Below are 72,089 nucleotides of genomic sequence, written 5' to 3' on the forward strand. Positions count from 1 at the left end.
TTATAAGCAAGTGTCAGGTGCTTTAATGACGGGGATTTCGTTGCGGCAGATGAAGACTAAATATCATCATTGAGCAATAATGACGCACTGGATAAATGCTTTTCATATACTTTATTCGTAATGTGTCAGCAGTGCAGGTACCTCTAAAAATGTTACGCCTAACTAGATAGGTTGTCATGGTTATCAAAAGCAGTGTTGATATTAACGGCGTTTTTCGGTATGGCATCTTACGTGAACGTAGCATGATATGTTAAGTGGTGGCACATATCATATTTTCCTATATTGTTTGCTCGGATTTCTCTATATATTCGACATAAGGAATATTTGTTTTAGTTACACAAAGTTCTGCGGAAATCCACAATGTGGAAAGTGATTGATTGATATGTGGGGTTTAACGTCCCAAAACCACTGATGATTATGAGAGACGCCGTAGTGGAGGGCTCCGGAAATTTCGACCACCTGGGGTTCTTTAACGTGCACCCAAATCTGAGTACACGGGCCTACAACATTTCCGCCTCCATCAGAAATGCAGCCGCCGCAGCCGGGATTAATATGGAAAGTGGTAAAGAAGAAAAAGAGAATAGTTAATCCCCAGAATATGACATGAAGCTGCTCCTAAGAACAGGTTTAATTCCGAGAAATTTGCACTGGTTTTTTCGCAGGTTTGTGCCGCAATAGGGTGTTTCTCTATTTTCCTTTTTCCCAATTATTGTCGTTGCATACGACACTCTAAAAAAGTTCGAGTAAAAAGGCGTCTTTTTCACAGCAATAATGGTCAGTTTCTTTTCTTGAATGCTCGGCGCTGGCCACCTTCTTATCAAAAATGCTATGTCATGCTAAGAGTGCTCGTAACGTTCGTAACTAGGAAAGGTCCGCACGTGATGATAATGCAAGGAAAGTTACACTAGATAGATGACAATGTTGAAGGACAAAACGACCTAATTCGTACTCCATCTTTTCTGAGAGTGAACTTTGTCATAAAAATGATTTTATAATAATCCTTGTTAAAAAAGAAAGATCCACTGTACTCGGTAAAACAATTAAAATGACCAAAAATCAACACGTAATCAAGAAAGCACCCGCAAGACGAGTGTTCTCACTTCGTTTTTCCTGGCCGTATGTTTCCGAGCACAGTGCACGCTCATCCGAACGGCCACACGTGGAAAGGCCAAATGGTCGAGGCATTGAGGAATCGGGGTGAACCGGTGTCTGGCTGGAATCTAGGAACAGAGATAACATCGAGCGCAGGAGATTTACATTTGTTGACACAACATTTCTGGTTTGGGGCTACAGTACCGGCACGGACATAAAGAACCATTCTAATAATTTTTGTCTAGTACGCTTTACGGAATCTTAAAGTTTGGAAATTTGTGCCACAATACGAAAACATAATGCAGAAAAACACACTAGGGCAAACGAATATTTGCAACACAGATTTTATTGAATCAAAGACACACAAATGAAAAGAGACACTCATTTGTATTTCATTTTATTAACATCTCAGTTGCGCGTACGCACTTGTCCTTTTTTGCTATTTCATCAGTCTGTCGCTGCTGCGCTACAAAGCAACTACGACAACGAGAACTACCAGTGGCGTACCAACTATTTCACGATTGGGTGGTGGGGTTAAACGCTACTTCATTCATCAGACAGGATATATATATATATATATATATATACATATATATATATATATATATATATATATATATATATATATATATATATATTAATAAAAAAGAATTTCATCAAGGGGATCGCGCTTTGATATGAATTTGCGCACACAGAGATTACACGACGCATTATCACACTTTAACAGGCTGAGGAATAGCGCCCTTAGCCCAATTTCCGCGTCCAATATGCGACAGTCATCTTGCTATCACGCCTCTTTCTCTGATTATGCTTTGGTGGTTAACACCTACCACAATTCTTTGTTTAATAAATTTATCATCGATGTTAGTCGTCGGGATAGAGACGCACCAAGTGTCAACGAGGATACATCCACGTTGAACGGGGCAATAGCTGCCAAACACAAAAACATACATTCCGTAAAACCTCTTTCATCAATGCGCAGTAAACATACAATTACCCCTGTAAAGACACGTTTTACTTTAGTGTTGAATGCCGATTTCAATGACGGGAAGATCAACCATAATTTTCATCAAATAATTGTTGTTATAATTTTTCATATTGAGTATTACACTTTCTTGCATATATTCAGGCTTGTTTGTATTATAATTTCCGTGTTGGCTAATAGTCTGAACACTGGGTCTGGAGCGTGCAGTTAAGTATAATATTGCTATTGTATTACTATTAATAATTTATCAACTTCTCAACTATTTTCTTTAAAAATGTATAATTTCTGGTGTTTGGAGCGTACTACATTGTTTACACTCATTGTATTTGTATTAACGTTTCTTAAGGGGCCCCAAGGCCCCTCCCGGCATGAATACGCCAATAAAACGGTGTAAAAAATTTCCTTTCAAAGAACAAAGTGTGAGTGATTATAACGTTAAACTTTCTCCCGTTGCTTCTTTTCGAAATGGTCGTTAGCTGCATATGATTGGTGTAAACAGTCTTTATCATGTACACAGCACCAGCTTGTTACGGTAGGCAACATATGAAGCGAACAGGATCCATCACGTAATGACCACTTATGAATGACCACGTCAAAATGGGAGAATAAAGCATTGTCAATAGGGCATCTTGTTTGCCATTAGTTTATCGGCCTTTAAAATTTTCTGTGTGCCACAAAATTGCCTGCATGTTACATGACGTCCCGAAGCTTCAGAGCATCTCCTTTTAAAAGTAATTCAAGTAGGCTAGCCACCAATCACATAAGGAGCGGCTACTTAGAGAAGCTGGCGAAATAGAATATGAGTATAATAAAATATTTCCACTTGCAACCTAATAATGTTTAGTAGTCTGTGCACGTATACATCTCTGTTAGTCCATACTTGTTGAGAGAAAGAGGAATAGAGAAAAACAGGCAGCGCTGCACGTACATGCTTCTTTGCTCTCCGAGATGTATTTTGGGCTGCAAAAGACAATTCAAGTCGAGTGAACATAAACTTGCCCGACTTTTACCTATGTTTAAATTGTGGTAAAAACCCCGGTCTCTCACCTTATACCTATTCCGGTGGGTCAAGTTGCGGAGCAAGCTGAAAAACTGAGCTTCCTACTGAGCTCAAATCCACTGCTTTATACGTGGCCACTTTGCAAGCTGCCGCTGTGACTCCAAGTTACCATAAGAAAAGCTGATCAGGTTTATCAGAGACTAAAGCGCAAACATTTTTTTCACGCTTCTGTACAGAAAAACTTAAACATTAAAAACGAATCGTCACACTCTTCGGCTCGCAAGAGCTTTGACGGAGCAGCGGTGATGATATATCTTTTTCGAATAAAATTATTTTACGGAAGCAGTAAATGCTTTGACCGGTTTTTTTTAAAGAAATGTGCTCGTTCTCATCCGTAACGGCATCAACAAGTCACAGGAGAATAAAAGCATAAACAAGTGATGTAATATTATATGGCCCCTGTTCAGCGCTTGCCTTCTCTGCAACATTATAGCACAAGACGTGAAAGCGGCGCATAGGGGACCCGCACCGCGAAGAGCCTACAAAAAATGATCACAACGGGAAGGTTGGCAAAAGTTCACTATGTTACAGCATACCCTCGTAACATTTTCATTCTCCCGTAAAAACATAATTGAGTGATGACTATTGTGACGAAAAACTTCGCCTTACTTCTAGGTTTCCCCAGCGTGCAGCCAACAGAGACCACTGTCGAAAGTGTGAGGGGGGGGGGGGCAAGCCCCTTAACGTTTTTTAGTGAGGAACTAGCGGCCCTCTAGCCCCCTCCCCCCCCCCCCCGGCTGATAAGCCTGTGAACACTACCAACTCGCACAAATATTAACACTGGTAAAGTTATTGGTTCATGTACGTCCTTCTGATTAAGTGCTAACATCTTTTTTGCGCTAACATCTATCTTGGAACAAACTCTTCTTACAGGTTCTTCCTACAAAAACTCTTACAGTGGTTACTTCTTTGTGGTACAGAACTAAAAAAACAAAATCTTGTGACTTCATATGTTGTCTTCTATTCTGTGGCACCCTCTATTCTTAAGGCATTCTGCGGATGCCTTCAGCGGGCAGCCCGCCAAGTAGCAAAAATAACTAATGCTCATTATTTGCAAGATAAAATAGTCTTCGTATATATCATTACTTTTAGAGTACACTTACCATGACCGAGATGAGATGGTGATGGACGGAGACTGAGCTACCTGAAGTGGGGCCGCGTTCTATAATAATCAAGGGAAAAATGTGTGACATTTAATTTCACAAGTTTTAAGTAGCCTCAGCTCATTCCGCGTAAAATTGCACTTTCTAAGTGAAGCCGGCCAGCTGCGAAAAAATATCTACGCGTGATTTCCACTAAAATATTCATCTAGAAGACATTTAGCAATGCTCCAAGTATATTGGTGCTGTGAATTCACGTAACATGGTCAGCAATTCTCAAAATATAGTAATATTGCAGTTTGTTCTATATGCTTTCGCTTTACCATTTTGTACACTGGCCAAGAGAGGTATATAATTAGGTCTAAAAACTTATAAGTTGCTGTTTACCGGAACTCACACAACTGCTTCTGTAAAATATCTACCATACAGTTCCAATCAAGCTTATGAAGATCGTGCACCACAGCGAGTGTGTAGGACTTGGCTTTGTGGTATTGTGGTTTTACGGACCACGATACGTACGTAAGATAAGCTGCAGTGAAAGGCAGCGAAAAATTTTGACCATCAGAAGTGAGCGGGACCTCCGCCCTTATTAAAACGTGATTTAATCCTTCAACCTAGTGTTTCAAAGTGCAACATCATGTTCGATACACGACAACAGATGATCGGTGTGCCGTTTACAGCAAACGCAAAAGCGATGTGTCTTCTTACGAGCATAAATTCGGTCGTTGTAATAACAAAGTATCCTCATCTTTCGCTGCGCCACAAAGCTGTAAAATTTTTGCTTCACTAGCTACACGAGCAGTTTGGAACACCCTTCACCGCGTATGATCTTCTAATAGGTAACAAAATAAGAAAACGAAAAAAACGTAAATTCTTGGCACACGCGGAACAAATTGCGCGGCGAATCATTAAGCAAAGCCGCAGCAGATGATGTAAAAAGAAGTGCTTAGTGTAGTTAATTTTACGCCGTACCAATTATACTTGTTCTACACAAAGCAAGATTATGCACCTCTTACTTAATGCTGAAAGTCAGCAAGCCAGCCTGTGCATACCTGCAATATGGGTGACGCTCTTTTGGCAAGGGTGGTCTTGAGCTGCAGCAGCCATGGCTTCTGCCAGAGAACGTCCTTGCAGATAGGCTAGATATCAGTTTTGTCTAAGTAGGTAGTGAAAGGAGGCGATTGTACCTTAAGGTGGTAGCATGAGATACAATGCAAAGAGCACACTTTGAACTCATGTGTGAATAATAAACATTAATAATGCATTAGCCGAAAGGTGCACGAAAACGAACCCCAAAAGTACATATTCGCCACCATTATTAATTTTGTTGTGTTACCTTTGTCGATTTGGGATCCCAATTCCACTGCAACAGTCGAAACAGCCACCCACATGTACCGAGTTTTCGTAGGGTTTGCGAAGGCACTTTCGGTGAAGTGGTCTGGACAGATGCTTTAGCCATTTTACATTTCCCCCAGTGCGAGTCCGCCCCGCCGCGGTGGTCTAGTGGCTAAGGTACTCGGCTGCTGACCCGCAGGTCACGGGTTCGAATCCCAGCTGCGGCGGCTGCATTTCCGATGGAGGCGGAAATGTAGGCCCGTGTGCTCAGATTTGGGTGCACGTTAAAGAACCTCAGGTGGTCGAAATTTCCGGAGCCCTCCACTACGGCGTCTCTCTTAATCATATGGTGGTTTTGGGACGTTAAACTTCACATATTAATCAAATCCAGTGCGAGTCCCCCGAGGTTCGCCCACTTAGTGTAATTACGCCATACGGCAAACCCAGAAAAAGAAAAAAAAAACAAAAAACATAAATATCATTAGAGTTGTAAAAGCAACACAAATGGAGAGAGTGAAAAAAGGGGCGAAAACAGTGTTGCACAAGTTCAAAAGTGAAGCGAAGCTTGACCTTATCGTGCAATGCAGGCTGTCACTGCTTCGTAAATAAGCTTAGGGGTTCTTTCCTAAATATTGAAGCGCGCTATTGTCCCTATAAACAACTGGGCATAGAAATCCTCTGAAGCCGAACCAGTTCGTGGAAGATGCTTATTCGGCAAACATAGTTTGCAAGATTTTCTGACGATAAAAAATATATATATAGCAAGCAGCTGCCAACAAAACCGATACTGAAGCGAAATTTCCGTCTGCGCGTCCACTGGCATCAATCAACTCTCGAAAAACTCTTCGCAACTAGCTTTGCGTGCTGACAACATTACTGACACATGCGCAGTGCTAAAAAAACGAGGTTAACTGTACAGCAATGTTCGCTCTGCAGCTGTTTTGATAAAAATAGCACTTCCTTCTTCGCACTCAAGAAAACGTGTTTCTCCTTACATGTCGTCCTCTGGGACGCGAAAAAAATTTCGCAGTGCTGTCTCTTTCCGAGTTGTTGCACCACAAAGCAGCACAAGATGTCTTGTGTCTTTTTCCTAGTTTCATCGACTTTTTAGCACATTCGCACTTAAAAACACTGAAAATTTTACCTGCAAGGAATTCTCGAAAATTTCGCAAGCACCCAGTGAAAATGACAAGATCATACGAATGGAATGGCAGCAGAAGAGACAACACTGAGAACAAGGAATACGTGAACTGGTAGCGTAGCTTTCGTGGGAGCCCATGTGTCAAGTATTTGCTGGCTTGTTGCCACCGTCGTCATCTGCGTATGAGGATGACGAACTAACAGCTAACAAAAAATAAAAGAAATATAATATTAAGTCCCAGCGGGATGCGGTAATTACGTGGTGAATTCGCCCAACATTGCGCCGATCTTTCTCAATTGCTAACCTTTCACGTGCCGTTATAAACGCGCGACTTTATTGCGCACTATGACTCAATATCTGCGTGTGCGAGATCACAAAAAGACCAAAAAGAAAGTTGATTGATATGTGGAGTTTAACGTCCCAAAACCACCATATGATTATGAGAGACGCCGTAGTGAAGGGCTCCAGAAATTTAGACCACCTGGGGTTCTTTAACGTGCACCCAAATCTGAGCACACGGGCCTACAACATTCCCGCCTCCATCGGAAAGGCAGCCTCCGCAGCCGGGATTCGAACCCATGACCTGCGGATCAGCAGCCGAGTACCTTAGCCACTAGACCACCGCGGCGGGGCCCAAAAAGAAAGTTTGAGAAACAAAGCTGTTCCATTAGCGAAATGGTGAACTCGCAATATACACCAAAAACTTCGCAGACAGAATGGGCCTTTTCCGAGTAGCTAGTCTGCGCATGCGCGCAGGCTTTGAGGAGACACACGCCATAATTTTCGGTGGCCAAAACGTTACTACACACGAGGACAAAGTGACATCTGGTGCCATGAGCATGCAAATATTTGCCCTAAAGAGAGCCACAAGCACAGGCTACCGAGACTGCTTACCAGCATGGGATGGACAATTTCGTAGTCCAAGGGCTATCAGTTTGATTTCGGCAATCTCCACCTGGGGTGCTGTTCGGAATAGGAAAAGGCCCATTGTGACACAACTGTTCACGAGCACAATATCCTAATAGTTCGAAAAGTCATGTAGCCGATAGAGGAAAACCTTTGCAGCGAGATAGCAGCCTGGAAAATATCGCTTTTTCAAACGAATACGCACGAAATTACCACGTAAAAGTGAGTGATGCCTCGTTGACCCGGCAATGAGCCAAACCACCAAACTAAACACAAGCTCTGATAGCGGATTGCCTGGATACGCCCCCGCCCCCTTTTATGCCACTCGACCAAAAATTTACGCAATCAACCATTTAGTCACGTGCCCGATAAATCAGAAAGAAAAGTTTAGTTATAGCTTTGACATATATAAAATTACTACAATTTCAAAAAATATTGGGCCTATATTTTTGATTATTTCACCCTTCCTTACCTAATCGCGCTTTAATAGTCAGTGGGAATTGATGCCTGTCGCAAAAGGTTTTCGACACGGTTATTTCCAAGTTTCCTGACCCATATAACTTCACCATGGCGAAAACGCTGCCCGTCGCCATAATGAATGCGGTGTCTATAGATAAGTATATAGGGTGTTGAAAAAAGAGCCAATAACACATTTTATTTCTACACATAAGCATGTAACTTTATTTTATGGATGTGTAATTTGGAAAGAGAAGGCCACACATGCAAACATTGGTGTGTTTTGGCTTTTTAACAAAACAATGGTGGACGCTCTATTTCCAATATGGAAACTTGTCGTAGTTTCCGGCCCATGGTTGAACTTCCAGAATGGAAAAAAAACGCATGAAGGAAAGAAAGTGTGAGGAAGAAAGAAAGAATAAGCCAAAGAAAAACGAAACAAAGAAAAAGGTAAGAAAATTCAATGTAAAAGAAATCAAGAAAGAAAGAAGCAAAAAATGAAAGCAAAAAAATAAGGAAAGGAGAAGGAAAGAGAAGTACTTTATGAAGAACGCATAGGCCAAGCTTTTCTTGCCCCACTTTGTTGATAGGGTAAGTACTCTTTATTTTTTTGTCATACAGTGCCTTCTGAAGGGCACGAATGAGAAATAGCATGACTATCACTACACAAGGTGGAAGGCTAAAACGCGCGATTCATGAGACCTAGAAACACATTTATACACAAGGGCATTTTACAGGGCTCGAAATGGTGGCTGTTTGGTTTGATTTTATTCCAATTTGCTCAATTCCTCCTGTTCACGTAAATAAATATGGACGATAATCTAAACGCTTCACTACTACAAGCAATGCACCCCGTTATCTGCAGCAAGAATAATCAATACTGCCTGGACTCTGCAAACACCCTGTACCACGTGGTATGAAGCTGTCGAAACAACCTGTATATTCCGCCCATGTATGAACAATGCGGACACGCAACTTCTTAAAAATAGTGGAAGGCGTTGCTGACGTCGGTATACCCTCAAGACCAGTCCCGGCTAATGGAAAGAGCTCGGGCGTTGGCGGCTAGTCATGGCTACCTGGAATGAGGAAGTAACCCATCTTGGGGAGAAGAGAACATGCACCTGGTTGCAAAATAAAGTTTAATTCTCTTTCTCTCAGTGGAAATTTCATCCTGGCTTCTGCCCCCAAACGCTCGCCATGTGCTTAGAGGCTAGCATAAAAGGTGAGTTGATTATAGAGCTCGATCGCAACCTTCAAGCAACGAGATCGCAGGCGACGCATTACCTTTCTGATTTTTACCACGATCATTATGTGTGAAAGGATCAAGATAAACTGGACGGAACTAGAAGAAACCAACCATAAGTTTAGAGACGAAGCTAGTTGGAGGTTTAGGGACTACATCCCCCACTGCTATGAAATTATTACATACTGTATGTACATATGCTCACCTATACAAACACACACAAGAACAAAAATACAAGTTGGTGAGAACCTCTAAAGAATTCGACAGATCCCACGTACCTGGGAATTGACGTTATGCTAAGCATGCGGAGGGAAGGTGACCATGTTGCTGTAGATTGCTGTAGATTCTGCTGTACCTGGGGAATCAACGTTATGCGAAGCATGTGAATGTATGGTGACCATGTTGAGATTTTTCATTGAGCGACAAGTCATGAAGTGACACTAAATATACGTACAAATGTTCAATGCAAAAACATATGTTGAAGAGTTCTCGATGTTTATATAAACAGTTGTTTGCACTTGCGCAACCATGCCAACGGGAACATGCGTTCTAGCAACAGAGGCTTATAGAAGCTTACAACAGGAGCTTATAGTAAGCGATGATGCTCGCGAAACTGCTGGTTCTGGACACTGCTACATAAACCAGCTTCTGCGCATAGTAACTAACTACAATTGACGTTAACCCGACGCGACGAGTGTATCAATGGATTACATATGTAATGTTTATAAAATTCTGTAGGCAACACTGCAACCACTATGAACGTTTCACGAAAATTACCTTCTAATTGAAAATTACTTCTGAGATCTAGCGTAGCTCTGTGAAGTGCTTCAGTGCCTCGCAGAATGTCCGGGTTCATTTCCAGCTGGGACTGTGACATTTATTTTTTTACATTCGTTGGATTGACGCTACCGATGTCGGGTATTTCTGGACGCTTAGGCATTAAAATTGCCCATGTATGTTGTCGTCGTTCCTGGTTACATACTAAGTGCCAATTACTTGGGGCAGATACACGAATACCAGCGGCACATACCCGACCGTTGGTATGTGTCACTGTGTGGTGGGAAGTGTTTGACGATGTACGCGATGGGATTATGACATTATTCATATCTCAAACCAGCGCGTCGCATCCGTCAGACCATTTTACCTTCCCATGCCAATTTTAGTTCACGCCAAGTTAAGGGGGTGACCACGAGAGCACACAAACGTAAGCGGTTAGATATACAGGTATATACGCTCAAGTCGCCGAAGTTTCCTGAAGAACTCTTCGCATTTAAAAGTTTCTTGATACGTTTTTGGTAAGTTCTCGGCTAAAATCAAGCTTATGTCGGCTGAGGCGTATACACCCATCTTTGTTATCTCAATGCTTGTTATGGGCTTGCATAGGAGTGAGAAAAGAGGGAAAGAATAAGAGGCATGGTAATGTGATGATGAGCCGTACTTGTGCAAGAGCTGCACAATAGAGCGCCAACCTCCTAGAGAGCCAGTTCAGGAACGAATATATTTTGAATGGGGTAAAAACAGGAAGCAGTGCTTACGCAGACAAATCAGCGACGCATAGAGTGTCAGAACTCATATACTTCCAGAAAATGTTGTCTCATTTGTTGAAGAAAGGACACACCCTTTAAAGAGAATACTGACATAAAAACTTCATTCTCGCCTTTTTGATCCAATTTGTTGCGGGGGGCGTGTTAGTCATCATATGGCACATCATTTGCTGCATTTACGGTGTAAGAATACGTTAGGTGCTGCCACTCGCTTCTCCGTGCAGGAGAGGGCGCGGCCAGATTGTGATCGCTGGTGACTTTGAGTTACGAGTAGTTCCTGTCACGCCAGTTGAGATTGTGGTAGGTTCGGGGCGTTTCGCAGTAGGTATTGAAACGCTGGTGTACAGATATAGAAGTGGACAGTGGCCTTCAGCCGGGATTAAGATATAATTACCTGTAATTACATCTGCTACTAGCATAATAACATAAAGAATGAATGAAAAGGTAAATAGGTAATTATTTCTAGTTCTATAAAGCGGCGAAGCGCAAGAAACTTTGTACGATAGTATTGATATTGCTACGGGGTGCCACAAATGAACATTGTGGAAAAAAGGACGGTGTTTAGGGCGAGCTCATGCAGACTGGGCTCCATATTGTATGCCTGCCTGTTTACCAAAAAGTAAAGGTGTTTTTCAGATGCCTTCTCCCCGTAACATTTTGGTGGAGAGTGCGGGTCTTCCCACAGTCAACACAACGACGATTCTACGCAGCGGACGTTCCTTGGCTGCCTGTGCGATCCCTGATCAAGACGAGAACGAGGATTCTTCGGAGACTACGCCAACCGCGCTTCGTCCAACTACGCAGCAACCAACAGCACCGCACCCAGCTGCTACTAACCACACCGGCCTCCTAACTCAACCGCGTGACCCAGGCACCTTTTCCGGCAGTGACAGTACTGACGTGGAGAAATGGCTTCAGCTGTACGAAAGGGTGAGCGCTCTGTACAACTAGGATCCGACGCTCATGTTGGCCAATATTTTCTACTTTGATGGTACAGCTAAAGTTTGGTTTTCCAACCACGAGGAAGATATCACGAGTTGGGACATCTGTAAGCAGAAACTCATCGACCTCTTCGGCAAGCCCATTGGGCGTCGTCGTGTGCGCAGAAAGAACTAGCGTCCCGATTCTTGTTCTGCACCGAGTCGTACGTTACATACATACAACATGTGCTCGCCCTCTGCCAGAAGGTTGATGACAAGATGCCGGAATCTGAAAAGGTCGTGCACGTCATCAAAGGAATCGCCGATGACGCCTTCAATCTCCTCTTATTTCGAAACTCATCGACCATAGACGACGTTATTAATGAATGCCGACGCTTCGAAGACGCGAAAAGTCGCCGTATCACTTTACACTTTTCGCGTCTTCCGAACACGGCTGCAACATCTACCTGCGAGGACGCCCGTTTGCCACCAGCCCCTGCTGCTTCCGACAATATCGTGCGCATCGTGCGCCACGAAATCGAGGCAGCATCTCCCCTGTCTGACCAAGTCCAGGCCCCCGACGACTCTCGCGCCACGATTTCTTTGATCAAGAGTGCCGTACGCCTGGAATTGGCCAACGCTAGACTTCACACGCTATGCCCCATTAATCGACCTGACTACCGACTGCCCAGTACACCTAATATGTCCCGTGGACCGAACAACCTCCCACGTTACCGGAACCCGGCAGAAAGGCGAACTTCCGATGACAGGCCGATCTGCTTCAACTGTGGACGAGTCGGCCATGTTTCACGTCATTGCCGCACTTCCTGGGGTTGGCAGCCATGGTCGCATTATGCCAGCACCCGACGCCCACCTGTTGGCTCTCGGATGCCGATCTACACGGCACAAAATGATGGTTCGCCATCCAGGCCCGCCCAACCAAGCCGGTCCACGTCGCCATCTGGACGCATGTCCCACTCAACTAACCGACGTCGCTCCCCCTCACCCTCCTACCACCAGTCCTCAGAAAACTGACGGGCGCTGCTCCTAGAGGTGAGCCTGCTTCGACGACCCGACCCGAAATTCCTCTACACACGGTACCCGGACACAACAACTTGATTAAAGTAAATGTTGACGGTACTTCTGTGGCAGCACTCATTGACACCGGCACTCACATATCAGTCATGAACTCCAGCCTTCGTGCTCGACTCAAGAAAGTGCTCACTCCTGCTCCGATCACTGTTGTCCGAATAGCAGATGGTGTAACACCAGCGATCACTGGGATGTGTGCCGCCCGTGTCACTGTTGGTGGACGTCATACCACTGTTCTGTTTTACGTACTGGACCACTGCCCACATGACTTCATTTTGGGACTCGATTTTCTGTCGGAGCATTCCGCCCTAATTGACTGTTCTGCTGGTGTTGTTCAGCTTGTCCTACCACACGCCGTTGACCCTCCTGATCCTGCGCCGCCAAAGCTATACTCCGCCGACTTTGTTCGCCTATCTTGTCGAGCTGTGACGTATATCGACGTGTCTTCTGATCCACCTGTGACTGACGGCGATTATGTCATTTCACCTAATCCTACAGTCCTCTGTTCGCTCAATGTTGCGTTTCCCCGCACCTCCACCAACATGTTACGGGGAGAAGGCGTCTGAAAAACACCTTTACTTTTTGGTAAACAGGCAGGCATACAATATGGAGCCCAGTCTGCACGAGCTCGCCCTAAACAACGTCCGCTTTTCTACAATGTTCATTTGTGGCACCCCGTAGCAAAGAAGTCCTTGGACACCTTGTCTATTTTTCTGGTGTTCGTCCCGATCCTGAGAAAAACCGCGCCGTCAAGGATTGCCCTGTGCCGACCTCTGCGAACGACGTTCGAAGCTTTATGGGCCTTTGTTCTTACTTTCGTAGATTTGGGCAGAATTTCGCTGACGTCACACGCCCGCTCACGGAACTACTAAAAAAAATGTGACTTTTGTGTGGGGACCTGAACAAGCCAGAGCATTCGTTGAACTGATGAGTAGACTTACGACTCCACTGATTCTCGGCCACTTTGATATATGCGCTCCAACGGGTGTGCGTACCGACGCCAGCGGCCACGGAATCGGAGCCGTTTTGGCACAACGACAGCATGGCTTCGAGCGCGTTATTGCATACGCTAGCAGTCCTTTATCGGCAGCAGAGCGAAATTACTCTATCACAGAACGCGGATGCCTCGCGCTCGTCTGGGCAGTGGCTAAATTTCGGCCGTATATGTATGGACGCTTGTTCACGGTTGTCACTGATTACCACGCCTTATGCTGGTTGTCGTCCTTAAAAGATTGTAGTGGACGTCTCGGCCGGTGGGCTCTATGGCTACAAGAATATTCCTACACGGTTGTCTACAAATCAGGTCACCACCATGAGGATGCTGATTGCTTGTCGCGTCCTTCAGTAGACCCAGCAGACCTTTCTGAGAACGATGAGTCTACTTGCGTTTTGGCACTTTCCGCGTTAAGCAATATAGGAGATCAGCAACGTCGTGATCCTCACCTCAGAGATATAATCCTTCAGCTTAGTGGTCCCACAACTCCTCAGTCTCTTCGTATGTTTCTGCTCCAAGATGGTGTCTTATATCGCTACAGCATACATCCTGACGGACCTGAGCTGCTGTTGGTCATACCACAAAATATGCGTCAGACTGTCCTTGCACAGTTGCATGATATTCCGACAGCTGGTCACCTGGGTGTTTAAAGAACTTATGACCGCGTTCGACGTCGCTTCTTTTGGCCCGGTATTTACCGATCCGTCTGCCGTTACGTCGCCTCATGCAAATCTTGTCAACACCGCAAAAACCAGCAACCCTTCCAGCGGGACGCCTTCAGCCACTTCAAATCTCATCCGAACCATTTTATAAGGTAGGTGTTGACTTACTAGGACCGTTCACTTTATCGGCCAGCGGAAACAAGTGGATAGCAGTCGCCACGGATTACACCACTCGGTATGCCATCACGCGGGCCCTTCCTACCAGTTGTGCGACCGACGTCGCTGACTTTCTTCTAGAAGACGTCACATTACGCCACGGCGCTCTTCGGCAACTGCTTACCGATCGGGGTCGCTACTTTTTATCACAAGTTATCCAAGACATACTACACTCTTGCGCTACAAAGCACAAGTTCACAACGGCGTATCATCCTCAAACCAACGGGCTCAAGGAGCGGCTAAATAGAACCATCACGGACATGCTCGCCATGTACATTTCTTCCGACCATCGTGACTGAGACTCCGTCCTTCCAGTTGTAACATTTGCCTGTAATACGTCTTGGCATGACACTGCAGGTGTCTCGCCATTTTTCGTCCTGTACGGACGAGAACCTACGTTGCCTTTTGACACGCTCCTTCCTGCCGTTAGCCACACGTCAGAATATGCCCACGATGTGATCTCTAGAGCTCGAAAGGCACGTGCGATTGCTCGCCGGCGTCTGAGCTATTCGCAGGAATGACAACGACAGGTCTACAACGCGTCCCATCGTGATGTCCACTTCAGTCAAGGTGACACAGTCCTTCTCAGGACGCTGTCTCGGCGAGTTGGCCTGTGCGAAAAGCTGACTTCACCGTACTCGGGTCCGTACCACGTGGTGCGCCATATCACCGACGTGACATATGAAATTGAACCTCTTAACGCCACCAGCGCGCGATCGTGTTCTGACGTTGTTCACGTCACTCGGCTGAGACGGCGCTCCATATTATATGCCTGCCTGTTTACCAAAAAGTAAAGGTATTTTTCAGACGCCTTCTTCTCGTAACAATATGTTTGCATCAGTTACCATAAAATGTCAGCTTGAATCACTTGACCCCGACTACTCTTGGCACCAAACTCATACACAACGACAAGTCCACGCGATGATCAGTGTAATTAGCTTGTGTTAAAGGGGAGTTGCCACTTTAAGAGACTCTTTTTGTATTCACCCAAGATGAATGAAACTTCCGCTACTTACTAAGCCCGTCATGGTTATTACTTCTCCATCCTTTCGTATCTCTCAGTCACACTGTGTTTATAACAACGAATTCATACCAACTTGCTCGATATCCTATCCCACGTAATGGTAAAGCATACATTACCTCCATAAAACCATTCTCTGCTTGAGCTACTGGTACCCCGAGAGGCAAAACTGCTCTAAAATTCAACACACACACACACACACACACACACACACACACACACACACACACACACACACACACACACACACACACACACACACACACACACACACACACACACACACACACCAGTTATGCAACTGACGCTCAGCATATACAGCCTTAAAGGCAGCGCTTGTCTATTCTTTAGTAGTTAGGAACATTTCACGTTTATTTTCATGCACTCTAACCACCCGCGACGTATACGCTCAACGTAACAATCCCCTAGACATAGGCATTTAGCTCACAAAACAGTTGCGCGCAACTCTTCAGTTGACAGGTAACGTTAAAGCAGTAGTGCGACTACTCAAAATCAGCAAAACTCCGACATTGCAGGCACTCTGAAGCCAGCAATGTCAAAATTAAGTGAGGCAGTTAGCAGTTGGAAGAGAATGAGCATATGAGAGCACTAAGGCGGCCTATGCTCGCAAGATAAGCAGTTCGAAACCACACCAGGTGTTTTTTGCTTTGAAAGAAAAATGTACTTTCATAATGTTAACAGAAGTAGGCCAGACGAGCTACGAGTCAGGGGAAGTTGAGCTGCTAGGCAGTCAGGCGGTAAAGTAAAGTACTCAAAAAGTGCAACAGAATCCCCTACCCCAAGCTAGCGCAGCAGCGTAGCATGGGATGACAAAGTTTGGTTAAAAAGAAGATGCTGTACCACTCCCAATTGCATATTTAAACAGAACGCGTGATAAGGAAAATGTTTAAAGAAAAAAGAAGAGGCCTGGGGTGCAGCCTCAGGAGCGACCAGCTGCAGGTAATTCACTTTTTCACCAGAGCAGTATTGGCAGCCCTGGTGCAGTAGCTGGCCACAACTTCCCGTAAATACAGCAATTAGTCCTTGGCCCTCACTCCCCAGTAGCTGTGAAACAACTGTCGCAGGCGACAATCAGACCTGCAGGGGAGAGTGCTATAAATCTCTCAGCCCAGGCATGCCACCAATTAAATCTGGACTTGGCTTCAGATTCCGCTAGAACGCTACAACGCTGTCTAGTGAGGCTAGTGTAGCTGTGTTATACGAGAAATTAGAGGGTTTTCAATTAGATGTGATAGGACCCAGTGCATTTACGAGGACGCGTGAAGCTTATAGAGTGCTGACGAATGGACAAGTCTTATGCTACCGTGGTTGAGTTGACAGAAAAACAACAAAGGGTGGAGTATATAATGCACAAGAATGCTGCTGGAAACATAGAGGAATACTATAGCATCAGTGAGAGGGTGGAGGGTGTCGTTATTAAGTTTACAAAAACTCGCAAGATGAAGGCAGTACTGGCCTACGCACCTACATCGAGCCTTCACGATCATTTTGTTGAACGCTTCTATGAAGACGTAGTGGCAGCCATTAATAAAGTATAGTCACAGTATACTATTCTAATCGGTGGCTTTAATGCGAAAGTAGGCAAAAAGCAGGCTGCAGACCATGCAGTGGGGAATTATGGCATCGGCTTTAGAAAGGCCAAATGAAGTTAATAGTAGAGTTCGCAGAACGTAATAATTTACGGATCTTGGATACCTTCTTCAGAAAACGAGCTAACTGTAAGTGCACGTGGTGAAGTCCTAATGATGAAACTCAAAAAAGAAAGAGACTTCATTCTGTGTGCACACCCAGGCATTTTGCAGGATGTAGAAGTCATTGGCAAGATCCGATGCTGTGACCATGGAATGGTATGAGCTCGTATTCACCTAGATTTAAAAAAAAAGCAAAGGGAAAAAGTGATACGCTAGAAGTCAGATAATAAACTGGCAGTTACAGTGAAAGCACAGGAATTCAGAGTAGATTCGAGGCACTAAATGAGGTAACCGACGTTAGCCTTGGCACAATGAACAATAATCTTACTAGTATCATCAAAGAGTGTGCAATGGAAGTTGAAGGTACAGTCACTAGACAGGACACTGGCATACTATCTCAGGAGATGAAAAATCTTATTAGTAGACGACAAATCAGGAGAGCCTCAAATGCAACTTACAAAATAGAGCAAGTGGAGCTTTCAAAGTTAATAAATAGGTGTAAGGTAGCCGACATCAGGAAGTATAACATGGAAAGAATTGAACAGGCTGTAAAAAGTGGCAGAACACTAAAAGCTGCGAAGGCAAACTTTTGCATTGGCAAAACTTAGATGTATGCATTGAGGAACGAAAAAGGCAAGTCATAGCTAATATGGATAAAATAGGTGGTAGAGAAGTTCTACCAAGAGATGTACAGAAGCCAAAACAACCAGGATGATATCGTGAGAAACAATAACAGTCCGCTAAAAGTCGACGTCCGACCAGTAAGGACAGAGGAAGTAAGGAAAACCCTGGAAAGAATTCCGAAAGGCAAAGACCCTGGTGAGAATAAGGTAACAATGGAAATCTCACAAGATGGTAGAAAAATTATGTAAGATAAATTGGCCACCTAATATACGAAGTCTGTCTTGAGGGAAAGAGTACCAGAATCTTGAAAGAATGCCAACATCATCTGAACTCATAAAAAACAAGACATCAAGGACTTGAAAAATTACAAACCGGTCAGCCTACTGTCCATTCTATAAAAACTGTTTTCCAAAAATCAGAGCATATTCCCGGAGTGAATGATGATGAGTGAGGTGAAGCGTCTGTAAGTCCGCCCATTTATCCGTTCGTCCGTTCGTTCTTGCTTCCGTACATCCGCGCGACTATCCGTGCGTCCATCCATGCGTCCGTCCATCAGTCCATGCGACCATCCGTCAGTCCATCCATCCGTCTGCCCGTCCCATCGTGCATCCATCCATCCGTACGTCCGCGCGTCCGTCCATCTGTCCCTCCGTCTTTTATTCTGTCTGTCCATCCATCCGTGCGTCCACCTAGTGAACGCTCCAAGTACTGCCATCTCGCATCTCGCATCCCCTTTGCCACATACCCGCTCCGCACGTGCATTCATCTGTCCGCCCGTGTGCTAGTCTGTCCTTAAGTTCGTCCATGCATCCGTCCGTGCGTCCATCTAGTGAACACTCCAAGTACCGCCATCTCCCATCTCGCATCTCCTGTGGCACATACCCGCTCTAGAGCGAGTATGTGCCACCGGTGGCTACGTACACAAACAGAGGAAAGACAGGCCCACCCTAAGGAGCTTCGCCCCTAAAATAATAGCTAGTAGAGTTAAGGTTACATTACAGTTCCATCAATTAAAGGACCAAGCAGGATTTCGTACTGACTACTACACAATAGACAATATTCATACTATAGATCAGGTAATGGAGAAATGCGTGGAACATCACGAATCCCTATACATAGCCTTCATAGGTTACGAAAAGGCGTTTGACTCAGTTGAGACATCAGCAGTAATCCAGCTCTACGGAATCAGGCCATCGAAGAACCCTCAATTACCTTACTGGAAGAAATATACAGTTGATCCACAGCCATTATAGTTCTCTATATAGAAAGCGCCCGAATGACCATAAAGAAGAGTGTAAAGCAGGGAGACAGGATCTCTTCACTGCTATTCACCGCGTGTTTACAGGAGGTTTTTAGCACCCTAGATCGAGATGAGTTATGGATAAAATTTAAAAGAGTGTATCTTAGTAGTCTGCAATTCCCTGACAACATTTCCTTGATGAGTAACTTAGAGGACGAATGACAGCTCACAATTACTGAATTAGAGAAGAGGACCAGAAAGCCAAGTCTTAAATTCGATCTGCAGAAAACGAAAGTAATGTACAACAGCGTCAAAAGAGAACAGCGCTTCGAAATAGGCAATAGTGCAGTTGAAGTGGTTAAAAACTGCGTCTACTTAGGACAGGTAATAACCGTGCAGCCAAAGCACGAGATTGAAGTAACTAGAAGAGTAAGATTGGAGTGGAGCATATTCGGCAAGCACTCTCAAATGATGACTGGAATTGCCAATATATACTTCAAGAGGAAGGTATATAACAGCTGCATCTTGCCGCTACTTATCTACGAAGCAGAAACCTGGAGGCTTACAAACATGTTTCAGCTTAAATTGAGGACGACGTAGAGAGCGATGGAAAGGAAAATGATAGGTGTAACCTTAAGAAACCAGAAGAGAGTACAGTGAGTTAAGGAACAAACCGGTGTTTGTTTTCGGCTGCTGACCCGCAGGGCGCGGGTTCGAATCCCGGCTGCGGCGGCTGCATTTCCGATGGAGGCGGAAATGTTGTAGGCCCGTGTGCTCAGATTTGGGTGCACGTTAAAGAACCCTAGGTGGTCTAAATTTCCGGAGCCCTCCACTACGGCGTCTCTCATAATCATATAGTGGTTTTGGGACGTTAAATCCCACATATCAATCAACAAACTGGTGTTAAGGGTGTCATAGTTTAAATCAAGATGTTAAACAAGTGGTTGTATGCCTTCCCAGAAAACTAAATCTGGGATTAGAAGAGGACAAAGTGGCATATGAACTTCTTTATGGTAGTAGGACGCATTCACGATGCTAAGCCTACAGCTTCCAGTTTACTATTGTAACATATGATGCAAGGACCTTCTAAGAGGGTTAAGCAATGACAAGACAAGCGCATCTGTCATCGTCTTTTGCGATATATCTTCTATCCTGTAATTCTATTGAATTCTGGCCCCATTGCGTAAGTTTTTTGCCACATGGCCACAAAAATTTCGCAGTTTCTTACGAGCTGGTAGGCTTGCACGTAACTGTAACCACATATACATTATTACCTGCTGCTCACAGGCAGGTCAAACTACTCGCTAGTAGCATAGACGCCTATCAGAAATAGATGCTTTGACAGTGAGTCATGCATGCAACACAAATTATCTATCTTGCTAGGAAGCGCAGCCACTATTACAAAGAACACACAACACAAGCACTTAACTTCAACTAAACGTTTATTGCAAACGTCAGAGTTTATAAAGGAGGTGAAAAAAGAAAAAAAGAATAAAAAATGGTAAACAACAAAAAGCACACGTGCCAGTCTCGTACATTACTATCCGTTATTGTCTATCACACCATCCAAAAAACAAAGTTCTTTCCGCGTGAGCGAGATAGAGGGTGCACTAACACAATCAAAATCATCGCGTGTCATTTCAGCCGCTTCTACTATCAAACGGGATAACAAATCTCTGTCCCAATACAGCACGCACGTGTTATCAAAATAAGGCACACAACCGCACTCCTTACAGTGGATCGCCAAGTGACCATCAGTACCCTTCTGCACTTTATTGTGGTGCTCTTTTAGCCTTTCATTAATGCATCTTTCAGTTGTTCCCACATAACCAAGACCACAAGACAAGGGCACTCTGTAAACTGGTCTTGTTTATGTGGGAACAACTGAAAGATGCATTAATGAAAGGCTAAAAGAGCACCACAATAAAGTGCAGAAGGGTACTGATGGTCACTTGGCGATCCACTGTAAGGAGTGCGGTTGTGTGCCTTATTTTGATAACACGTGCGTGCTGTATCGGGACAGAGATTTGTTAACCCGTTTGATAGTAGAAGCGGCTGAAATGACACGCGATTATTTTGATTGTGTCAGTGCACCCTCTATCTCGCTCACGCGGAAAGAACTTTGTTTTTTGGATGGTGTGATAGACAATAATGGATAGTAATGTACGGGACTGGCACGTGTGCTTTTTGTTGTTTACCATTTTTTATTCTTTTTTCTTTTTTCACCTCCTTTATAAACTCTGACGTTTGCATTAAACGTTTAGTTGAAGTTAAGCGCTTGTGTTGTGTGTTCTTTGTAATAGTGGCTGCGCCTCCTAGCAAGATGGATCCTTACCAACTGGCCCGATACAATTGTTTACAAATTATCTGATGGTCAATGGGGAAGAGGCTCCAGAAAATCAGCGCTAGTTTCAGTTTCAAAGAACATGCACGCCCGCTATTGTTCCCGGGCATCCTAAGATCTGGTTGGACAGAGTGAGGTTGATATTAATTTTCGCATTTATTGGCTTTCACAAGTTCTTACAAATAAAAAATAGATACCAATTGAAAGAGTTTCTTTTTGTTATACGTTTTTTCTTATTCCTTATTTTGTGAATTTTAAATCAGGTGAAGCGCGGTAAGTAGTTGACTTCAGTTTGTAGTGATTGCCTCCATTCCTTCTCGCCACTCGTGCAGCGAAATTAGAAGTTATATCTCACTCAGTTATCTCACTCGGTTGGTGTGCCAACGACGGAAAACATAAAAACAGCAACTTGAGGTGGGCAGAGAACAGACGCCGCAGTGACCTACGCCGAACACTTCGACCATGCATTCATCGAAGATGGCTAAATCAGGCAACACATGTTTTTAGGGGCTCCGCGGTGTGCTAACACAGGGATTTCTAGTTCTGTGAAAGTTTTTTCAGCGTTTCCTAAAGGCAACGGGTGATCAGAAGAATGAACCCATTTTGTGAGCATGACTGTACTAAACAAACTGCAGTATCACTTGAGTAATTCACAAAGAAAGCAGCTAAGCTCCAGTAGAAAAAATGCATTTATTGAAAGGCATGAATTCGAGTTAGCTCGACTACATAGTTTCTATTTCTTTTACTTTCAGGGTGTAGTTCAAATGATGTCAAGTGATTGTAGGCTGCTTTCTGCTGATGAAATTCTTGTAGCCGCGGTTTAAAATTGTGGGAGTTTATACTTCTAATACTGTAACTCAAAGACACGAGATGGACTAAGTGCTTCAAAAAATTAATACAGAAAATTTCGATGGAGTCAAAGTATCCACAAGTGACTTTTTATTCGCCAAGGCAACTCTGTGGCCACAATGAGGACAAGTCAACTTGCCGAAACATGTTTCTAGCGACGTTCTTTCTCGAGAAACTTCTAATCGCTTCAAGCCTTTTGTGCCTGTGAACTCCAGTCTCATTTGGTAATCAAGTTCTTGAATAAAACTAAGTGCGCCATCATAACAAACGCGATTGAGGCAAATCCGACGTGTCCTACATACAATTGTGAATTTTTTCGCAATTGTTCGGATGTTGGGGGTTCAATAATCGCTCATTATGTCAATATGTCAGTTGTGAACTAAAGCAATTTTTATAGATTGACACTTTCACTCTTTATGTATGTTTTTATATAAAACGTGCAATAAAAGTTAATCTTTTTTCGACCGAGGTCCATCTTACTGAGAAATCCGTCAGCTTCACTTTCATCACATCAGAACAAACAAAAAAAATGATTAACAAATTTTACGAATGGCTGCCTCGCGCATGCAGCCAGTGGACCTGAAAGAAGGCACGAGCGCATTCCGCTTGCATGCTAAGTGGAGAAGGAGGGCTTCCGCAACAACCCTCCTCGTCTCAATTTTTCGCCCTTTCCCGCTACTTGCTGACCTCACCAGGGAGGCCACGAAAGAAGTTTTCTGTTCGTGATTGATTTCTAGTAAGATGCCCGGCAATCGCCTGTGGTAAAAGTGGTGCTGCCGCTGCGTATCAGCATGCGAGATCGATGACATTGAAGGTATAGGGAGTTTCCGGCCTTGGGGGAAGGTCGAGACAACCAGTAGACTTGGACAGATTTGCAAAGCGCTAAAAAAGAACGTACTGATGATGGTCACAGCAGTGCGAAGGAAAATTCCGTTGGCAGTCAGGCACAAACGCAAACGAAGGTAAAAACGACAAAACGGCTTACGCTGCATTCAAGGTATCCCCTTCAGTTTCTCTCCTCCAGAAAAAGAACCGAAGCCTACTGGGCATAATGTTCGCCATTATATGTGTTGCCTTGAAGTGACATTATTATTTTTTTGTACCGTTCGTTAGCGTTTTCAACTTTGGCACATTTTTAAACATGCTACTTTGTCAGCGCAGTCCAAACAAAAATTATCAGTGGTCTGAAAATTTAACGTAGACATGATAATGGCTGATACATTACTAAAAAGCGTCAAAACAACGGTCATGGTCAATGGTCATGTCAGGCGACGAACACCATTTCCGGAATAAAAGTCCAACAATAGTATAGGCTGAGAACCCTAAATTTGATTGGCCGTGCAAGAATAGTTATTAGGTGAATATAGGTAGAACAATAGTCAATAGAAGCCTTTTACGTGCGTTATAATTTAGATGTGCTCTTGCTCTCCCAATAAATTGACTGCAAAATCTCACTTGTTTATGCACAAGTTCTATTATCAAGGTTAATTATATTTTGTCACCTTTCTTAACGTTTAATTTTTTATTTAATTGGCTGGTGCGTCTGTTTATTGCAAAGCTTTGCGTGTAACACAAACACGCACGCACACACATGTCTGACACACTCCCACTTAGAAACACAAACGCACGCACACGCTTAGGTGCGCGTACTCATGCACCAAAAATGATTAGATAACTATAAGAGCCCAAAAAAAAACGCAAAAGCGAAGTATGCAAGTGGCTTCAGAGTCCCTGGCACCAAAGGTCTTTTTTGAAGCTAAGTCTAAGTACAAATAATTAGAACGGTGCATCGTGTCAGAGGTCTACGCTTTTTCTTCTCGTGAACGCTCGCTTTGCAGGGAATTTTCTGCGTTCGGTCTCCTTCCGCGTGACTACGCACCTGCCATCATAATGGAAACATATGTTGCAACTGGTGCTCTGCAAGATACTTACTCGTGCACAAACTGCGATAAACCTTCAGGGTGGCGTCCCAGTCATGCACTTGTATCACCGCAAAAACACATTTGACTTAAGTAGCATGCACGCTTCTCTCTCGTATACGCTTGCTATATAAATAGGCATTTTGGGAACGTGCATGGTTCATATAAAGTTACCCCGGAAATTAAGTAAGAAACCTTGTAAGAATTATCTGACAATATTAGTGATGGCACGCAAAAAATATCTCCTGAACGAATTCGATGCAAGTTATGAGCTCTTACATAAGAACGTCAGATCCTGCGTATCAATTCTATATTAGCATTGCTGCAGTTTTGTCTTTTTATTTTATCAAAGATACGTCACATACTGCAGTTGTGAGTACCATCGGTACAATACCGCTGTGATCAAGAGTAATGCTTATACTGTATCAATTTAGTTGCATGATAGCCTGCTAGAAGCGATCACTGCAGTAGTCATAATTGTGCTAACGGTATGACGATAGTTGTAGCGCGAGAACAAAACGACGACACAGAGACAAGAAGGACACGAAAGACACGAGCGCTCGTGTCTTTCGTGTCCTTTTTGTCTGTGTGTCATCGTTTTGTTCTCGCGCTACAACTATCGTCATGCCATACCAACTAGCCCAAGCTGCCACACATCTGTGCTAACGGGCTATTTTTGCAAAATTTTGCAATCACCACCTTTAAAAGTGGTGGTGACACAAAAACTTTGACCTCGCGTTTTTTTTCTGCAATGTGTTGTTCAACGTTTCTTAATTATAACAAGGCATGTCATTTGTTGCAGCACGTGACAGATAAATAGGTACACACCTCTCATTAACGACCAGTTTCGATTTTTGTATAAGAGAGCGAGACAAACGATGAACCACCGAGTGCAATTATCGCCACCTAGCATGTGCAGCTTTCGAACACGTTAGCGCTCAGAACTGTGCCGCACTTCCACGTGATTTGCATGAACAATTTCTTTCGAATAGGAAACGAGACTGCAGTGTCACCAAACATAAAACTTTCAACGCGCGCAGCGCGGCCACGCACATGCGACCTGTCGCCGAGAAGTATAGACTGCTGGAGCAAACGTGGCGTAAGAGAATGGTGGCTATGACGTCATCATAATTTGTTTTAGTGGCTTCAGCGTGGTGACGTGAGGGAAGTAAGGGCGTCTCCAAGACGTCCTTTGAGGTGCTGTCAATACCTTCCAAATTCAAACGTTACAGTTGCTGTAGTTTACCTTCAATGACATATTCGTGTTATTTTGCAGATGAGAGACGCATTTTCGCGGGAATCGGTCCCACAGGTTATCTTGACCAATACATTTTGTGTCAGTACCCTTTATTGACAAGGAAAAAGATCTAAAAATGTTTTGAAGATGGATAGGCCATTTATTGAATAAAAATTGACCCACATTTTTCTGGGAGAGTACAGGCTGCACTGGTGAGAACTGGCAACGCTCTGTGCTATAACAGCGGTCATCCGCCACCCCCAACCCCCCAAAAAGGCCACTTCCAAGCTTTCTGTGCAAAATACATACTACGATGCCTTTGAACGCACTCCAGAACAAGCAACATCAAACCTTCAATATTTTTCTTGGAAAATGCATACATGAATACCTCTTCTACATGTTCATCTGTGGCCACTTGCACCACAATCAGACAAAAAAATGCTGCAAAAAACTACATACTAATTTCTGTGGTGTGCATCTCTGCCACCGACGCTTCTGCATCAGCGTACACTTTACTTGCGCTGTCATCTTAAATGGTTTTCCAGTTGTCGTTAGTCATCCATTTTCGCTGCGCTCGTGCACACTCAACAAAACCATTAGCGGCAGCTTCATTTCTGGAGTATGCCTTCTTGCTGCAGGGTTCAGTCAGCACAAGGTTACAATCGCAAAAACGATTCCGCACAAGATAGACTCGGCGTGAGCGCATTTGCCTGTTACTGATAACATCATTGCATTTCCCTCGAATTATTTCTTTTTTGGTTTCCTTTCCCGGCAACCCTCGCTAAGACCTACAACGCTCATATTGGCACTGTGTTGTGAAATACAGCTCCGGCGACCGTACAGGGCCGATGAAAAGAAACGTGAAAAGCGCCATTGATTACTGCTTTGCCCTTACACTCGTGGCATAAAAATACGCTACAGTTGTACTTGAATGTGTCATGGATTACTAAGTGTCCTTTCTCACCAGGCAGCTTATAACCGCTGGAAGAGCAATGCGAACAGTGGAGTACTGAGGTTTCACGTTATTTGCATTTAGTTTTAATCGCGCCAGTACAAAGCTTCGGCACTATACCTACCTCATCACTACCGACCTTTGTGGCTGACAAAGCCCGGTACGACAGTTTTTTGGTGTAGTTTTTGTAGAGGATGATACAGCACACTCGGTAAAACACAGCACAAAAAATGAAGTGCTCTTTGTCGTTCATTCTGACACCATTATCATAACTTTTTTTTTACAGTGTAGCTGTTTAGAGCCGCGTTTATGGTTCGCTAGTCGCGAAAAGAAATTGATCATCATCATAAACCTCCTCGGTATAATCTGCTTTTCTCTGAGTACACGTGCGCCGATTTCTCCACGCGTGATGCAGTAACTCTGATGGGTGAGACAACGTGTACATAGAGAGAGAAAGAAAATAGAAAAAGAAAGAAAAATAGAGAAAGAGAGAAAATGAAAGGGTAAACCTATCTTTGTGAGGCGAGATTTGAACCAGCCTAGTCACAATCCGAAGTCGAGCGTCTTAACCAGCGGGCCATCTAGCACGTTAGTAGAGCATACCGTATACACTTGCATAATATAGCATAGTACACTGTCGTATGTTACTGTACAGCAAAGGGGAAAAGGAAGTGAGGGTGAGAAAGAGGAAAAGGAGAAATAGAGCATAAAACATAGCACGAAAAGGAAAAGAAATAGAGATGATAAATGAGAGGTCAAGAGCGAAAGATGGAGAGACGAAGGTTGAAAGAACTCCGCCGCGGTGGTCTAGTGGCTAAGGTACTCAGCTGCTGACCCGAAGGTCACGGGATCGAATCCCGGCTGTGGCGGCTGCCCCGTCGCGGTGGTCTAGTGGCTACGGTACTCGGCTGCTGACCCGCAGGTCGCGGGTTCAAATCCCGGCTGCGGCGGCTGCATTTCCGATGGAGGCGGAAATGTTGTAGGCCCATGTACTCAGATTTGGGTGCAAGTTAAAGAACCCCAGGTGGTCAAAATTTCCGGAGCCCTCCACTACGGCGTCTCTCATAATCATATGGTGGTTCCGGGACGTTAAACCCCACATATCAATCATCATCACTCGGCTGTGGGGGCTACATGTCCGATGGAGGCGGAAATGTTGTAGGCCCGTGTGCTCAGATTTGAGTGCACGTTAAAGAACCCCAGGCGGACGAAATTTCGGGGGCCCTCCACTACGGCATCTCTCATAATCATATGGTAGTTTGGGGACGTTAAACCCCACATATCAATCAATCATGGTTGAAAGAAACAGAGAGCATAAGAAAAGATAGATAGATAAGAAAATGGAATTGAACGGGGATAAAAAAGGGAAGCATAATAACAGAGAGAAGAAATAAAACAAAAATAAGGAAAGAGGTCAAAAAAGCACAAACTGGCTAAAGATGAGCAGCCCGGACCAATCAGAATTCACCAGCTCCACTTTTTTTTTTTTAGAATTAACCCTTCAGTGGAATCTAAGCAAGTTTTGTTTCTTTTTTTTTTGCTGGAGAGGAGGGGGTGTGGTGGTAGTGACGGGCTGTTATGCAGCCTGGCTTCGATATGAGTGATCATCTGAGGATTCCGAGGTATAAGAACTCTAGTAATTTTGTTTTGTCGGGTGAAGTTCAAAAACACGGAAAGGCGCCCCTTCATTCAGCAGTATCCGAATTCACAACCGCTTAGTTACGCTTCCTATGCTGTACCAATTGTGCTTCGACGGAAGGTACGCCACCATCCAATTTCGTTCAGTACTATTATGGTTGTGTTAGCATGGAAGTGTTGACCAACACCACTTCCTTCCACGGTGGCGAGTGTAAAACACACTTATTTTTTGCCAGACGGGGCCACCCCACCTTGGCTGCTAGTGGCACTCGCTAGCACTGTCAGTCTAAGACACAGAAATACTCAACAAAAGTGGATGATGAAGCCTGTTCTCTCGAAACCCAAGTGGTGGATCCTCAAATGCGCCCTTAGAAGGTTACTGATCTGATTGCACTCATAAAAACTGGTTGAAAACAACAAAAAAAAATTGTTCCCTGTGTTTTACTTTGCTAATTGTCTGTTGTGTTTTTTAATTGTGTTGAATAGAGAAACCAGCCCATAAAAAACAATGCCTTTTTTTCGCAAAGTTAATGAACTTTAGTGGTCCCCTTAACGCAGTGCGCTAAATTTATGGATCGGAGGGTCATATTTGATGTCTTGCGTTTTAGCCGAGTTCCATGAAATATTTCAAATCATTCATCGAAAATGAGCACCTAACTGCTGTATAATAAAACATTTATGCTTAGCTATAAAAATGTACCTTCAATAGCTCCACTCATCTATTATATATCCTCTACTCGCTTAGCAATGCACTGAGAAAAAGAAAGAAAAACAGTGCATAAAGGTTGCGAACGTGTTCTGAAATTTCTGCCGTGCACGGCCGAGGATGTCACGAGGACTTCTGGCCGTTCCCTAGGCGGCACTTTTTGCCCGTATTAAAAACTCGCAGGATCTTTCAATAAAAGTCTTTGTATGCATGTAATGGCCACACGGTTACAATCAAACAGCCATAAGCCAAAAGCATAGGCCGAGCATGTGAGACTTTACGCGTTTTCTAAAACAAGAAGAGTAATGCAAGTTAACAATACTGGAAGCAGTATCATGCACTTGTGTGGGGATCTCAGCCTGCATAGCTCTTAATACAGCTTGATATTTAGAAAGTTCCTTCCACTGAACAAACGCTTTTGAGTTACCTAGGTGCTTATTGGAAGGTATGAGATTTTATGGGACCCAACCAGCAATAAGGGGCTTCTGAATCTACTGCCACAGAGCTGATGGTTTTGTTGTGTTCAGCTACACGCGTATTTTTACCAAGAAAGTGTTTCGCGGTCTACGTAAGGAAAAGGAAACGCGAGAAGAATTCTGCGTGCCATAAATTAAAATAGAAAACAACGCTACCACCGCGTATCTCGAGCATTCTGCTACGCTCGGCTGTAATCTAACGCACGCATGCGCAAAGCGCCTCAAAACTGGGGAAAGCGAAAAAGTTGACATACTCTCAATACGATTCTAGCATGACCATGGGCAACGCGGGGTGGTGGAAAACAATATAAGAACCAGAAAAAACGCAGGCGATTATGAGAGAGAGGGCGTAGTGGCTGTGTTCGAGGTGACGTCATGGTGGCGTGCAGCCTACGTCACGGCTGGCCTCCCAAATATGTAATGACTAATGACTGGTGCCAGGCGCCCTCTTCCCAGGCCGCGCTCAAATGCGTTGCTTCCTGCCCGCGGCGTCTTTTGACGCGTTTGCGACGTCGGCATCGTTTGCTGAAAACCCACGTGTATTGCACGATTTGAGAGGTGAAACGACGCTAGATGCCAAATTGGCAAGCGATCTCCCTTCTCTCGCTCCTTGACTCATCCCCTCTCGCCATTAGGTAAAGCAAAAGGGTGTTGCACGGAGCACATGGTGAGGTCTCCAGTTGGCGAGGTCTCCGAAGGCCTTCCCTTTCTCTCGCGCAATGTTTCCCGCAACTTTCGCTTCACCTCGCACTCTCTCCCTCTCTAGACAACACTGCTACGCTTCGCACCCGAAGGTGGTCCTGATTTTACAGCCACGTAAGAACGCTCTCCGCGTTCGAATGTCCTTCACTCGTCAGCGCGGCGTCGTCCATCGTCGTGAGAACGTGAACGGCGTCTTCCACTGAGTTGGAAAGAAAGGGTTAAGCAGCTCGCAGGCCTTCGATAACTGTTATTAAGAGTCCGGTTCGCCTGGCAGCTGTGTCTTCATATTTCTTTTTTATGCGTGTGTTACCTTCTTTGATATAGCCTTAGAAGCACCGATGCCGAAGGCATTCACGGTCAATAGTCGTTCTTCTTCCTGCCCTCCTTCCCTTTCGGATGCAACAGCGGCTTGCGTTCTCTTTCCCAAAAAAAGCCCCCGTTGTGTGTCCGCTACCCACTGCAGCGTCGTCATATGAGTGACGTCATACGGGCGAGTGGTGACGCGAAGAAGTGTGAGGGGGAAAAACGAAATTGGGAGAGGAGCAGTTCGGTTATAACTGCCGGGTATGGCTCTGCGGAAACTTTAGTAGCCGAAACACGCGTGCGATACTCTTCACGTGGTTTCATCGATTCACTACCGGGACTGGAGCATCTGTGTTCGTTTTCAATGTCGATTTAGATAAGACACTTCATTCTAGTAGGGCAGTGAACCAACGGGGTGTGCCACTGGAATTTCGTTGGAAAGCTCGAGCGTATTGTCTGTCTCTTCACCAAACTTTGTAAAACCTCTGAATTCTCGTCGAGCGTGTCGCTTCAGACAAGTATTAGTTAGCCTACTAAAACTGATTAGGACTGTGATATTACATTCGACTGCAGGCATACTTGCTTGCGGTGATGATATCCGGAAAAATTCGACAAGTTAGGCTACCTGTTTACAGTGGCCTACTATTTCTTGTTCTGTCTTACTCGACGCATACCGCGAAATGCGCTACCATAGCTCCGCAAACTGGCATTCCAAATGCTGAGCAGACTAGTGCGCTTAGCTCGTGGAATCCAACAGTACCCGATACTTCTGTCAGGACTGAAGAAGTTTTCCACCAATCGCCGGGCAGTAGCGTGCGCTTACACTCACCAGCTGTTTCCACGGGAACTAGCATTTCAACCAGTGAAAATGAACGCGCTGCCTCATCGGCTACTTCTTCGAGGCTCGCACGGTCAACAGGTCTCTTTGAATCGACGGGAACGGAAGCCAAGATGTCAGCGACAAGCCCCTATACCCCTAGTTCATCGAACACAAGTCCAGAAGAACCTTCTTCAACAGCTGCTGGTATGCATGAACCACAAAAATCAAGGTTTATTGAAGACTTGAAAGCCGGTATTAGGCATTTCATGTCGACTATGGGCAACGGGCTCGCAAGGAAGCTACTGCAAGCTGAAGTATCGACGGAATGTAGCCTCGGCGTGTTGAAGTTCATGCGCGCCATCCAGGAGCTCGAGCCATGGGCCATGAGACGTAAGTGTTACCTGGTTTGTTCACGCAACTGAGATAACCTGTACTTAAAGGCAGCTGGAATATTGAGCAGAGCAGACACAGTGTGCGTAGAATTAGTTAGTGCCTGATTATCGGCTAGCTGAGATTTTACCACGAAATAAAATTATTGCTATGAGATGCGAAACTACATATTGCATACTATGAGTGCTTGCTCCAGTGCTGGACATGGTGGGGTGTATTTTATCATTTCCAGCGCTGAAGCCTACACGGCTCGACTTTTATACCGCAGTTTACCTCTCTGATTAAGGCTCCAACAAAGCGCCTAAATTCTCCCGACAATAGGGAATCTCTATATCAAGTATACAATTTCTTGCCGTTATTAACGCGCCTAACCTTCATTACATAACTGAACAATTTAGCTTTGTGGGTTTAGCAAGATGTGACAGCGGCCTGCGTCGATGTGCTATATTAAAGCAATAACCACTCATGAGGGGCCTTGTTCAAAATCCTATGTAGTGCTAAAATTGCAGCGCATTTTATTTCTGCAAATCAAATGTAGCCTACATACGGGTATATTTAGCCACGACTTTGTGTAAGAACTCCTCGAGTTGTGCGAGTACATTATCCAACAGATCTTCCATTTGAGTCATCATTAAGTGGACGTTTGTTTACCTACGCACACATGCAGTGATCGACTCTACGGCCAAGTACCCGAACGGCATGCTCCAGGCTTCCACGGCCGACTTGGGCGCTTACGACGAGTGCATCGAAACTGTCGTGGAAGACGAATACGGCGACGTCAAAGTGCGTGGCCAGTACTGCAACGTTCACGTGTCCCTCGGCGACGATCACTCATTCATCGGTGACATACTGCCTGCATTTTTCTACTCACACAGGAGGGTGAGCATACTTACTTTTTATGGCACGGTTTCTCTTCTTTCGTATTTTCTCTATTTATGCTGCAGGAAACAAGAACATTCCTTCCTATTTCCTGTATGCTAATTATAAAGTAAGATAATATTTATATCTACCTGACACATGTTGTTCACTGGGGAACTGAAAAACTCTCACGATATTTAGCCACAATGCTAGCATGTAGACTAAAAAGTAGAGTTCATACCGGTAAGATATTCGGTAGTGAAGAGGAATCCTCATCAGCGCCATTAGTCAAAGGAGGTTTCTGTTCACTTGAGAACCTCATCAAGATGAGCAGAAACGCCCTTAGCCTGGCAGGTGCCTTCAGACACCTAAAAAGACGCCTTGAAGCTCCGCGTATGCTCGCTGCCGCAAGGTTTTTTCATAAAAGCACGTCCGGCTTATTGAAATATTTGCAACACAATTTCTGGTCTAACACCTTTGAAAAATATTATGATGACACTAGAAGGTTGAATGCTCAGCCGACTCAGCCTTAACTGAAATTGGCTTCAACAAGTCTTTAAAAAGACTAACAGCGGCCCAAAACTGCAATGGTATTTTGTACACTAAACCCAGACTCCACTGGCGTCGCGAAGCTCTCATGCAGTTTCGTTGGAAAAGCACAGTGCTGATTTTATACAGTCAGGACGCCTGACATGGCACAGATGCTGCCATCGCTAACTTCAGGAGACACTATGTGGCCGATGGTCAAGCACTGCTGTCTGCTGGAGTTAAATGAAGGCTGCAGGGAAGGCCTACATAACGGCGTAATTGCTGAAAAACTACTTTCCTAAAAAAAAAACGAAAGGTTCTCAGCATAGAGCCTGGTAGGTTGCTCAATTTGCGTGATAACCTGAATTCTGGCGACTAATGATCATAGAGAGGACTTACGGTTGGTTGATCTCGAAAGACTAACAGGTATGGCACGATCTCTTAGCAATATGATTCTAACAGCCATCACAGCCCCATTTCATCTCACTGTTGGCAAGTCCCCAAAGTCAGTTCTCATAAGGCAGCAGGTCTTCGAAATTTCTCGGCACAAATAGCTCATGTGCACCGGAGACGATGGAGGATGCTTTAACGTTTCTGGCGTCTAACTCATGAGAGAAAATTTGACAGAAATGTGTTTTCACGACGGCCCATGCCGTGGCGCTTCCGCCATAGGGTGCTTGACGGCTGTTCGAATGGAGCATAAATATTCTCACCAAATGAACCTATAACAGCCGTAGCTCATCTGCGTAATAACAGAGTGAGATCAACATTCTGAGTATAATTATTACATTGGGGTTCAGAAACAACGTTCTAGAGCAATCAACGTGCGTTGGCTATTGTTCACCTTTCTTAAGCACATCACTTTCAGGTAGTTAGATTACAAGAAAGGCAAGGTTTTGCCTATCTGCTGTAGCAGTAAGAAGGATGAGATTTGACCTGAACGACCAAATGTTTTTTTAGTTTGTCTGTAACCAACTATTTCTGTCTCAGGAAGAAGCACTTTAGTCTATCAATGGATGTGTCATGCACTGATCCTCGTCATCAGCCGCATAGATAACAATAATTGCTTGCTGTGGCTAATTTTGCACTTGCTAACGCGCTTTGCATAGTATGTTGTGTGGAGTGCAGGTGCAATTAGCACAACTCCATCTCATGCTTCCGATGATTCAAAAAACAACTTGAGGTAAATGTTAGGGTTAGGCACTGCGTTTTCGTGAGCTATACCTACTAGAAAAATGTGCAAATAGGAACGAGTGAGAACGCTGAAAGCGTGTTTTGTAATTTTCATGCTCTTTTCTTACCAATTCTTCTAGTGATGAGTAAATTTCGGGCTTCGAAAACCAAATATCTCAACCCCCTACTTCTTTGAATTTTGCTCAACTGGTTCTCTCAAAGGGGCCTCGGTTATTCAACTTCAAATAAATGATCGCGGAAACACATTTTTTTGCATATTAAAGCACAGAACTTGAGCCAATAGACGGTGAGCAATGTATTTGTTTCCGTCATGTTTGCAATGAGTGGCAATCGAAACTTGTTTGAGCTGTGTTCAGCAAAAATTAACATGAGAAAATGGTTTTAAGATGCCAGATATGAAACGACTAGATCAATAGTATAGGAACAAATAAACATAGGAAATATGCATTAAGTGGTTCTTGCGCAGCTTCTCGACAACGTTGGAGGAATGCCCTAAATAATAAAACTATGTGCCGTATGACAAACCACGTTTTCGAAATGAATCTACCACTTTTTTTGTCGCATTCAGACAATGCCACACATGAACAGCAGGACCACAGTGCTTTCCATTGTTACAATACGTGCATATTGAACACGTAACGCTAGTGCTATACAAAAAAGGCATAGGTGCCGTGAATATTAAAGCTTGAAGGGATGAAAAATTCCTGTAGACAAAGTGTCGCTAACTACAGCGACACAGCATGTTCACGACGTTTTCAGTGCTGTAGAGGGCATTTTTATAGAAGATGGAGCGTACACGTGATCCTTAGGTTAGCCTAAACGAGTAAGTGAGTGAGTGAGAACAGCTTTATTATGGTCCAGTGCAGACGCTGAGGTTGCCGCGCGTCACCCGGCTACTCCCACGTCGGGACCGGCAGGTCTAGCCTGATGGCCCAGTTGCGGGCACACCGGACGGCCAGGATTTGGTCCTGAAGTTCTGGGCGGTGCAGGAGCGCATCCCACTCGGGTTTGCTATAAGTTGGTCCAAGCGACCCGCACTCCGGAAGCCGTTTACAAACCATAAGCTGGATTTTTATTTCATCAGGTTTTTAATGCTAATCGCGAAAGAGGAACATGCGAGGTCGATTATGTGTTCTTTCAGAGGTGGAACGCTGCGAGCTATTTAACGATGCATTACCAGTTATATTTACCTTACAATCGTGTTTTACGCAGAATGACCTAGCGAGTCGTGTCGCTTTGAAATCGATCGGGTGTACTTCAGGTCAGCGGCAACGTTAAGAGTGTCTTTTTTACTCTGCAAAAAAGTAATGGTGGTCGTTTTATTGCCCTAAGTGTGTTTCTTATTCATTAAATATCTTTCATTTTTTTATTATTAGACCCAAAACTTTACTTCCTATGTCACGGACAAGAGGCTGCCCGGTCTTCGTCTCGGCGTATGCTTCGTGAATTCATGCAACGCGAAAGACCTCACCAACATCGCACAAACACGTACGTACAGCTGTATTCCTATGACTGTGTGTGCGGGTGTGCGTACCGAGGTGACCAAGAAGTACACGTGATTCAGAATTTTGTCCTGACAACAGTGAAAGTATATTACATAGAGCATAGAGGAACGTCTTGAATTGATTCATTACCCCTAATACCAAATATTTGTTGCCAGCCTTCTGGCCTGGCTGAAAGGTGGTGTCAGAAATATGACTTAGTTTGAACAATTACTTAGTTTGAGCACAGCGCTTGTCTCACAATGTTTTGCATTTAAAAGTTTGTGCTGAGGTTGCAAGTAATTGCACTGAATCGTTGGCTTTTTGAATCAGGCATTGAGATCACAATCCACCTGGTAGATATATATGAAAAAGAGTAGTGTTTTATTACAACAAAAATTGCTTCAAGTGCAAGTTAACCAAAATGATCGTTTCATACGCTAAACGTGAGTGGCGTGTGCATTCACGGAAGAAATTCTCGGTTCTGCTATTATTTATAGTTTTTCTTGGAATTTTTTTTACAGTAATGGGAAACGTGGCAAAAATTGTTGTCAAGAACTGCGTGACGAACGAGGATGAAGGAATCAGCAACGCACAAGCCTGGATAATGTAAGTGTATGCATGTGTCTTCGGTTTGCTAGCTGAAACTTTCCATCTTTTATGTCTATGCAGTTAAGAATACGCACATTGTGATAAAGTTTGTATACATAAGATGAAGGAGATCCTGCCTGATCGTGCACATCAGACAGTATACAAAACCCCTAGGTGACAATGTAATAATAATGATTTACAAACGTTCTAGAGATATGAACAATTTAGTGGATGTTAGTTTTACTGTAGCTTAAGAAACGCATATTCCTATATGGTTTCTGTTAGAGTTTGTCTAGAATGAGTACATGTGAGGCTTTTTTTACATCGTTCTCATTCATTTGCAGTGGTTATTTGGCTATCCTAGCAGCTGTTATTGTAGCAGCGACGGGTTTTGAGCTACTGACGGAAAACTGGGACAAGAGTTCCAAGAATGGTAAGAAAATATCTTCGGTCTTGCATTATAACACACACACACACACACACACACACACACACACACACACACACACACACACACACACACACACACACACACACACGCGCGCACGCACGCGCACGCACACACACACACACACACACACACACACACACACACATGCACACTAGACCACCCGCCGCACTGGTCTAGTGGCTAAGGTAACCGGCTGCTGACCCGCAGGTCACGAGATCGAATCCCCGGCTGCGGCGGCTGCATTTCCGATGGAGGCGGAAACGCTCTAGACCCGTGTGCTCAGATTTGGGTGGACGTTAACGAACCCCAGGTGGTGGAAATTTCCGTAGCCCTTCACTACGGTGCCTCTCATAATCATATGGTGGTTTTGGGACGTTAAACCCAACATATCAATCTATCATTACAGACACACACACACACACACACACACGCACGTACTATATATATATTACGGAGAGCTTTATTTGAAAACATGCGCATTCATTATTATTTGGTTGAAATAGTGGTATAAAAGAAAACAACCGACTTGCTCTATCTTAGCTGTGAAATAATGGTTATTGTGAGAAAATATTGTTTTCCGCAAAGAACGTGACGCAGCCTACAAACGCAGAATGTGCCTTATAAGACGAAGGGAGAGCATCAAGGGCTTCTTTGACGTCCTTATGGTTCAGGGGTTAAAAGGGTCTTAGTGGTTGAAAATAACGTTGATTGAAAAAAATTCTATGAGTTATAATATGGCATACCTAGTAATCATTTTTATTTGCATTTCTCCAACTGCCAAAAATTAAACTGTGTATTCATTGAAAGGAGCTTTTAACTTAATTTAAATTTTTCCTTCCAGCTCTTCTATACAGGAGCGTTGTGGCGTTCTCAGCCTTGTCAAACACACGACTCATTTTGAGCGTCAACAAGGACAAGGAATCGGAAACTTACTCGTACCGCTTCATGCATGGCATCCGCTTCTTGAGCATCTTTTGGATTTGTCTTGGGCATTCCTACGGAACCATCACTGAAAACATAAGTAAGCCTCCTTGCGGCATTTATTGTCACTATAGGAAATGGTGAATGTTCTGTAACAAACGTTCTGGCTTATAAAGTATACTTTCAGGAAGCTGTAGGTCAAACTGTAAAAAGAAACAAGTTTGCTCTAAAGTTCTGAATAATCCAAAAAACGAATTTGTGCACTACAAACCTTGTTATTTAATCATCTCTATGTTATAGCATGCTGTGAGGCTTCACTGAACTGTTTTCGCGGAGTATAGGGAAGTGAGATGAACAAGAGAGGAACTGTTCCGGGCGTGCATTTTTGTGCACAGACCGGGCTGTGCATGGCGGAACATCTCGAGAGGCACTTCATGTGGTAACCTTGCTGAAATGTTGCGGTGAAATTACTGTCGGCATTCGCAGTGCACCGTATAAGCATATTCAAATTTGACTAAGCATTGTTTATTTCACCATAGATAAGAACATGAAAGCTGGCATTGAAACACTTTATTGACAATGTACTGCGGTTACCTTTATTTCAGCAAGACTTGTGAATGCCCTTCACTACTTCGAGCGCTGGGAAACACTTATTGTAACAGCAGGCTACTTGGCTGTGGACAGCTTCTTCTTTTTCAGGTAAGCCTGAAATGATTACTAAGACTAAGCTGGTAGAAAACAAGCAGGTCTCCTGCTGGAGTAGAAAGTACAGTGTAAAGTGTAACCTTGGCCTCCACCGTCCTATGAAGAGTATGATAAAACCAGACCTTATAACATTAAAATAAAGGGGTATTTTTCATGCAGGCTCTACAAGTTCAAGATGGCACTTTTTTTAGAAGGGTGGGGGGCGTGGAGGGGGCAATGCTATTGCTTAATGCAACGTTAGAAGATTACCTTCTCTTGTAACGTTGCCTCGACGTGGGTTTTAGTAAGTGACGTGTGACTCATTTTCTTGTAAAGCCTGCAAGTCTTGACAAACTTGGTGGCTCATCACTTAATGAATACTTCTCACAATATAGTATTTTCCTCATTGACCAATGAATAATATTTTATAATTACCCTAGCAATTACATTAACAGAATAGAAGCACTTGTTGTGTAAGTGGGCCCCTAATCCCAATGATATGCTTCTGACATAAACAAGAGAGAAGTGCTAGTTACACCTAAGCTAGAACGCAATCACTTTTAAAGGTGTAAAAAAAACATTTAACAGCATTACATTACATACTCTTGGAATATTTCAAGATATTCATTAGTTGGGTCTCGTCTTGATATATCGCACCCGCTTCTTTTTACTTCATTTCGAAATCCAAGCCCCTAAATATCTCACAATATATTCATGAACGACATACTGATACAATTCTTGTGTTTTTCGCTTTTCAGTGGATTTTTATTATACTACACAATCATCAAACAAAAGCGCAACCGATTTGTCGTAGCTGTGGTCGCAATCATCAGAAGATACATAAGGTGAGTTACAGTAAAAAGGTGGCATATAGTTCCGGTTTTTTTTTTTTTTTGCTTCAATGCCCGTGGCGGCAGGCACATTTCGATGGAGGCAGAATGATAGACGCCTTTTTAATGGGAAAAGTCAGTGCGCATTAAAGAACAAATTATGGTCCGCAATTGCGAAGCCCTGCCTCATTGCGCAGCGCATATTTTCATTGTAGTTTTAGCATGTAAAACCCTATAATTTATAACGTTTTTTTTGTTAAAATGTCTCTAAAAAGCAACGAGGTTTCGCCAGTAGCATATAAATTCATTTTAACGCTCTAATATTGTTATCAGTGATCATTTGAAGTGAACAAATGCCCACAACTGTGTTATGACGCAGTTTGTCTTAACCCATTTATTTTGCTGAACATTTACTTCAGTGAAGTGAAGCCAACCTGCACGTTCTATAACGACTATCACCAATAAATAACTACCTTAATCGGTGTCCAGTTTACTTAATATTTCCTTTATTATTCAACAATCATTACAAAAAAACCGTTCAGAAGAAATGTCGATAGTAGTATTGACGACTCATGCAGAAGAAAAAATCCAAATTTCGCGTGTCCGCTTGCGCAAAAAAGGCTCTCAAAATAAATTAACATGAGAATATTAGTAATGCGTCTGACGGAGTTGCTTTCAGTAGCGTGATTGCGTGAGCGAAATTAGTTTGATTTCCCGAATACTGCTTGCGGCCTTTAAGATGGAAGCTTTCATGCACAGATGTTTTGATGCACTGACTTTTCGAACAAAGTTCAATTCTCTTGCATTCGCAGGGCCACCGTGCCACTCTTCTTCATGATCATGTGCATGTACCTGCTGCCGCTGATTGCGACGGGACCCAACTCGAAAGAATTCTACATCAGATTCTACGCCGAAATGCGCAAGCACTGGTGGGACTTGCTCTTCCAGCTACGTAACTGGAGGGCGGACACAGAAGTGGTGAGTGTGGAGGTTTTCACAAAGCTACTGCTTGCTTATGTGATTTGTCAAGTTGAGTGATACACAAAACTTCAGGTTCATCTTCTGAAGTACCACTTTTCTCTGAGAAATCTCAGATGTACTTCTGAAGACGCATCAAAGTTATAGTAAAAGTGAAGAAGAAAAAAAAAACGGGCAAACACAAACTAGTTTTAGGAAAAGTAAAGTACAGCCAAGATCATCCTTAACGCTACTTATCATGTTTACAATACACACAGGCTCACCCACATGTAATGGTGAAAAAAATTTGTTGATTGGCTTAAAATGAGATCAATTATTGAAAGTTTTGCAGCTGTTGTACCATGTGTCTTTTACTACCCATTATGACGTGTTTTTTTGTTTTTATGACTTTCTAGTCCACCATGCCTCACCTGTGGTACCTCTCTGCAGACTACCAGTTTTTCCTGGTTGCGCTGATAATTATCCAGATCTTTAGAACGTAAGTATTTTTTACATATACGGTAGGCAGAAAGCATAAATATTTTCATTAATTGCGTGGGCTGCCAAGAAACGTTCCATAAATGTCACATTTTTCTTGGTGACTCTAATAAAAAAATAATGGTTTAAAAAAGGAGGCTTACATTTATTGCGTGAGATTGGATGCTAAGCACGTTGACAGGCCGTTTTTCGTACCAACCTAAAAAGACTTCAGATCATCTCGGAAAAGTGCAAGAGGCATAGGTAATTTCGGACAGCTTAACAAGCAGGAAAATTGCAGTTAATTTTTTTCTTTATTCAATATATCTGATGCAATTGATAATACGAAAGAGGCAGCTTAAGTCTATCCGAATGATTATTTTTACTTAGGAGTGGTACCTTGCTAGTAACCACCCGTATTTTTCTTGTATTTTGCAATTTTCAACAATAATTATTATGTAACAACAGTTCAGAAACCATCAAATTGTTGAGTCTGCTGAAGCTGTAGTGCTTCAGATGTACGAAGAGCAAGAAAACGTCAAGAAAACACGCACGCGTATGTCTGGTTCTTCAAAACTGACAACTTGGGTCAACATAGTGTTAGGGAGAATCTGTAGGCCCATGAAAAAAAAAACAAATTTCGAATTCATTAGGAAATTCTACTGGAACACGATGAGTGATTGGCTTTGTGGGTTGGGGAGCAGCCGTTACGAAAGATATCCATGTTGATGTGGGGTCACTGTGTACGGTGAGCGTGGCCAAGTATGTGACATTCCTGGAAAACGATGAAGATAAACTTAGATGGTAACCCAGCAGTTTGTGATTATGAAGAGAGTAGCTGACCATCGTTCGATGAATAAACACAAACTTATGTGCAACTACAGGTACACTGCCTCGTGACCTCCCTTGAATTATTGAACAGACTGCGTAGTCTGTGAATAAATTGATATGAAATGCTTACTTTAGTGGCATCAGTTGCCTCGATTGACTCAATTTGCTTCAAGGAAGTGCCAATTTTATGAAAACTCTTAGATGAGCGACTTATAGCTTAACCTCGTGTAATAAAACTTCCTAATATCGAAAGAGCTATGTTCATTTTTTCGTTATACGCGGTTACCGTTGATGCAGAAGCCGGCGTTCAGAAGTGAAGTCACATATGAGGCTTTGGAAAGAACTTCTGTTTCCTGCTTTTGGTGCTTTGACAATGTCAACCAACTGTTTCCTACATTGGAAACATTTTAGGCATGTTTCTAAAACACAAAAAAGAGGCAACAGTCAGCAAGAACGCCAACAATGGAATTACAGGTCGTAGTGAATGCTCCATGCGGTATACGGCCCATCATTCAAACGCCGGCGTTGAAGATAATGCGGAATCGCGCAATATTCAAAACACAGACAATTTGACCTGTTCTTACATATGTTGCGTGCATGGCGGTTCTGTATGCAATTAATAACTGCAAAAAAAAAGAATGTTTTTTGTACTGCTTTGTTTTTTCGCATGTTCACCTTGAACCAAATACCCGTGTTTATTCTGCTATAATTTGCCTGAGTCACATCTCTCCTTTACACGTAATGCATCAGCGATTTCTTTTCATCTATTTGCAGGAGAAAATGGCTGATTGCGTTAATCTTTAGTGTGTTGTCACTTGTGTCCTGTGGCATCGCTGCCTGGCAGATATACGGCACCAACATGACACCATTCCTTGTGCCGGTGGCAAGTGAGTTTAGGTAAGTGCTAGCCTTTTGGCGACAAGCACCGGATTTCAGGTTATACTGAAAGCTCTTTGAATGTGGTAGCTTAAGGGGGGAATTGAAGCGGACGATTGAAACAGTTGGTGATACATGATCTAAGTGTACTACGTGGTACAAAGCACGGACGGCAAGAAGACAAGGACAAGTAAAGACTATCAACTGAAGGTTTATTTATCCTGCATTGCGCTTATATGTGACAACCAGAAAAAAAGAAAGAAAGGAAAGTTGCATTAAAAGAAACGTCACACTTCATACACCCGAAAAATGAGGCCGAATAAATCACAATCATTACACACATGCGCCATTTGCCAGATGATGAAGCTCTTTAACTAGGAGGGCAACCGATGGTGGGCTCACACGGTTGTCAGGTTCCCGAGCCATTCTCTCTGCTTCAATAATCAGGCGAGTGTGATCAATTTTGTGTCTGTGCAATACAACTGTATTTTCAAACAGCGCATGTCAACCACAGCCAATGTGCGTCCTACATCGGGCAGACTGGGTGGTGCCTCAATGAGCGCATTCGTAAGCTCGCACGTGATGTTCGCAATGGCAATGAAGGATTCATGGCTGAGCATGTCAGCAGTTGCGGCTGTCATGCGCTGATTGAAAATACAGTTGTGCTGCATAGGCACAAAGATGATACCACTCGCATGATTATTGAAGCAGAGAGAATGACTCGGGAACCTGACAACTGCGTGAGCAAACCATTGGTGGCCCTCCTATAGATAAAGAGTTTCATTATCTGGCGAATGACGCACGTGTGTAATGAATGTAGTACATTGTGCCTCATGTTTCGGGTGTATGAAGTTTGACAATCGTTCAAATGCTACTTTCTTTTCTTGTTTTTTTCCTGGTTGGCATATGTAAATGCAATTCGGGGTAAATGAACCTTCAGTGTATATAGTCTGCGCTTGTCCTTGTCTTTTTCCCGTCAGCGTTTTCTACGGCGTAGTATACTTAGATTAAGGGTGGCGCTGTCCTAGCCACTAGTCCTCTACATGATGGGATTCACTTTGCTATTGTCTCACAAAAGGGGACGAACATAAAAATTTAAAAGAGAGGGCAGCAGGGAAACATTCTGTATAACAATGTGCCAAGGGACGCCATCTATTAGCACGCGATCATTTTCTTATCTGTTCCTCAAAGGATCACGTATTAAACAGATGATGCGATGAGGCACTATTCTCCTGAATGACGCAGAGCAACTCGAAGTACTTAGGATATTAAAACATTCAGACCTCAGTAGTATAGACTAGTTGCGTTTGTGGCACTGTTATGTGAATTTTTAAGGAAACCCTTATTATGTCACTTTAATTATCCCACACGTTACCATAATTTTGTAGCGCATGTTGTTCGTTAAAAAATAATTTTGCCTGCAGTTTTGTCATGATATAGCCCTACGAGCCAACTCAACATTACAATAATTACTTTATTGTTTTTTTCTTTAAAGCACAGTACTGGACACGCTAAACCACTATTACATGCTTCCATTCTACCACGGCGTCTGCTACTTCTCTGGATGCCTAACATTCCTCCTCGTCAAGAAATATGGAAAAGCGAAAATTTCAAAGGTAAGTCATACCATGTTTAGCAGGGTATCTCAAAACACTGTAAAGATGCTTTCGTTTGTGATTCATAGTTTTTGAGTAAACGAGAAAAGTTACTTACTGAAACACAGAAACAATGACCAAGACTAACAACTTTGAGGTAATGTATCAAAAATGAAACACGGTTGGTGTATCATATATGGAAACATGAAATAAGCTTGCTCATTTAGGTTTTTCCTAAAAAGAGCATTTGTTGCCAACTGGAGGGACAGGAAACATGATACTCCTTATTATCAAAATTTCTCCGAGTCTTCATTGTTTCTTTGTTCCTTACCTCCAATTTATTAGCTTTCACAGTTTTCTTACAGAGACCGATTCCGTCTTTGCTCCTACGCAGATGATCCAGGCATCACTGTGGTGCATCAGCTTATTCTGCGGTCTGTACTGCCTGTTCATGAAGATCGAGTGGTACCGAAGCAGTGAACGGGCTGCGGAGTCGAAGCGCGTGTTTTACGCTTTCACTGACCGCATCTTGTGGTCTATCTGTGTGGCGTGGTTTGTCTTCGCCTGCTCTACAGGCAGAGGAGGTAAGCTTACATGATTAGGCTAAATACCCAGAAGTGTGCGTTTTAGCACAGCTTTTCTCTGGGCAAGTTGGTGTGACACTTAAGAAATAAATTAGCCTTAAAGACGCGATGAAAACACTATACAACAGCACCTGTGCTTCTCATGTTTTACTGTGGCATTCATTCCCTATTTCTGACTGAGGTATTTGGCAAGTTGGTGTTTTACTTCGTGTTTAGGTATATATACCATATAGTAAATAAAAAATAACACCTGTTGCTGACTTTTCAGTTTTGGTCTACTGCCACATATGCAATTTTTTTCAAGATATGTGTTAACTTTCTTAGTCGCGCCTCCTAAAGGTTTACAAAGGAAGTACAATGATCTCCAAAGAATGGTTAACCTGTATTTTTAAAAGCAGTCATATATGTGGTAAGACAAGACTCGCTACCCCCGGCACGCATGTCTTCGTAATTATCAAGGGATTAAAATGCATTTCATGAAACAATCTCAAGCAGGCTCTCTGTTCCTATATTGGCTCCGATAACTAAAGATGTTGTCGTTTTCTGAGGACATTTTTTGTAAAATAGTTACAAGGTGGTATCATATTTTGCTGTTCTCTCAGATAACCATGTGCCATAAACAGTTAGCCCCTTTAGGTGCCGCTGCAGATACGGCTCCTCATAACCACGTTTCCTCGCAAACATTGTGTTCGACGCCGAACTGAGGGTAATAAGAGCTGCATACGCACATTTTGAATAAGTTAGTCCCTGTCGAGGTCTTGAAGCTCATAAATGTTTACAAACGGTCCCGCTCCAAATGTTTGCTATTCGTTTTATGAGCATATTGATGCCCGGGTGAAAGGTCTCTGAGATTTTTCTGTAAGACAAATTAGGCGCCCATGGAATGGCTCTGTTGGCTATACGCGATAATTCATTCGTGTCCAAGAAAAAAAAAACAGCGTAGCCCTAATTTGTGTTTAATCTCAAGAGTGGCGAGCAAACCAGAAACTAACAGTTCTAAGACTACACCGAACTACAATATTCAAAAGGTGCTTCTATGTACTTTTTGAAGGACTAATGGGAGCCAGGTAAACAATGCCGAATCATAAATAGGAACAGTGGAATACAAGTTGAGTTTTTATTCACTTTCTATACTGTATTGCGTGTTCTGACTTTTTTTTTTCACTTGGAACGAACGCAGGATTCGTCAACCGCTTTCTATCCTGGAATGGATTTGTGCCGCTGAGCCGGTTGTCTTTCGGCGTGTATCTCATTCACTCACCGTTCTTCATCCTCATGTACAACATCGCCAGGGAACGCATCTTCTTCTCGCACTTCACGCTGGTGAGTCTTCTGGGAACTGACTGTGCCTGCCTTTGTCTAGCGTTGCAATATCAGCAACATGCAATCATCACTAGTGAACTCGCTTGATATTTGCTAAAGACGCAGTCACGTTTTAGCCTCATAACGTGGTTTCTGCAATTGAGCTAGCTTCGCGGAATGACTTCAGTGGTAGATAACAGCAGCATTGTAATTAAGAAAATTGGCCGGACGACCAACGCCGAGAGACGCACACTTTCATCATTTACTGGAGTCTCGTCAAAGTTGGGTAGCTTAGTAAAACTTAAAAACAAAAATACATAGTACCAAGTTAGCCCCCAAGCTGTGCATGGTGCCTGCATGTGCGAATATGTACAGTTGTTTTGAATTTATCAATCGTAAGGTGAGCAACCAAGGATTCTCATTTATGATGAAAATCCTCATCAACACTTATGATTCTTGCACCACGCAATTTAACTCAAAAGACCTTGTTAGGTGGCGTAAAGAAAATATAAAAAAAACATTAGAGGAACAGCTGGATATAGATGCAGCTCCCCAATATCTAAAAAAGTTTGCCGGCTTCGAATGGTGCCGTACTGCACAAGCAACCACGCGCAACTGGTTTTACCTGAACGTAGTTGGCTTAAACAAGTGTTGAGCCGAACTGGGGCTCGGGACTACGCCTCACTTGACTGCACAACGCCACTTTCACTGAATACATAGAATTCATGCAGGCATGGCTTTTGTGCGTTCATCATGCTGTTGAAGTGCTGGCTATTAAGGACAACTACTGCATGTTATCAGAGACACTAGCCAAAATATGCAGAGCGAAAAAAGAAACGACGTTTTGAGGCTTTTTATGAATTCTCACCAATGACGCGCTTTTAGGCGTGGTAATACATCTTCTTTATTGACCAGTTTTTCGATCAACTGCAAGTCATAGCCTGAGTTCACAGTAAGCTTACTTATTGTCTTTTTATAAAACACTGTAGTTTGCAGAAAAATGCAGCTTTAGGAGCAAACTTAGCTGGTCAACCATCGTAAATTTGGTTGATTTCTTTCCATATATATATACAGCGTGATGTGCGTAGAAAACGCATTAACTTCAGCGTTTCCTTCCGGTGTCATCGGAAGAAAATGTCAACGAGAAATAATTCCATGCCACCATTCAACGCTCACTGTAGCTCTAATTGTGCAGGTATCCCAATGCTTCGCTGTCATGGTGTGGAGCTACATCTTAAGCTATTTCCTCTTCATCGCCTGCGACGCGCCAACGGGACACTTGGATAAGCTGGTGTTCATGCGCGAGCGGCGAAAGGAACCAACGCGGTCTGACGTAATGGCCAATGGCGTTCATCACAACGGCAACAACAACGTCGGGGACTTGCCCGTCGGGTTCATCGAAGAGGGCCCAATCAAGAACTACTGGACTGTGCCCCCGTCTATAGGAAGTTGCGGCGACGGCTGCTGTACCGAGAAGAGTTGCCGCCTGTGATGTTTAACACGCGCCAACAAAAGCGAAGTGAGCTCGTTGGTGGTGGACAATCTACTCGAAAAGCGGCAATATTCCGGCAACCGATGCTTGTGCGCGCGGCTGCTGTACAATTGCCCCCCCCCCCCCCCCCCTATTTGATCCTGGCCTCAGCGTTCTGAGAAAAAAAAAGGAGTAGGCGAACCTATGCCTTCAGTGCCATTACACGCGCAGGCAAGCACATTAATGTGAGAAAGAATTACGCCACGTTCGAAAAGCGTTACCGCGTGAAAATCGCGCCAGGGAAAAAAATTCCCGACCGGTTTTTGAAGCTGATTGTTTTCGCTGACGTCTGCGACCATGTGTGACGGCTGCAACCGAACCGAGTCGACTCATTACGTGTCACGTAATTGCCCGACGCGGAAGCTTCGCTCGGGAAAGTTTTCACGCGGGATGATATCATTGTTTGCGTCACATGTTGGTTGAACAATGAATTCCTCTTGTGCCTACGGGCTAGTGGCATGTAATGAGCTATATGGGCACATCCTACTGCCTTCCAATCTTCCACTCTCTCTCAATTTTTGTTAATTCCGTTCGCAACGTCATACTGATATGTGGTCGCATCTAGGAAGGAACCGGTTGTAATGACAGTAGCGTCGCTTTGTTTGGCAAGAAACAATAACTTCGACCCTTTGATGTTACTCACGTTCACACTACTAATCAAACGGATCTCGCGCCACTATTATGCTGTGCTTGCTGCTTAAGAATCAAAAGCCAAAAACAACAAACATGACAATGCTTTAGTGAAGCTACCGCATTTACTAAGGCTCTATGTGGATCAAAGGCGAAGTGGCTGGTCGGCCTATAGCCGTACTTTCACCCACAGAATGCTGATGCGCTAAAAAGGGGCAAGCACTTGTACGTGAATGAAAACATCTTAAATATTTATTTTTACTAACAAACCTTCGCACAGCGCGCAAGACTTTCACATTATCAGCATATTGCATTCTGCCATTTGAGTGAAATGCGAACCTATTTATTTTGTTCATACAACAAATGCGCGCAGTGCTTTGTAAATAACTTGTAAATAAACTGTGTCATCTGTTCTTGTGTAAACTGGCTGAGTTGTTTCTATGTCGTTGAGTTACAATATTTCGCTAAATAGTTGTATATACGCGTTAGACGATATCGCATCGAAATCGGAGCACGCAAGTTTTTCGGAGCCATTCCTTGCCCAAATAGATTATATGTGTCATGATTTTAGATGTAAGAAAAACCGATCAACCTTAATGTACCCAACCTTAATGTACCTAAAAAAGTCAGGCCTTGGCATTAAAATCTTCCATTGTTTTTTGATGTAGAGCTCACTCCCAGTGCTGTCTAAATAAATAACAGCTGAGGTTATAGTTGTCAAAACCATAGGATGATAAATAGGCACAGAGTATGAGGCTTCGGAATGATTTATGTCACCTGGTGTCCTTTAACGGGCACCTCAATATAGGTGCACTTACGTTCATGCATTTAGTCCCATGTAAATTCCTCAATATTGTCTAAGAGAAGACATATTCGTATTGCGTAACAGATAATTATTTCTGTAAAAAAGTATTTTGTTGTAAGACTGTACAAGCGAATGTATACCTTAGAAAATTGTCGTAAATTACGGAAAAGTTTAACACAGTAGAATATGAATACATTACAAGAAAGAGGCAAAAGAGACGGAAGCAGCACATAATTGGGTGATAGTAAAGATTTCTAGCGTTATCTAGGATACATTTTACTGCTAGTCTTGTTTAACACACAATAATTCACAATTGTGGCTCACTATCAAAAAATAAAAAAAGAAGTGGCGAATTGCGTTAATAAAATGGGAGAGACAACCATAAAGCCCGAATTCGCGAAGTGTTTGTTTTCTGCGTATGTAAATCAACACAATATTGAAATGATATGTTTAATGAACGGGCATCATTGGCTGTTTATTTGTGTTCAATATGACCGACAACTTTTCACGTTCATTGGAGAACACAAGAAGGCTCCTAGGAGCAGCTAATGCCGTTTTCAGATGCCCACACACGCTGACGCGTTAGGCACATGTGTGTGCATTTTTAAGTGAGGCGGGTAATTTATGGCACATCGTTTCAATGTACGATTGCATAGACTATTTGGATAGCAATACTGTAGCTGATCGAGTAGTATAAACAATGTGAGCAAGGCGCAGTGAAATATTGTTAAAGCAAATTCTGAAGTTTTAGAAGTCAGGGGTGCTATACAGGATCAGCCGAGTTTCGGCCAAGTTTCCTGAAACTACGGATTTTCCCGAGCTCTGGCGACACCTCCTTATGAACGAGCCAACAGTACGAAAAAGTACATTCACTCCTCAGCGTACTACGTTTCATTGCTTCCAATGGAACGAGTCATCGCGTCACGGACGATCGACTAAGTTGGGCAGCTTTTCAAACCAGAGGCATCGTTTTTCATTTGTTTGTCGTTCCAATTAGAGCAGAAGTGCACCCATGCAATAAAAATGTAGGGAACGTTTTGTGATGATATATTTAGAGGCAGGGGGAGCTTGAATTTATTTTGAAGCTTTTATTGCCTGCAATAAGTCTGTTTTAGAATAATCAGCTCGGTGGCTATTGACATCAGCACCGACCGAGTGTCTTACAACATCGCGACCGCAGCTAAACCCGAGGCCACGTGTTCATCACCTTGGTCAGCCTGTAAATTCTAGTACGCTGCTCGGGCGGTGCACATCGTCTTTGTTGTCATCGCCCACTAGCACCCGAGCCCGTGCGGCCGGTTAATTAGCTATATAGGGGCGAAGCTCCTAAAGCCATGGGTCTGTCCCTCCTAGTTCATGTTACGTGACCGCCTATATAGTTTGATAATTCACTCAGCAGGTGTGGGTGGATGGAAAGACGAACGGACAGATAGACAGATAGAAAGGCGCACGGACGAACGGATGAACAGCCAGACAGACAGACGATTCATGGTTTACCAACAAAACACTCCTATGCTTCACCCCACTCATCATCATTCCCTCCGAGGATATAATGGAAGTTTTTTTGGCTGGACAGTATACTTGGCTAGTTAGGCCATGACATGCTAAAACCGAGCTGATTACGCCAAATTATAGTAAGGCCGAGGTACTTACGTCACATCTTGAAAAGACCATGCTAATGAAGTCATGTAAAGCTAGATCCGGACTAACTACAGCATGTTAGTCAATGAGCCAACTGAGGTATGCTAATTAACGCTACGTTATTCATGAGCACGCAACAAAATACTATGCTACTTACCCTCTAAATATGATGACAGTAAGTATTTTGCTAATCAAAATTACGTTTAATAACTCTACACTGATCAGGGCCTTCTCAATTGCGGCCGAAATAAATGTCTTCTAATTGAAGCCTTATCAATTAAGACAAGACAGCTAAGTGTAATGGTCAATAAGCCTCAGCTGGTTTGTACAAAAACATTATGACAGAGCTGATGCGGTCTTAACTTCGAAGTCGACCACGCACGTGAGTTGACGACAAACTTAAAAGTTGCCAGAAGCTAGGTTATCACAAGCTCCTATATGGCTGCAGCCTTGCACAAGTAGTGTAAGTTCACCAAATATTTTATATGCAAAGAAGCTGCCACGTAGCGTTCACCGCACCAAATGCTTGACAGTAACAGCGGCACAATCGTAGTCACGAGTTGAACTCCGGCATTCTCAGAATCAGAGTTTGTATCCGAGTTCACGCGCCCAATTCTTTGATCTACAGACGTCCGTGGCGAAGATTGGGTACGCCCAACACGTTCGCTCTTGCCGAGGAGCAGTACTCACGTCGAGCGGCACGATTAATTTGTCAGCTTTATCGCGCAGACTATGTACACACGCGTGCAGAAAGAAAAATGATATCAGCTTGCGGCTATGATGTCTCTCAATCAATATCACCGCGCTCACGACGTATCCAATTACAGCTACGTTGCAGCCATGACGGGAGCGCCCCTGGTGACCACCTGTCCTTATATTTATTTGCAATACTTGATAGAAGCGATACGAGCAGCACTACACATGGCAGGTCAGCAATGAAGGAAAAATCAAGCTTGCGCGACATAGGGCGAATGCACAATGTCACTACCGCTCCCGGTTGTGGTGTCAAAATTTATTGTTTATTTTCATGTTCTCAATTGTACCCCCCCCCCCCCCCCCAAGTAAACTACGACGGTGGCAAAGAGCCGACTATTGAATCCATGGGATTCTATGGAAGTTACGCTACCAGTTTATATATACCTTGGAACTTGTCCAAAAGAGGACATACGCCTACGAACACGCCTGTGGGAGGCACGTGTTGAGTTGGCAAAAAAGTCACAGCTTTGCCACAAAGGTGAAGCAGTGAACGTGATAGCAACGAATTGAAAGGTTACGCGCAGATTGGCAAGCAGATCAAAACGTGCCCCGCGTTTCTCACGCACAAAAATGCACGAAACGTACTCACAGGTACAGATGAACGCGAATAAGTATCTCAGTTGTTACTTCGCTGTGTCTGAAAAGCGCGGTCTTTTCGCAAGCGGAGACTGCAAAAATTGCGGTGACCTTTGTACGCCCGGTAACTACCACAGAGTAGTTCCGGCGAAAGCTTAAGGATAGCCAAGACATAAGATGCTCCCACCCGTGAGTTAGAAGCGTGCGGGTGTGCTTTGAGGGGCTTTACAACCACCCACTCCTTTCTTCTAGGCAAAATATGGTGGGAGATGAGGAAGTGCGCCACTGCATGCTCCTTGCACCATCTTGCTGATAATGTTGAAAACACGATAGTCTCTCCCCCCCCCCCCAATATGCCCATTGCAAGCGGTAAGTGGTAGATATAAATAACTTCCCGTTTGCTCGTTAAAGTACGTGCTCCTCGGTGGCTCAGTGGTTAACGTCTCGCCATCACAACGTCTAGGTTTCAAGTTCAATACCAGGTGCTGGAGCTTTTTCCTAGATTCTTTTCTTTCTTGCATTTTCATAAATATATATACGTATACATATACGATTCGTGATGGCGACAGGAAAATCCAGCTGAGAGTGTCCACATAATTGCTATCGCAATAGAAAATAACGCGACAATCACGCTGCCTCACTGCACTGTTAAATTGTTGACTGAGTGGCGGCGCTGACGTCTTCCCACGCGGTGTTTCTTTGATAACCGCCGCAAATGTACCATATGCGTCTCCAACAGCCTGAGCGTTCCTGTAGCCGTTTTTATCAACGCTGCAATCACGCGTTCCTTACTGTCTCAATGCTATGGCCGCCGTAGAGCAAGATCGCAGCACACTCGTCTGCCCGAGAAGCTCGGGCCATCTTGCATAGCTCACCAGAGCTACAATTTCGTGGTCAATGTTGCCGAATTTGGGAAGAACAGAATCATTGTGATCCTATAGGGAGCACGTCCTGAATCCGACCCGATCGGAACTTGGCTGCCACTCCACGTGACAATCTTAACCCACTAGCCACCAAACCATGAGGTGCGAAGCATTTGATAGGAACTACGCTTCTCGACGTGGTACCGGTTGATCACGTACAGCATGAAATGTGCACGAGCCACAGTGGGGAAATCCCCCTACTCGCCACCGGTGCGCTAAAACTGAAGAAGGCAACAGCCTCTACCAATAACCGATGACGTTCATGGATCAGAAACAGCTTTTCTTACATCCCCTAGAGACACGAACGTGAACATGTAGAGAAGAAGACGAAGAAGCGCCTCCTGCAGAGTATGTGCCACTTCACTCGTGACGACCCTAGTGAAGTGGAAAAACTCTTCCGCACGTATCTGGTTTCAGGCCTGGCTCCACTAGTGGCTCATCAAATAAATCTCTCTCCAAACACTGCATGCTCCACCCCTCTTTATTTAAGCAACCGTATTGTTGCGACTTCCCACTGTGTCTGAGTTCTTTTTTTTCTCGCTGCCTGTCTTTACGGTTGTTATGGATGTAGATTGTGCCACAAGTAAGGTAATGATCCCCCACCCCAGCACAAAGGCACGCATAATAATATATTTGTCATTAAAATATTATTCCCAGATGATATACCAGCAAGCCCATAATGCATCACTTGTTGGCCTAGCATCAGTTTCACTGCCATGATCAACCCAAGTGGCTAATAAAGTAAATATATGCGGATCCACCTTTGAGCGAATTGACCCAAATGTAGGCCTATTTATGCACTGAGGTATGGAACCCCACTGTAGCAGACAAGGCCAGTATACTTGTTTGATCATCAGCTGAGTACTACTCTCGAAAAGGAATGCTAAGAACCGAGATGACGATGGCTATGTACGAGCGACAATGACAAAGTACGTTAAAAGTGCTTACAATAATAAATCGCAGTTTTCTTATGATTATAGGTAGTTGAACTTTGCCTACAATTTCATGTCAGCGTTCGAAACAACATCAAATGTTATTGACGTTTGAAATATGCCCAGCTTCAATTGGCAACAGATATATTTTTAAAAGACATTACACTACGCTTTTCCAGTTTTTCAATCAATTTGTTCAGCGCCGTTACTCGTTTATAATTTATCGCTAGCCCATGTGAGTGGTACTAAGGAGCTTGACAACACTTTCTGTGCTAGGCCACTACTACTACGAATAATATACAGGCTTTTATGCTCCGCTACTATAACATGAATAAGAGGGACGCCCTTGTGGAGGGCTTCACAAATTTTGATCAACCCGTTTTATTTAACGTGCCCTGACATCGCACAGTGCATGAGCCTCTGGCGTTGCGCCTCTGTTGAAGTGTGACCGTCATAGCCGGAATTGAACCCTCTACTTTTGGTTCAGCACCTAAACACCATAACCACTGCTTCACCGCGACGGATCCACCACTAATACCACAACCTCCACTTCGATGTATCGTATCCACATTTCTCTCGGTTCTTTTTTTCTACTGTGTTTCTTCTTACCAATAATGTAAGTCAAGAGACTGCATGTCTCAACCGGAACGCATTGTTGCGCTTTTGTCGTGTCTCCCTCTCTACAATCACTATTCGCGGCTTTGTGATAGCATGTGTGGTTGCAAGGAAAATATTCGCTGCGAACATTACGACCCGTTTTGTTGAAAGTCGTGCTTGCAGAGGAAACCGTCATTATGACATTGTGACCAGTAGCAACATTCGCTTGCCTTACATTTTTCCTTAAAAGCTACAAAAAATAACTAAAGTAAGACAAGTAGTTAAGGAACAGGTATTCGCTTCTTGATATGACACAAGAAACGCAGCCGATTTACTCCGACATTCAAAGAAACAGTGAGCAATATCCACAACGGTGAACATGGCCTCCTCTTTTCGGCACCGCGAGAGCAAACCTCAATGATGAAAGAAACGAGCTGGATGTGGGAAGGAGCTCCAGGAGCGCAATGCTACAGCGTGTAGCTTATTCACAGTCAGTTTGGTGGATGTTTTGTTCGGGTGGGAAGGGACTTGGGAGCGTATTTGCCACTCTGATCTTGAAATAAACCTTACATACGGTGCGTTTCGCAGCTTGTCATGGTTCACGAAACTTGTTTCTGATTTCGATTCATAGCACGTCGTAATTTTCCATGGTCTTTTTCTATATACGCTCCCGCAGAGGGGCATACAAGGTCGCCGACGCCTCCAAGCGCCTTTTCTTTCGTGGTAAGAGCGAGGAAGCGGCCCCAGAAGATCATTGCGCCTTTCGTATAAGCGCGCGGGGGAATTGCGTGTACAGTCGATTAGCGACGCTACGCTGACTTCATGCCAGCGTTTCTGGCAACACCGCCGTCCGTGCTTCTCCCCCCCCCCCCCCCCCTTCATTGCGACGGGAAACAACCCCGCAGCTCTCCATAAATAGCAGGCGCCAGCCGCTTATCCACCCCTATGCAACCGAAACGTCGTTACGTGCGATTGGTGGAGGAGAGATACCTTGAATTTTTCTGCGTAACTGACACTCACTGAATGCTCGGTTTTTATGGACGTTGCGTGACGGAGAATATGGAAAGCTGCGTCATTGTCTAAAGAATAAAGATGATACACTGGGAAAAAACCAATACAGCACAGCTTTTTCTTCTTTAAAAATAGAAATTCTTTGTGCTTGTGTGTTGAGAGCTGCAATAACAGCTGGTTGATTGCTTCGTTCTGGTAGCGGCACATACAGTCAACGCCGATAGACAATTTCGGGTGGTTTTTTCTTGGGGAAACGGTTGTAGTGTGGGATGCACTTAGTGGAATGAAGCCAAAGCATCATAGTGTGCGTGTGCAACTGATCGATTACCTTGTTGTGAGAATGTATACCACAAGTTGTAAACGCATTAGAATACAATAGTCCTGACACCAATCACAGACTTTCTTCAGAAAAAAGAATGTTTTTAGTAAATTTTTTCATGATTATAATGGAATACGATGGTTTCTGTATGCCCTATATACTTTACCCTTCGAGACATGCTTTTGAAACTCTTGGTTGCAAAATGTTTTTTTTTTTTCAGCTCTGACCTAGCAAAGTCATCCACATTTCTAGTACTTGTTGTACTAAACGTCTTTTATTAAAGAGAGTGTAAAGGTCTGCCCAGAAGGCGAACGCGGCTAGTCCGCGCAGAGCAGATAGATAGCAATGGTAGTAGGTTGATTGTTTCAGTGACTCATTATTTCATCACCTATATATAAAAAAACTGTGCTCGTGAGTAGCTTTAGGTATTAAACGTCATACGTATAAACTGCAACTCACGCATATTTTGGGCAAGGCATATATCTGCCAATAACGGAACGATAGCTCAACTAACCGCTGAGGAACCTTTCAATACACCCTATAAATGATAGCTGTCATAACGAATGCTGTCATAGCATCGCATTCTTAACTGCCTGCGTTCTCATTTACATATTTAATGGTCTACTGCTCCCTTTTGCATATGTATTTGATAGGACAACAAAAAGAGAGGCCGGCTTTTTTCAGTACTTTAAATTATCTCGCTTTGCTTACGCTGGAAAAAACATTTTGGCGTAGAATTGTATGAAGAAAGTGGGACGAGGTCAAATGCCGGGATGACCCTTGTGTGTCAACGTCTTTGTGTCACCACGCAGCAGCAGTTATTCCCGTTGACGGCGGACACGTAGCGCTAGACAGTGAATTGAGTGAACATGTGGGTAGACTGTGCTTCCGCTCCTATTCTTATTTTCCAGTGCAATCACTGAAAACCCCCTCCTTCCTTACACATGGAAGCACATTCTGCTAACATGTCCACCTAATCCACTGTCTAGCACTACGTGTCCGCCGTCAGCGGGAATAACCGCTGCTGAGTGGTTACACAAGGACGCTGACACACAAGGGTTCTCCCGGCATGTGACCTCGTCACATTTGAGAGTAAAAGCTCTCTTGAAACCACAACGTGTCCGTAACCCCTATCGCACAAAATAAGAAAAAAAAACTAATTAATTATAGCACGGAGAACACAATGAGATTTTAATCCGCATCTACAACGCACCAGCCTAGTATTCTAACACTGAGTGACGCCAAAGCTTGAAACTGCATTGGAAACTGGCCTTAGCGAGGCGACAGATGTCGGAAAAAACAGTCTCCTTAATATGAGTAATGAAGCGTTTTAGAACAGCAGAGGAACAACCAAGTGGCACACAATGCAAGTTGCGGATCGAGTAGGTTGTCGAATGCTCTAACCCATTACAAGAAAAAGAACAACAACAAGACGAGGAGCCTAGAATCTGTGGCACACACCCACGCTGTGGGATTGGCCAAGAACCGAGTGGTTCTAAAGAAATACTCTTATTTTGTAAGCTTGCGTCCTGTAAAGTACAAAAGCTTCAGCGTAATTCTTCATTGTCGTCAGCCACAGCATAAGAAAAACCTGCACGAAATTCCTTGCAAGTGTGTAGTGGGTATCAAGCCTCCTCCAAAGAACATCAAAAGATGACATAGTGAATGCCTTCCTACTACATAAAAGTAACGATGATTTATGGCGTAGTGGAAACCCTGCAAGTGTGCTTGTAGCAGTTACTCAAAGAGTGTTTAAAAAAGGCTCGGAAATGCCGCTGTTCCCGCTTTCGCTGTCACTGTGCTGCGCGTTGCGTGGAGGCATGGCAGTTTTTTATATATATAGGCTTAAATGTTTTTCCTGTTTGAACAAAGCAAGCTAAAAGAGCTAAAAAGCCGGCCACTATCAAGGACAGATGCAGAAGCGAGCTGTGGACTGTTAGATGCATACATCAGAACGCATGAAAAATTGAATTGCTGCAAAAACTTGAAGAAAAAAACAAGGGAGACAGGAAAGAGCGCAGAACACACAGGCTGACAGGCTGTCTCCCTCGTTTTTTTCGTCAAGTTTTTGCAGCAATTCAATTTTTCAAGTATGAACCAACTACTCTGCAAAAAAGTATTGCATCAGAACGCAGACAGGGGAAAATGCGACGCTAAGGACGACGTTGTTATAGGGCGTTATGACAGCAGTCAGTTGCAGGGTGTATAGAATTCAATACGCATGCGAACACACCGCATGATTGCTTCCTGAAAGCATAATCTGGTGTTTGATCATTGCGTCAATGGGTGTCCGCAGTCTTGCTGTTATTCCCTGTTAAAGTGGCGTTTACAAACCGCTCACTTGCGACAGCGAAAGAGGTTTATGAAACTGTCTGAGCTCTGGTCTGGGTAGACGAGATGACGCCGCCTGCAAGGTTATGGCTACTGACACCACTCATTAATGACCACTTCAATTACAGCTGTTCCTTTTAAATGAAGTGACGATCTATTCCTAAAGCGCACTTGGGAGCCTTTCGTGTTTCGCGTATTGACTGCTCGTAATAGCTGTGACGTCAGCTCGAAAGCAGGCTTGCGAGGATTGACAGGCTGCTTGTATTTAGGTGCGTTGAGCTGTGACTGATTTATACGCAATTTGAAGTGCGGCATGTGTCGCAATCGGTGCAGACATGCGATGTATTACCATGCTATGTACTGTAAGAAAAAAGGACAAGGAAAAAAATCCCAGAAAATAGAAAACGTCTGCGCCTGCAGATCTCTATTAATGGGCATGTGAGAACCATTTTTAACGAAATAGCGCAAGTACACAAAAAGAAGTGCATTTTCTAAAAGAATAAACGCATTGTAATTAGGCCAAAAGCTGGGTTACTTGGAAAGGATACTAATACCCCAGAAAGAACGCCAACAACATGTTTAATTTTATTGCAGATCATGTGCGTGTCAAATTTTTTCGACAGAGCTGACATTATTAAGCGAAAAGACGATATGCACCGTGAACGTCAAAGAAGCCCTATACAAAAAAAGTTGCACAATGAAAGTGTATGGGAGACGCACATCGTTTTGCGACATTGTGAAGCGCACGTATTAGTTACATTTTAGAAGTGACTCAGAGCATAGTGATGCAAGTTGTTGGCCTTTGGAGTGTTTTGGAGCACCTTTACAAGATTTTTCTTGTTAGGTTAACGCAAATACGTCGACGCGACTCTGTCACACTCAAAGAGAGAGAGAGAGAGAGAAACGAGAAAAAATGAAGGCAGGGAGGTTAACCAGATGCTATTATCCGGTATGCTACCCTACACTGGGGTTGGGGAATAAGGGTTGAAAGAGAAAGGAAGAGTTAAAAAATAAATAAGAGAAAAACACCGACACACACGCACACTCAAAATCAGTCCACTCAGAGGCGTTCCGACAGGCCAGTAGTTCGTAAGAAGCCCAGTAGCGCTCACACGGCTTTCTTCTGTGACGATGAGTCATGAGGATGGCGCCGTGTACTTTCTTCTGACAGCGGCTGGTCATCTAACCTGTTTAGTTTATTAGAAAGGTGTTGTCTTTCCAGGTTGTATTTCAGGCAGTCACACAGGATATGTCGAATTGTTTCTTCATCTCCGCAGTGTGCACAGTCGGTGGTGTCGGCCATACCTATGCGGAACGCGTACGCACGGGTAAACGCGACTCCCAACGATAGTCTGCACAAAGCAGTAGCGTCGCCTCGTCGAATTTTCGTTGGAAGCTGCATGCTTAACGTTGGATCAAGGGATCGTAATCTTGCATGTGTAAAGAGAGGCTCATTCCAAAGAGCCATGGAGCGTTGGCGAGCAAGAATGCGGAGCCTCCTAGCAGTGTCCGTCCTTGAGAGAGGTATTGACTGGTCGTTGTCTTCTGTATGGGCTGATCGGGCAGCTTGATCAGCTCGTTCGTTACCGATAATTCCACAGTGGCTTGGCAACCACTGAAAAATAACGTGGTGCCCCTTCTCTGTTATATGGTGTAGCATTTCTGCTGTTTCAAATACCAACTGCTCGTGTGGACGACGGCGTAGATTTGACAGAAGTGACTGCAGTGCCGCCTTGCAGTCGCAGAAAATCGTCCACCGTTGCGTGCTTTGGTCGTTAATAAAACGCAGTGCAGCGCGAAGCGCTGCAAGCTCTGCTGCCGTTGTTGTGGTTGCATGAGCTGTCCTGAATTTGATGGTTGCGGCGTGCGTTCGAATAACGACCGCCGCTGTTGAGCTGTTTGGCAGGACGGAGCCGTTGGTGTAGACGTGGGTGCAGTCTTGGTACTTCTCGTACAGCAGAAGTAAGGCGAGCTGCTTGAGGGCTGGTATTAAAAAATCTCGTTTTTTCTGGATGCCTGGTATCGTCAGGTTGATGACTGGCTGTTTGAGGCCCCATGGAAGAATTGAAGGTCTCGCCGCGGGCGTAAAACCAGTTGGTAGGGAGTCACCATGTGTAGTTATTGTTCAACAAAAGGAAGTATGAGGTCTATCCACTAGTAGAGAGGCTAGGTGGTGATGGGGAGTCCGGCCCACATGCCTTATGTGTGTCCTCCAAGCTTCAATTTTAATATGGGTCTGCACGAGGTGGTCTTTGGCTATAGCTATAGTCCCCATTGTTGAGGCACCCTGAGGCAACCTAGACATATTCGATGCGCCTGTGCCTGAACGCTTTGTATCATGCGTCGAATTGTTTTGCTGGCGTTTGATAATGCAGGCAGACTGTATCGTAAGAAACCAAGAAAAAGTACCCTGTAGAGTCGTAACATAGCATTAGGCTGCATTCCCCAAGTCTTTCCAGCGAGAAACTTGAAAAGATAGCATATGCCTGTCAATCGCTTTTTCAAATACGACACATGAGGGCTCCATGATATGTCTCTGTCGACTATGACACCCTGAAATTTGTGAGATCAACGATATGGTATATTTCGACCGTTAATTGACACTCTGTAATTCGACATTTTGCGCGTAATTGCCAGAAAAGCGCACTTTCCGGAGGAAATTTCCAGGCCTCGATTGCGTAGATGCAAAGTAGTTGCAGTAGCAGCTCCCTGTATTCTCGCTCGTAATTGCAGGCGAGTTACCGTAGATGTCCAGATGCAGATGTCATCAGCGTATGTTGATAGATAAATATTGTTTGGTAGGTGCGTATTGAGAGCGATTAGTGTTATATTGAATAGCACGGGGCTCAGTACAACACCCTGAGGGACGCCACGACAACTGAAATGTGTAGACGTGTTCCCGGTCTCTGTACTCACAAAATAGGATCGCATTTGGAGATAACTGCGTATCCACTTAAACATTCGGCCGCCCACTCCAATCTCTTCTAGTGCGGTAAGGATGGCTTCATGTGTAACGTTATCATAGGCTCCTTTGACGTCAAGGAACAGAGAGACGCAAAGACGCTTATGGCTTTTCTCGTGTTCAACGTACGTGATTAGGTCGATGACGCTATCGATCGATGATTGACCACGTCGAAAGCCAGCCATGGCATTTGAGTAGATCTCATGATACTCCAAGTACCACTCGAGTCGGCCGAGAATCATTCTCTCCATCACTTTACCCACGCAACTAGCCAATTCATTCGGGCGATAGGAGGAGAGTTCCAATGGTGATTTGCCAGGTTTTAGTAATGGTACTAGACGACTAGTTTTCCAACTTAAGGGGACAGTGCCCTCTAGCCAACAATCATTATATAGCTGAAGTAGAGCTATTCTCGCGCGCTCACCCAGATGACACAGGGCTCTGTAGGAGATTCCGTCAAGTCCGGGTGCGGAGGTCCGTTTGCATGAAGCGAGTGTTGCTTTGAGCTCCTGAATGGTGAACGGGAAGTCCATACAGGAGTCACGTGGTGGCGGACAACTGCTCGAAAGTGGTGAGCTGCTGATGGCTGGAGTTTGCCCCGATAATCCGGCACAGAACTCTTCAGTAACGTCTACATCTGGTCGATTTTGGTGAAGGGCTAAGGCCTTGAATGGTGACTTCTGAATTGGCGATGACCGCAAACCTCTAACTGTCCTCCATATCTGCGTTAAAGGCTTACGAGGGTCAAGTGACTCGCAGAAAGTAGTCCAGCGTTGGAATTCTAGCTTGTCCAACCTACGTTTGATCTTCTTCTGCATACGTCTAGCAGTCCGTAAATCTTCTATGTTCTTCGTGCGCCGGTACCTTCTTTCAGCTCATCGTCGCAAGGCTCGAAGCCGCTCCAGCTCTATGTCGATGTCCGTGATTCTTAAAGGGCATGGGATCGTACACACAGTCTCTTTTACAGTGCTCTTGATGCTTCTTGTAAATCGGAAATGTGTTCTTGGCATTGGTCTTTCATACGGGACTGAAATTTTTTCCAGTCCACTCTTTTAACCATGTCGCGCACTTTAGGAGGCGACCATCCTCTGATCTTGACGTATGTTGGAATGTGATCGCTCCCGTGCGTTTCTATATCCGTGAACCATTCAGTATGTTTCACTAGGCTTCGCGAAACAAAAGCCAAGTCGAGACAGCTACTGTATGTGGAGCCACGTAACAATGTAGGACTGCCATCGTTCAGTAACCAAAGTTGGTTGTCGGAGGCAAAAGACACCAAGCTTCTGCCCTTCATGTTTGTATTCTGACTTCCCTATAATGTATGAAGAGCGTTAAAATCCCCAATGTTAACACACGGGTCAGGAGTTAACGATATGATGTCTCGTAGTCTTTTTGATCGAAACGGCTTGATGGTGATAGGTATGCGCCACCACAGTGATGTTGAGCCTCCTCTTTTCAACTCTTAAGCATACGTATTGGATTCCGTCATGAGGTGGTACAGGTTGAAGGATGTAAGTGAGGTCTCGGCGAATGTACACCAGAACCTTGCTGCTTTCAGTAACAGTAGACGACATAAAAGGTTCGTATCCCGAGAGTCGTATTGCACTCGATTAGTTCGGCTCACAAATGACGATTACGGGAAACATATTGACGTACACAAATCGACGAAAGTCACCAATGTGCGATCTGAGTCCTCTGGCATTCCACTGCAGTATTGCTGCTTTACGATTCTCCTCCCTGAAAGACAGTGGAGGGTTATCCATGGTCTACTCTAGGGCTGCTAGCACTTGACTAAGCGCGTCCTGTACTTGAAGGGCACTTTTGGCTGACGGTGTATTCATGTCGCTTAACAACATGCGAATGGTGTCCACTAATGATCTTAGCATCACCATCACGCGATGATCTGGCTTCCCGGCCGTTGCCGCATTTTGTGCTTGTTCTTGAGGCGGCTTCTGTTGAGACTCAACAGGTCGTGTAGGCGGCTTCTGTTGAGGCTCAACAAATTGTCTAGGCTGAAGGGGTGGCCATTCCTTTGGAGAGAGAGATCTTCCAGCATTTTCTCATTCAGCGCAGATGTTTGCCGTGCTAGGAGCCGTGCTTGTCGATTTCACTTGAGTTTCTGACTTTCTCGTTAGATTTTGCACTGTCCTTCGTGAGGACCTTCGACGATGACGGCGCCTTCGCCTTACTTTTTGCGCAGCTTCTCTGTGAGTCGAGTTGTCTCGCACCATTTGCCTCCGAATATAAATCTCTTTCTTAATCTGAGGACAGTCCTTGGAGGAAGCACTGTGGTGTGAGCTCCTTGGCAGTTGGAGTATTTCAACGTAGTTGCATTACAGTCGTCTTCTGAGTGGTGTTCAGCGCATCGGGGGCACACTTCGGAATTTCTGCAAACGCCCTTTACGTGGCCAATCTTCTGGCACTTGAAACACTGCATAGGCTTCGGAATAAATGGGCGAACCTGGTGACGGAAATGGCCAACCTTCACGTAGGAGGGAAGACAGTCACCCTTGAATGTTAGTCGCACACAACGAGAGATGCCTAGGCGACCAGCATGCACAATGACGTTGTTTTCACTCACTGGTTTTATCAGTACAGGAAGATCTTCATTGGCGATTTCAGTGTCTATGTCATAGATAACTCCTGTTACCGTGTCACCATTTGCTGGTATGATGGATCGGACTTTGATGTTTCCCAGCTCTGACACATGCTGTAGCGTGTTCAGTGCATTCGAGTTCCTCACGTCGATTGCCAAAATATTCTTCCTCGTGTTTATCATGATGTCTTTAATCTCGTTAGACACAATGTTTTCAAGGTACAAGGACAGTGCTTGCCTGTTGAGGAAGCGTAGATTGGCAGTAGTAGTCTGCGTCACAAACAGAATAGAGTGAGGCTATCGCTGAGGTGCTGTCCTCACAGTGGCTGTGCTTGATGCCGATGATGCGTTCATGATTCTTCGTTTGGCCTTGCGGTAGAGCACAGGTTCGAAGTCGTCTTCCGAGGACTCGTAGTCTGATGCAGAGTACAGCTCGGTGTCCTCACTCTCACTAGATGGATTACCACGCTTTCTTGAAGCAATGCTCGTTGATGAACTGGTACTGGGCGGGATCTCCGGGGATTGTACTTCCATGACCGCGACGTGGAGGGCTAGAGACCCCGCTGTTGAGCTGTGGAACGCTGAAAAAACAGCACAGACCGCAAGATGTGTTCCACAAGAGAATCACTTCGTCACACTCAAAAAACAACTACAGCCAGAGGGGTGAGCCCTAGGGCTTTTTTTCTATTACTTCAAAATTCGCTTGAAGGGGGTGCCTCAACAATAAAAATACAAACATTGGGCAGCTTTCAAGAAGTTCAAGAACTGCTGCCCCACCTTCAATGAAAAAAAGTTCTTTGCTGCGGGCCTGCCGAAACCTACCACGTGGACGTAGTGAAATGGCTCGATTACATCTGACAAGCGCACGATAATTAGCCGAACTTTTGTCAAGCTTTTTAGGCGTTGATCAAAGGATCCATATGCTAAAAAAAATGCAGATATCACTTGTCTGTGACAATCAAAATGCGCGAAGCTTTCCTGAGCCAAAAAAAAAGAAAACGAGTAATGATGGAAAATACGCTGCAGATTTTTGCGATGAATGTGACCTATACGAACATTGGCGAGTATGACAGAGAAATGTGGACGTTTATTGAGCATGACGGCATACTTTAGCACGATAAACAAAGAAAACACAAAATCTTGAAATTTTGGTAGCGCGTCACACTGTCATTGTCAGAAACGCAGAGAATATCGACATCCAATTTGTCACGCGATATATATATATATATATATATATATATATATATATATATATATATATATATATATAAACATACATATACTAACACTACTTTTAAAAAACAGACCCCTGCCACTGCCTTATATATATATATATATATATATATATATACATATATATATATATATATATATATATATATATATATATATATATATATATATATATATATATATATATATAAACATACATATACTAACACTACTTTTAAAAAACAGACCCCTGCCACTGCCTTGACTAGGCTCTGGGGTTCTACCTGTATAATAATAACCAGCCATTATATATATGCTACACAACAAAACAGGTATATACATATATATATATATATATATATATATATATATATATATATATATATATATATATATATATATATATATATATATATATAAATGTATATATATATATATATGCAAGAAAAAAACGACGAAACTTTCACGGAAGCGTCTTTACTTAATGTTTTTCGCTGGTGGGCCAGCCTTCGTCATAGTAATGTGACAACATTTCATACATGGCTTTAAAAGCTCGTTTCAATAACAGGTCAGGACCATCTGCGCTGACCTGACATATATATATATGTGTGTGTGTGTGTGTGTGTGTGTGAAGGGAGGAAGTGTAAACTTAAGGGATCATCTTTTTTTGTTAGACACAATAATAATAAAGTCTATAAGAGATAAAAGACACTAGTGTAAGTAAAGTATGGCGGATACCCCTATCTATGCATTATTGTATGTTAGATTTTATTATTATTTGTATATATATATATATATATATATATATATATATATATATATATAAGCAGGTGTGGTGGCGAAAGTGACCTTAGCCTTGCAAATATTCATGTAGATCCTCACTGACAATAGTAACAATGGAAGCGTTTATTTCAACAGCTTCGGGCAGAGTCGCACTTTCGTCAGGAATAACGAAGGCTGAACTCTGGCGGAACTGTTGAAATAACGCTTTTGTTTGTACCATTCCCACGGATGACCTACTTGACAATACATATTACTGTGTATTCTTGACTATATATATATATATATATATATATATATATATATATATATATATATATATATATATATATATATATATATATATATATATATATATATATATATATATATATATATATTTCCGGTGGTGCCACGATGGCTTTCGAACCAATATTAAATTTTCCCGCCAACGCGATAGGAAGCTGCCGCCTGACATTGTGGTTCGAATGCGTAACAGATGGCGCTACGTTGTCTTGCTGTCTGATACAATGTGTCGCCGTTCCATGTGAAAGAAAAAAAAACACAAAGAAAAGGGAGATTCGTGGAACACAGGTAATAGAAGTAATTATTTTCAGAAATCGATGCACAGCTATTGTTCCAGAGGCCATGCAAAACAAAGATGAAAACAGAAAAGTATGTTTTTCGCTTAATTGCTTGTGTCTCCGTCTGTCAAAGCTGATGCCTTTTGTAATAGACATAACGTGTCCTTTCGAGTCAGGTAGGTGAAGTAATCACGGACTGAAGTAGGACAATCGGAACGCATGGCTGACAGCACAGATAGTGCCGCTCTAGGAATCTCATAGATATAAGGTGTTGCATTGTGGTATTCGCAATGTTCATAGACTCTCGCGCCACCTAGCAAAATTCAGGAGTGTCCTCTCAAGGATGATGGAGTGTCCTCTCAAGGATGATCAGTAGGAAGACGCTCCCAACACTCTTTGTTCGGCGGTGCTAGCCTGAACATTAATGCGTTAGTAGGAAACGAACACAAGTCACTTTGTATGTTGCGTGAATCAATGAATATACCGGACCCTTCACGACACGATAAATCTGATTTGTGCGTGCTAGAGGCGAAGAGTACGTGAAAACACACGGCTTCTCGCGCTTTCGATTATAGCCCGCCGAGTACACATATCAGGGACATTGGATAGTTACATGTTATTGTCTAACCTTTTCAGTTAAAACTCACCTTGTTTTACGTACGTATAGCATTCGTCAGTGCTTTTGTAGCGCATGACTCCCATAACATTCATTGCAAGTGGAAAGTAGCGCAGGCTGACAATTTGCGCTCTCAAACCTTGGCCGACGCTGCGCCGCTAGTTTTTCACGTTCGATGATAGATAGCAGCACACTGCAAGCGATTGTTTTCTTGTCTGATATTGGAGCGAAATGTCTTCCGCACTCCCAGATAAACGTGCTGAGTGATGCTGTGTTGGGGTTGTGCAATGACGCGTTGTTGGCGCTATCGAAGTTGTGCGACGTAGAGAATTCGTCAGAATACTTTCAGCAGTGATGTTGAAAAAAAACCGTCTTGACGTGGAGGATTTTGCACTTGGCGTAAATGGTTGTCAACGTCCTGAGAGTGTCAGCGACGATGAACAATCAGCTGCTAGGTCACGAGCAGTGAGTTGCACTTCCCACACCCTCGTGCGTTAATGTTTTTTTTTTCACGCTCCTAAGTCACTTTCATTGTATATATTGTATGATATCCTTCAGCGAGCTTAAAATAAAGAAAGAACATAGTTCTTGGGCATTGCACGTAGCCCAATTACAGTTAATATTACAAAATGCCGCATGCAGCTCGACCAGCGAAGCAAAATGGTTAGAGCAATGAAATATGCAGTTACGACTACAGTCCACGCTAACTTCTCCTGCAGTTCACCTTTGATGTCTGAACGATGATGCTGTCCGACATATTTTCACAATTTTGACGTTGCGAAAAGCGATTGATTGATTTGTGGGGTTTAACGTCCCAAAACCACCATATGATTATGAGAGAAGTCGTAGTGGAGGGCTCCAGAAATTTTGACCACCTGGGGTTCTTTAACGTGCACCCAAATCTGAGCACACGGGCCTCGACATTTCCGCCTCCATCGGAAATGCAGCCGCCGCAGCCGGGATTTCGTTGCGAAAAGCGTAGGTGTGTATTCGTTTCGATATCCTTGTTTTGATCGCACATGATGGAACTTGCAACATCCGAGTGAAGGCAATGGCGCACTGTTTTAGTCTGATCATGGCTGTGACACAAGCACGACGTATTTGGAAGTTAAATGCTTGTGCTTCGTTGAAGAAGCAGCTGCATGATGCTTAGAGCGCAAGTAATGACGGCGTAATATGCTTGCAAACCATCGCTACGGTAAACATTTGGTCCTATGCAGCCGCGACGGCACGCTACTCGCTAGTGGCCTACAACAGCGGCAAGTTCGCCAAGCAGGTTCGGCAAAAATTATCTAGGAGTGCCGTTAAGTTCATACGTGAATCCTAGTTCAAGCGGTTTTCTTTAGCATGCACAGTATTACGCAAAGCATCGTTGATACACGGACGATCAGCTTACGCCATCACCCTTCGCACTGCGCCAATAAATGAGGCAGGGAACATTCAGCAGTTCCTATAGTTTGGGAGAGTAATTTATACCGATATATGTTTATTTGACGATCAAGAGTTCATCCGGTGAAAGCGGCAAGGGGAATACGTCCATGCGTCTCATATTTTCCTATGCGAGTTCACACGGGTTGATCATCCCTCCGCATCCGTCTTGGATTGCCCTGCATGCCACCTATAGGCCGTGGGCATTCCGAATACAGCGAAATGGAGAACATCTGGGGAACACGATTGCTGCAATGTGCACACTGTAAGCGTGGCGGTGCTAGGCTAGCGCACTTTCGCATGACGACCGAAATGGCTAGTCCATGCACACTACTTATATTGCGGCGCGAGTAGACGACGCTCTCGTCCTGCGCCTTTCTACGATGCTATACATAACCCTGTGAGTAAAAAACACAATGCAGTGGACATTGCTCATTCTATGCGTTCACACTCTTGTTAAAGATAAACATCGAGCTGCACATAGTCATAGTGGGCTTATTTTTCGACTTCTGTCATGACAAAAAAAACAGCCACAGGGCTTTGTATGTGTGACATTGAAGCAATGTATTAGAATAAGTGGGCTGCTGACAACCTGTGGGTTGTGGGTTGTCTGTGAAAAGCACCCAGTTTTCATTTAGAGACCGGTTGTTGAAAGACAAAAACAAGTCCTCGCTGAAAAATTTTTCGAGCTCGGCGTTTAATTTACCAAACTAGGTTTAGCTGTGGTCCCCAATTTTTTTTTTGGATATTCCCAGGAATGGTGAAAGTAAGTCCGAGGTTACCTCATTAAAGTATAGTCACTGAAGTCCTTTAGGCAAAAGACTTTCCTCACCGAATCTGGAGTGCTTGCTATCAACAAGTCCAATGTGTTTAAAGCACGGGCTAGTTGATTGATGACTTGTAAGAGGTTCAAGTCCAATGCTAAGTTAATAAAATCTGTTGATGGGCAACTTGGTGATTATAAGTTTGCCCAATCAATTAGCAGAAACATGAAGTCACCGAAGAGGTAAGCTGTTTCTGTAGTGGAAATAACTCAATGCTATGACGGAGGTCACGAACAAATATATTGCTAAAATCAGGCGCACGTTATAGCAATTGCCAACAAGAATTTTAGCGTATTTAGTTACGCAGACCATCCAAATTATTTCAATGGGCGAATGAAAATTTAGCGCGTAAGGGAGCGTAATTTTGCACCAAGAAGTACACCACGATTTCTTCTGTCAAGGCAATCTTTGCGGTTATTGTTATAGCACTCACTGCCAGCAAGAACTTCGTTATTTGTGATTGCAGGATACAGGCAAGTTTCTGTGAGAGCTAGTATACCAGAAATACTGTCTTCTAACAAACTAGCACATTGCATTGCGTTTGGGCATTATGCTTTATTATTAATAAATGACATCAGAAAAGAAGAAGCAGCCAAATGGGCTATAGTTTTTTAGTGGTGCTTTCGTGCGCATGTTTTTGTTGCCAGCTATCTTTCTGATAAAATAACAATTTTGCTGACACGATCGAGTATGTCGGCTTTGCCATTCATGCGTAGCTTGTCAATTGAGAGCTTAAACGTTTTTTTTTGCGTTTCAATGAATTAAATTAGGCTTTTTCTTCACTGTCGCGCAGTTAGAAAAAATCTAAGGTATAGTACTTCGTCAATTTTAGTTTTGAAGCGGACGCAAGAATTTTCTGCTTATCTTTGAAGATAGTTAGTTTCGCTATCATGGGTATCTCTTTGCTGTCTCTGAATTTTCCCAGCCTGTGCACAGGTTCGAACTGTGCGCCAGTCAAAGGAATGTTCAAAATTTCAGAGCAGAGCTCAATATTTAGTTTTTCAGATGCTTCCTATCCCTCATTAGGGTTATATTCTAGTCCGAAAAAGAGCAAATTAGATCGCCTCTGTCTGTTCTCAGTAACATCGCACCTGGACGTAATTTCGAACAAGTGGTCCGAAATTGGGTGCAGGTATTATTAGGTATTATGAGCCGTACCGGTATCGGTTGCCGAACGTGACGTGAAAGTTGATGAAAGCATGGTAATATGTTCAGTCAAACGAACAACTTCGTTCGTAGAAGCCGTCAATTTTTTAATTGTCTCATTTGATTGTATTCCCTTTCCTCTCATTTCTGTAGCGTTGACATAGCTACGGCGAAGGCTTCAGGCTCGGTCTTGTTTGATTCAATATCACCCGACAACATAAGCAGTATGTCAAAGAAGAGAAGACCAATTCAAGCTGTTCGCAACAAAAATCATTTCTAAGCATCAGATCGTGCGGCTGGGCATGACACCGAAATTAAACAGTAATTGATACTCCTGACACAGACAGTGTCTTTGTAGTCACTAACCTGCAAATTGAGCGGTTGAAATACAAGCATCTGTGGTGCGGTGCCATTCCCGAAGTGGCCTGCTGGTGATTCGCTTAAGTATGCTGAGGCAGTTCCATCAGGCGAGGTCGTGATCCTCTTAACGGCCAGATATTCGTCCAGATTTTCCTGGCCAGTGTCGGCATGAATGATGCAGACGTAGGTCAAGTTGGTGAAGTGCCACCGGACACCAGTGTTCACTGGCCAGCTAGGTAGGAACAAACAGCCCAGGTTTTCATATCCTTCATATTGAGGGGTTAAGACACAAGCATTTCTGGTGCGGTGCCGTGCCCGAAGTGGTCTGTCGGTGATTCGCTTAAGAATGCGGAGCCATTTCCGTCAAGCGTAGTCGTCGATCTACCTAGTAGATGTGCGCCAAGCTTTGCTTGTCCAATGTTGGCAAGAATGATGCAGATGCAGGCACAGCTGGTGAAGTGCCATTGGTTTATGTTTATGTTTATCATCACTGCGAACACGTATAATGCGCAATGTCTTCACCGAATCGTGTTTCTTACTTACGGCTCGTTCACACTGAGCGTTCTGGCCACCGAAAGAGCACCAAATCCAATTCGGTGGCGGTGAGATCCTCCAAAAGGGCCCTCTTTTCGCTGGTCGCCCTCGGAGCAATTTTTGCGGCGTCTGCCACCGAATCGGCCGCGACGAACCAATTGGAGCGCTCGTCAAGCAAAATTAAAAATGGTGGCCAAGCCCGACTCGCTTGTCATGTTAAAATGCACGTAACTGAATGTTGTTACGAAAGGGAGTGACTCACTCTGTGTAGTGGCCTATTGCACGTTCTAATTTCGTGTAAAAAGTTGCAGTTTGTGTGACCGAGCTTGCCGTGGTCTTGCCGAGCAAGACGAACCCATGGGCCAACGCCACTGGCGTCAACGTTGTTTTGTGCTCTTCATGTATTACAACACATCAGCTTGACATCAATGTAAGCAGTACTGCTTCTTGATTTCTGCGTACGAGAATCATCAAAGTGTACATGACCGGGCAGCGTAGAGGCGTTTGCGAGTCGTGAAAATAACTGGGTGACAACAAATCTATCCTGCTTTCGCCCCGTGGTAGATGGCATATCCGGCAGCATGGGGCAAGTGCAGTGCGAACGACGCTGCGTTTCGGCGACAGGAGAATACCGCTTGCTGTAGAAAGCGGATGCTTAGGTGTGAACTAGGCGTTACAGAGCCTACATGCTGCGTCGCCGAAAGGCGCAGTACGAAAGCATCGTCTACACTAGCACCGCAATGTGAGTAGTGTGCACCGGCGAGACATTTTGCTCGGCATGCGAAAGCGTGCTAGCATAGAAGTGCCACGCTGGAAGTGTGCACATAGTAAACTACAGAGAGGATTGTTGGCAACCAGAAGCAACAGTCCTGCTCCATAGATGTTCTCCACCTCGCTCTATATATGCCACAATGCAATACCTTGCTTCCATGAGGACCCACGAGCGCTGCGCTATCAGTGCAGCCAGCCACGTGGTCCGAGTGTCATAGTTCATTCTGTGAGTACTCTATGTCCATCACCTGCGGCTATAATCACGCTGGGGCCGTGAATTTACGTGTTCCAGCGGCAGTTTGGAGAATGGCCTCACCGTCCTTAGTACCTCGCCTAAGATAAAATGAGAAAAACAAGACATGGAGCGTAGCAGACACTTCCAAAAGTTCGACACAAAACTGATCGA

At 43.8% G+C, this 72,089-nt stretch overlaps 1 protein-coding gene across 1 annotated transcript; it reads left to right on the forward strand.

Moving 5' to 3' along the window:
- The first annotated feature begins 30,917 nt into the window (after positions 1-30,917).
- On the forward strand, positions 30,918-47,369 carry LOC119161146 (nose resistant to fluoxetine protein 6). Its single transcript, XM_037413498.2, has 15 exons — positions 30,918-31,679; positions 32,347-32,558; positions 35,636-35,747; positions 36,265-36,349; positions 36,676-36,764; positions 37,624-37,803; positions 38,309-38,402; positions 39,146-39,232; positions 40,030-40,195; positions 40,591-40,673; positions 42,257-42,379; positions 43,854-43,974; positions 44,348-44,537; positions 45,718-45,860; positions 47,035-47,369. Exons 1-15 carry the CDS (start codon positions 31,061-31,063, stop codon positions 47,329-47,331), a joined length of 2,601 nt encoding a protein of 866 aa, XP_037269395.1. The 5' UTR covers positions 30,918-31,060; the 3' UTR covers positions 47,332-47,369.
- The last annotated feature ends 24,720 nt before the right edge of the window (positions 47,370-72,089 follow it).

Source organism: Rhipicephalus microplus, chromosome X (genome assembly GCF_043290135.1).
Source record: "Rhipicephalus microplus isolate Deutch F79 chromosome X, USDA_Rmic, whole genome shotgun sequence".
NCBI classification, from domain to species: Eukaryota; Metazoa; Arthropoda; class Arachnida; order Ixodida; family Ixodidae; genus Rhipicephalus; species Rhipicephalus microplus.

Excerpts from the sequence above, each read along its gene's own strand:
- LOC119161146 (XM_037413498.2), top strand. The coding sequence starts at position 31,061 with ATGATATCCGGAAAAATTCGACAAGTTAGGCTACCTGTTTACAGTGGC. Across the intron at positions 35,748-36,264 it reads CACCAACATCGCACAAACAC|TAATGGGAAACGTGGCAAAA; the intron begins GTACGTACAGCT and ends TTTTTTTTACAG. Across the intron at positions 40,196-40,590 it reads GGAGGGCGGACACAGAAGTG|TCCACCATGCCTCACCTGTG; the intron begins GTGAGTGTGGAG and ends ATGACTTTCTAG.